Below are 72,089 nucleotides of genomic sequence, written 5' to 3' on the forward strand. Positions count from 1 at the left end.
ATCATTATAATGATAATTATAGGGTAATAATGATAATTATGAGGAGAGGCTGAATAAACTGGGCTTGTACTCGTTAGAGTTTAGAAGAATGAGGGGAGATCTCATTGAGACGTATAAGATGATGAATGGGATGGATAGGATAGAGGTGGAGAGACTCTTCCCGCTCAGAAAGGACAGTAGGACTAGAGGGCACAGCCTCAAGATAAAGGGGGGGGGCGGTTTAGAACGGAGTTGAGGAGGAACTTCTTCACTCAAAGGGTGGTGAATCTCTGGAATTCTCTGCCCGTTGAAGTGGTGGAGGCTGCCTCGCTAAATATTTTTAAGACGCGGGTTGATGGGTTTTTAATAAGAGAGGGGATTAAGGGTTATGGGGAGAAAGCGGGAAAGTGGAACTGATCCACTTCAGATCAGCCATGATCTTACTGAATGGCGGGGCAGGCTCGAAGGGCTAGATGGCCTACTCCTGCTCCTATTTCTTATGTTCTTATTATCATGAAAGAGGTAGTGTTGGGCAAGTTAATGGGGCTGAAGGTAGACAAGTCTCCTGGTCCTGATGGAATGCATCCCAGGGAACTAAAAGAGATGGCGGGAGAAATAGCAAATGCACTAGTGCTAATTTACCAAAATTTGCTGGGCTCTGGGGTGGTTCCCGCAGATTGGAAAACAGCAAATGTGACGCCACTGTTTAAAAAAGGAGGTAGACAAAAGGTGGGTAACTATAGGCCGGTTAGCTTAACTTCTATAGTAGGGAGAATGGTTGAATCTTTCATCAAGGAAGAAATAGTGAGACATCTGGATATAAATTGTCCCATTGGTAAGACACAGCATGGGTTCATGACGATACATCATGTTTGACAAACTTGGTGGAATTCTAGAACATAAGAACATAAGAAATAGGAGCAGGAGTAAGCCATCGAGCCCTTCGAGCCTGCCCCGCCATTCAGTAAGATCATGGCTGATCTGAAGTGGATCAGTTCCACTTTCCTGCTTTCTCCCCATAACCCTTAATTCCCTTGTCTGTCAAAAACCTATCTACCCGCGACTTAAATATATTTAGCGGGGCAGCCTCCACCACTTCAACGGGCAGAGAATTCTAGAGATTCACCACCCTTTGAGTGAAGAAGTTCCTCCTCAACTCTGATCTAAACTGCCACCTCCCCCCTGCCCTTATCTTGAGGCTGTGCCCTCTAGCCCTGTTGTCCTTTCTAAGCAGGAATAATCTCTCTACCTCTACCCTATCTATCCTCTTCATTATCTTATATGTCTCTACAAGTTCCCCCCTCAGCCTTCTAAACTCCAATGAGTACAGACCCAGTCTATTCAGTCTCTCTTCATAGGCTAACCCCCTCATCTCTGGTATCAGCCTAGTAAACCTCCTCTGCACTCCCTCCAAGGCCAAAATATCCTTCCGCAAGTGTGGTGACCAAAACTGCACACAGTACTCCAGCTGCGGCCTCACCAGTGCCCTATACAGCTGCAGCAAGACCTCCCTACTTTTATATTCTATCCCCCTTGCTATAAAGGCCAGCATCCCATTCGCCTTCCTGATCACCTGCTGCACCTGCAGACTGGGTTTTTGTGACTCATGCACAAGGACCCCCAGGTCCCTCTGCACCGTAGCATGCTGCAGCTTTTCGCCTTTTAAATAGTAATCCCTCCTACTATTATTCCTGCCAAAGTGGATAACCTCACACTTGCTAACATTATACTCCATCTGCCAGGTCCTCGCCCACTCGCTCAGCCTATCCAGATCCCTCTACAGACTTTCCACATCCTCCACGCAATTTGCTTTACCACTCATCTTTGTGTCATCAGCGAATTTTGTCACCCTACACTCAGCCCCCTCCTCCAGATCATCTATATAAATGGTAAACAGTTGAAGCCCCAGCAACGACCCCTGCGGCACTCCACTAGTCACCAACTGCCATCCAGAATAGCACCCATTGACACCAACTCTCTGCTTTCTATTAGACAGCTAATCCTCTATCCACGCTAATACCTTCCCCCAACTCCGTGCACCCTAACCTTCTGTAGCAACCTTTTGTGCGGCACCTTATCAAATGCCTTTTGGAAATCTAAAAACACCACATCCACCGGTTCCCCTCTGTCTACCGCACTAGTCACATCCTCATAGAAATCCAATAAATTCGTCAAACATGACTTCCCCTTAATGAATCCGTGCTGTGCCTGCTCGATCAAACCATTCTTTTCTAGGTGCCGCGCTATTTCTTCTTTGATGACGGATTCTAGCATTTTTCCAACTACAGACGTTAAACTAACCGGCCTATAATTCCCTGCCTTTTGTCTGCTACCTTTTTTAAACAGTGGTGTAACATTAGCCGTTTTCCAATCTTCCAGCACTTCCCCGGAGTCTAGCGAATTTTGATAAATATTTACTAAGGCATCCGCTATCACCTCTGCCATTTCTTTCAGAACCTTGGGATGCATTCCATCCGGTCCTGGGGACTTGTCACCTTCAGTCCCATTAGTCTTTGAGAACATTACATGTGCAGTGGACAATGGGGAACCTGTGGATGTGGTGTATCTGGATTTCCAGAAGGCATTTGACAAGGTGCCGCACAAAAGACTGCTACATAAGATAAAGGTGCACCGTGTTATGGATAATGTATTAGCATGGATAGAGGATTGGTTAACTAACAGAAGGCAAAAAGTGGGGGTAAATGGGTATTTTTCTGGTTGGCGATCAGTGACTAGTGGTGTGCCTGAGGGATCAGTGTTGGGACCACAATTGTTTATGATTTACACAGATGATTTGGAGTTGGGGACCAAATGTAACGTGTCAAAATTCGCAGATGACACAAAGATGGGTGGAAGAGCAAAGTGTGCAGAGGACCTGAAAATCTGCAAAGGGATATAGATAGTCTAGGGTGAGTGGGCGAGGGTCTGGCAGATAGAGTACAATGTTGGTAAATGTGAGATCATCCATTTTGGTAGGAATAACAGAAAAATGGACTATTATTTAAAAGGTAAAAAATTGCAGCAGGCTGCTGTGCAGAGGGACCTGGGTGCCCTTGTGCAGGAATCTCAAGGAGTTGGTTTGCAGGTGCAGCAGGTAATTAAAAAGGCAAATGGAATTTTGCCCTTCATTGCGAGAGGGATGGTGGTTAAAAACAGTGAGGTTATGTTGCAGCTGTATAAGGTGCTGGTGAGGCCACATCTGGAATACTGTGTACAGTTTTGGTCTCCTTACTTGAGAAAGGATATACTGGCACTGGAGGGGGTGCAGAGGAGATTCACTAGGTTGATTCCAGAGTTGAGAGGGTTGGCTTATGAGGAGAGACTGAGTAGACTGGGGCTATATTTATTAGCGTTCAGAAGAATAAGGGGAGTTCTTATAGCAACATATAAGATTATGAACTGATAAGATAGAAGCGGGAAGTTGTTTCCACTGGCGGGTGAAACTAGAACTAGAGGGTATAGCCTCAAAATAAGGAGAAGCAGATTTAGGACTGAGTTGAGGAGGAACTTCTTCACACAAAGGGTTGTGAATCTGTGGAATTCCCTTTCGAGTGAAGCAATTGAGGCTCCCTCACTGAATGTTTTTAAGGTAAGGATAGATAAATTTTTGAACAGTAAAGAAATTAAGGGTTATGGTGAGCGGGTAGGTAAATGGAGCTGAGTCCACAGAAAGATCGGCCATGATCTTATTGAATGGTGGAGCAGGCTCGAGGGGCCAGATGGCCAACTCCTGCTCCTAGTTCTTATGTTCTTATTTGGAACAATAGAATATAATCTTAAAGTTAGAAGCAAGACATTCAGGAGTGATATCAAGGGACAGAAAGTCAGTGGAATCTGGCACTCTCTCCCCCAAAGGGCTGTCAAGGCTGGGGGTCAATTAAAAGTTTCAAAATAAGATTGTGAGATTTTTGTTAGCTAAGGGTTAGGGAACCAAGTCTGAGTGAAAATACAGATGAACCGTCATTGCAGTGAGTGAATGCTCTCGTGCTACTCCTATGCTCCTAAATTCCAGTTTCCTTTGCAACATGGTACTGACACTTTGGCACAAGGTCATTGTCAGAATGTGGCCATCGCTGGCACCCGCTGGCATTTAGTGTCTGGGCATAGTTGGGAAGATGATCATGGTTGTTCTTCATTTCCAACACTGCCTCACACCTGGTTCAGTCCAGTTTGTGCTTTATTGTGTTCATGTTCTGGCCCATATTTATTCCTCAGTCAATATCCCTAATATCAGAATATCTGCTCCTTATCACATCGCTGTTTGTTGGATCTTGAGGTGTATAAATTTCTTGCCACATCTCAAAAAGGTTTCATTGGCTGTGAGGTGTTTGGAGACATCGTCTGGTTGGGAAGAGTACTATACAAATGCAATCTCCTTATACTTCCTCCCTCATTTCCTTATTTTCCTGCACTGGGACAGCCACAATCATCACTGATCGCAGGTGGCCTTGAGTCAAAGAGTCATTTACAACACAGGAAGGGTGGCACAGTCTTGGGTGACTATGTGGTATTTGCAGGTCTGGGTGGAGTCTGCACATTCTGCCTGTGTTTGGATGGAGTTTGCACATTCTCCCCATGTCTGTGTAGGTTTCCTCTGGATGCTCCGGTTTCCTCCCACACACCAAAGATGGGCTGGTTAAGTGGATTGGTCATGATGAATGTGTGGGGTTATGGCGATAGCGTTGGACAGAAGGCCTGGGTAAGACAGTCTGTCAGAGAGTCAATGCAGACTCCATGGCCTGAATGGGATTCTATGAAGCTAAAATGTCATTTGGCCCATTGAGTCCATGCTGGCTCTCTGTAGAGCAATCTAGTCAGTTCCATTGCTACACTTTTTTCCTGTGGCCCCTGCAACTTTATTCTCCTCAAGTACCTGTAGATTTACTTTTGAAATCATTCGTTATCTCTGCTTCCATCTCCCTGGTGGACGGTGAGTTCTGGGTCATTACCACTCACTGTGTAAAACACTTTTCCCTCACATTCCCCCCTGCATCTCTTGTCCAAAACCATAAATCTATCTGATCTAAACCTGCCACTACTTTCTTCACCTCTATCAAATATCGTCTCCATTTCCAAGCTGACCAAGCCCAGATTTTTGAATCTAATTTTGTGACTAAAATCCCCCACCCCTGGAACCATTCTGATGAATCTCTGCTCCCTCTCAGGGACCTTCACATCCTTCCTAACATGTGGTGACCAGAACCGGACACAATACTCTAGTTGGGGTTGAAAATGAGCCCTGCTTTTGTACTTAATGCTTCTATTTATGAAGCCCAATATCCCCTCTGTTTTGCAAATTGTTCTCTATGTGTCCCATCAAGTTGAAAGTTCGATGTACGAGTCCTTCTGTCCATGTACACTGAGCCATTTAATCAACATTGCCTCTCCCTATTCCTTGAGAAAATGTGCATCAGCTCACATTCCTCTGCGAGATGTCAATATTGCTACATGCTACACAATGATGCTTTATACACACAGATAAAAAACACAACATTCACTCTGGACAACCCAAAACAAACGCACTACAGGAGTTCCAGCAAGCAAGAAATGTTCAGCTCTTCCTCTGGGATGTCTTCCTGCTCTTTCTGTTCACATGTCTGACTTAGATGGAATGTTTTCACTGGGATAACCTGGGGATGGGGTGGGGAGGCGCTGGGGGGGGGGGGGGGGGGGGGTGGGTGTGGCTATGTGAAGAAGAAATAGGGTGAGGGGAGAGTTGTTCATTGAGGCATTTCCTCAACATTCCTGAGACTGATTCACCCCCACCCTGCCCCCACTGCTCCACCCTGGCCCTTTGTGACGGTAGCCCACCCCCTGTCATTTCAGGAATCCTGACTTTACAGTAGGAGGGGTCCAGGGTCTGTTCAGTCTGAGAGCTATTCCACACTGAGGTGCGTTGCAGACCCTGCAGCATTCAGTTGGTAACACAATCCAATGAGCTCCAGCTGGTGGAGCTCCAGTGTCAGCATTTTAAACTGGAACAGAGCTCCCCACCTGAGCCAACGGGAGATGGGAAGGGGGCGGCAAGAGAGGGGGTTGGGGGTGGGGGTGGGGGGGTTGTTACTTTGTTGGGGGGGGAGCAGTTGGGCAAGATAGGGTAATTTGCATTTCTGTAATTGTCCCTAATGCTCCACACACAGTGAAGTACTTTTTAAAGTGCAGTCACTAACGTTGGAAGCAAAATGATCTGCACAGCCAGCTCCCACAAAAACCAACGTAATAAGTGACCAGTTGTGTTTTTGTGGTGTTGATTGAGGGATAAGTATTGGCCAGGACATGCGGGGAGAAGCCAGCGTCTTTTCTTTGATCTTGACATCAAGCTGAGAGGGTAGACTGGGCCGTTGGCTTTGACAGTGCTGCTCTCACATTGTTTAGCTCGGCTCCGTCCTGGTGTGGGTCTTAACGTGGAGATGCCGGCGTTGGACTGGGGTAAACACAGTAAGAAGTCTCACAACACCAGGGTAAAGTCCAACAGGTTTATCTGATAGTAAACGCCACGAGCTTTCAGAGTGCTGTTCCTTTGTCAGGTGAGTGGAGAGTTCTGATTGCAGTTCTGATAGGAGAGTTCTATATGCCCTGTTTGCCATCAGAACTCTCCACTCACCTGACAAAGGAACAGCGTTCTGAAAACTAGAGGTGTTTACTACCAAATAAACCTGTTAGACTTTAACCTGGTGCTGTGAGACTTCTTACTGTGTGGGCCTTAAAGCCAAACATCTCCTGCCTTGGCAATGAGAGTATTATCCATCAAACCTCAGCTGATGAAGCAGCAAAGCTTCCGCTGTTATAAGAACATAAGAAATAGGAGCAGGAGTAGGCCATCCAGCCCTTTGAGCCTGCCCCACCATTCAATAAGATCATGGCTGATCTGTCACTGCTCAGTTCCACATTCCCGCCCTCTCCCCATAACCCTTAATCCCCTCTCTTATCAAAAACCCATCAACCCGCGTCTTAAAAATATTTAGCGAGGCAGCCTCCACCACTTCAACAGGCAGAGAATTCCAGAGATTCACCACCCTTTGAGTGAAGAAGTTCCTCCTCAACTCCGTTCTAAACCACCCCCCCTTTATCTTGAGGCTGTGCCCCCTAGTCCTACAGTCCTTTCTGAGTGGGAAGAGTCTCTCCACCTCTATCCTATCCATCCCATTCATCATCTTATACGTCTCAATGAGATCTCCTCTCATTCTTCTAAACTCTAACGAGTACAAGCCCAGTTTATTCAGCCTCTCCTCATGGCTCAACCCCCTCAACTCCGGTATCAGTTATAGGTTATAGGTTATAGGCCTCCCTACCCTGCTGCAGCCTGCAGGATCAAAACCCATGGCTCAGGATTGGGTGATCTGGCGACTGGGACTTCACGTCTCTGACAGGTGCCATTTGAGCCCAAGAGAAATAAAACAAAAACAGTTAACACGCAAAACCTAAACCTTGTGAGAGAGCATCTGCATGTGGTTTGTTTGACTGACTTGCTATGCAAACGGTAATCAGAGGCTGCCTGAATTGTGCTGCTGCCTGTCCTGTAAATTGTGTCAAAGCAAGTCTGAAACTCAGAGATTCAAAGCGTTAGGCAAATGTAACTGCCTCCACAAGCCAACACTGCTTTGCTTTTATTACATTCTCAGTTCTTTCAGTCAGGGCTTTGGGATGACTGAATTCAGGCTACATCTAAGAACAGCTAGGGCACAATGCCGTGTGACACAGGTTGGGGGCTGCAGTCACAGGTGAGGATGGCCATTTTCGTCCCCTAATTGGTCATCGGTGAACCAACTGGGCTTTTTTTTCAAGAACAATTCAATAGCATCGTTGCTGCCTGGAAGCAGCATTTTAATTTCCATATCTTTCCAAACTGAATTCAAATTCACAAACTGCCAATTACTCCAGAAGCGGAACAACTATCCCACAATGTCATGTGACACTGAGTCATACAGAATCACTAAGACTCAAGCTCCTTTCCATTCTGCTGCTGAGAGAGCCCAGGACAAGCCTCAGGATCCTTTCGGCCGAGGCCGAGGCAGGAGATTCATGAGCACTCCTCTTTCCCCAACCCGCCACCAATAAACCCTCACCCCACCCTCCTTCTCCGCCCTCCCTGTGATGCTGCATGTGGTTGAACAGCCTGCAGACACTCAGCATCACGACCACCTGATGAAACTGTGGGAGACGAATGGAGAGAGAGACAGATCATCAAACAAAGGGAAGAAAGTAAGGATCTACATTTCTAAATCGCCTTTCATAGCGGCAGGATGCCCCTCAAGGCAGTGTAGCATCTTTGAAGTATAGTCAGTGTTGCAATGTAGGAAAAGCAGCAGTCAGTTTGTGCACAGACAGTAACATGATAATGATCAGGTAATCTGTTTTTAGTGATGTTGACTGAGGAATAAATATTGAACCAGGACACTGGGGTGAGGTCCCCCCTGCTCTCCTTCAAAATGGTGCCGTGGAATCTTGAACATCTGTCTGAAAGACGGCACTTCCAACAATGCAGCACCCTCTCAATAATTCACTGAACTGTCAGCCTGTTCTAGATAGGCTGGGCGAATGGGCCAGGAACTGGCAAATGGAATTTAATGTTGGCAAGTGCGAGGTGGTCCACTTTGGTAGGAATAATGGTAGGAAGGACTATTACCTACGTGGCAAAAAACTGCAGCAGGCAACGGTGCAGAGGGACCTGGGGGTCCTTGTGCATGAGTCGCAAAAACCCAGCTTGCAGGTGCAGCAGGTGGTCAGGAAGGCGAATGGGATGCTGGGCTTCATAGCGAGGGGGATTGAATATAAAAGTAGGGAGGTCTTGCTGCAACTGTACAGGGCACTGGTGAGGCCGCAGCTGGAGTACTGTGTGCAGTTTTGGTTGCCGCACTTACGCAAGGATATTTTGGCCCTGGAGGGAGTGCAGAGGAGGTTTACTAAGCTGATTCTGGAGTTGAGGGGGTTGAACTATGAGGAGAGGCTGAATAAACTAGGCTTGTACTCGTTAGAGTTTAGAAGAATGAGGGGAGATCTCATTGAGACGTATAAGATGTTGAATGGGATGGATAGGATAGAAGTGGAGAGGCTCTTCCCGCTTAGAAAGGACAGTAGGACTAGGGGGCACAGCCTCAGGATAAAGGGAGGCGGTTTAGAACGGAGTTGAGGAGGAACTTCTTCATTCAAAGGGTGGTGAATCTCTGGAATTCTCTGCCCGTTGAAGTGGTGGAGGCTGCCTCGCTAAATATTTTTAAGACGTGGGTTGATAGGTTTTTGATAGGCGAGGGGATTAAGGGTTATGGGGAGAGGGCGGGAATGTGGAACTGAGCCACGACAGATCAGCCATGATCTTATTGAATGGCGGGGCAGGCTCGAGGGGCTAGATGGCCTACTCCTGCTCCTATTTCTTATGTTCTTATGTTCTTATTATGTGATCAGATAATAGGATCAAATTTTTCCCTTGTGTTACTGTGTATAGGGAGATCAGTTCTGAAATTTGGGGAGGATACACAACTGAGCAATACGTTAACACGTGAACAGGGTAGTGCACACTTCAGAAACACAGAGACTTACTGGTGAAATGGGCAGATACAGTTGATTGAGGGGAAGGGTGAGCTACAGCACCTTGAGAACAACAGTAAAATCCAAATGGTATGTGCTGAGGGACCAGAATACATGTTGACTAATCCTTGCTTACGGCAGGAACGTTGGCTAAGAAGGGAATTCTGCTTTCTTTAACAAAAGGTATAGAATACAAAAACAGTGTCAAACCTTATTGAACAAATAGTTAGGCCTCAGCTGGAATATTGTGTATGATTCATTGCACTTTAGGAAGGATATCAAAGGAGGAGGTTTCTCAGCATAATTCTGGGGATGAGGGATTCCAGTAATGTGGTGAGACTCAAAAAATTGGGATGGTTCTCCTTAAAGCAGAGACAGTTAAGTGGAGATTTAAGAAAGGCTTAAAATGATGAAGGGTTTTCACAGGGGAAGTAAAAAAACAACAAATGTTTCCACTGGTAAGTGGCTCATAGCCACAGGCCATAGTGTAAAACTATCAAAGGAAAGAAAGTAGAGGGGAAAGGAAGGGAACTTCTCTCATACCGGTTCACTGAGATTTGGAAATTACAACAACTTGTATTTAATGTAAGCACCTTGAATGTGAGAAAGCATCCCAAGAGTGTTTTGGAACAAATTTGACATTGAGTAAGGCTGTATGAGGACAGATGATCAAAAGCTTCATCGAAGTGGTAGGCTTTAATGTGTGTCTCAAAGAGAGAGAGGCAGAGACACAGAGAAGCTTGGGAGAGAATTCCAGAGTTTGAGACTTTGACAGCTAAAGGTTACCAATTGGTGTAGCAATTAAAAGATGCTCAAGAGATCAGAATCAGAGGAGTGTGCATATTTTGGAGCATTGTGGATTGGAGGAGACAACAGAGGTCAGGGGAAATGAGGCCATGGAGGAATTTGAAAACAAGACAGATAGAAAGTAGGAAACTACAGGCCAGTTAGCCTAACATCTGTTAGGGAAAATGCAGGAAACTACAGGGTAGTTAGCCTGACATCTGTCAGGGAAAATGCAGGAAACTACAGGGTAGTTAGCCTGATATCTGTCAGGGAAAATGCGGGAGTCTATTATTAAGGATGTGAGAGCACTTAGAAGGTCTCAAAGCAATCATCAGAGTCACTATGAATTTGGGAAAGGGAAATTGTGTTTGACTAATTTATTAGAATTTTTTAATGAAGTAATAAGCAAAATGGATACAGAGGAACTTGAGGATATGATGTACTTGAACCTCCAAAAGGCATTTAACAAGGTGCTATCAAAGACAAGTGTACAAAATAAGAGATCATGGGTAACATATCAGCATTGATAGAGCATTAAAAAACCAACAAGAAACAAAGAGTAGGGGTAAATTGGTCATTTTTGTTTTGGCAAGATGTAACCAGTGAAGTGCCATGGGAATCAGTTGGGGAGTCTCAACTATTGACCATTGAGATCCCAAAGTATGTTTGTTTGCTAAATTTGCAGGTGACACAAAGAGAGGTAAGAGAGTAAATTGTAGGGATGATACAGGAGTCTGCAAAGGTACATAGATAGGTTAAGTGAATGGGCAAAAATTTGGCAGATGGAATATAATGTGGGAAAATGTGAACTTTTCCACTTTGGCAAGAAGAATAAAAAAAACAGCAAATTATTTTATTGAGTCAAGGGATGTAGGCTTTGATCACTAGTCCAACATTTATTGCCCATCCCTAATTGCCCTTGAGAAGATGGTGATGAGGTAGTGGTAAGCTGCCTTAATTGTTACACTCCATGTGGTGTAGGTGCTGGTAGGGAAGGAGCTCCAGGATTTTGACCCAGTGAAGGAACAATCAATAAAGTTCCAAGTCAGGATGGAAACAGGAGGAAATTAAGCCCTCAAAGGTCCAGGCTAGTGGAAGAAAGCGGACAGTGTGAGATAGATATCGGCCATGGGGTGAGAGGAGCACTGGGCATGGGGACGAGGGAGACAGAGCTGAGAGTGAGTGAGTGTGTGTGAGAGAGACAGAAAGAGAGAGAGAGAGAGGGATTTGAGAGTGTGAGTTTGTATGTGTGTGTGAGAGAGGGAGATGAGTGTGAGAATGTGAGAGTGCAGGGTTGAGGGGCAGCGGGGTGTGTATGTGAGAAAGAGAGAATGTGTTTGTGTATGTGAAGTGTGAATGTGTGTGTGAGAGGTGAGGACGTGAGCACAGGCATGAGAAAGAGACGGTGTGTGCGTGAGAGAGTAAAAGGGTGTTTGCGTATTTGAGTGAGTGCATGTCTAGGTGTGGTTTTGTATGTGTAAGAGGGAGAGAGGGAATATGAATGTGAGAGGTATGTGTATATGTGAAAGAGTAAGAAAGTGCGTATTTGACTGTGCATGAGAGGTGAGAATGTGAGTGTAGGTGTGTTTGCGTGAGAGAGAGAGAGTTTGTGTTCGTATGTGTATGTGTTTGAGTGTGTGTTTGTATCGGTGTCTGAAATGAGAGTACGAGAATCCAGCTCTCCCACAGCATTTCTGATATTAAATGAATTTCTGAGGAATATAAACATTATTTTTCCCATTAAAATGACAAAATGAAGGAAAGACTTAAGTACTTTGAATAAGAAAACTTTTAAATGATAATAAATGAATATATATAAGAAATATAAATTTGTTTTTGTATGTTTGTACCTATTGCACAAAATTATTCTTTTTTTGTGTTTAATCTTTAAGGTAATAAGGATGTTTAACAGGGCTTCTGTCAAGAACATTGGGGGGGCAAACAGGTTCCAATTGCTGGAAACATTTGGGAAACAGTGTCTTATAATGGGGAATTTTAATGTTAATATTGACTACAAAAGTGGAACAGCTCATGCAGTTCTAAAGGCAGCAACTTTCCAGAATGTGTCCAGCCTGGATTCCTGGAATAGTGGGAGCAATTTGAAATGTGGGTGATATCTGATTGGTCACCTGAATCACAGCTGATTTAGCATGAAGTCAGTGGCTAGTTTAATGCCTCCAATTTCACACCATTGCCTCAAACAGCGAGAGACACTCTCCACCTGTTACAGGGTTGGTTATCAAAGGAGTCAGATTGAAAATGATTGACCAAAGAACAAGATGTGAAATGAAGAAAAGCATTTCTACACAACAAGTGGTGAAGATCTGGAATGCACAGCCTGATCAATTCAATACTAACCTTCAAAAGCAAAGTGGATAATTTCTGGAAGGAGAGACATTAGCTGGATGTGAAGAAATAACCAGAGAATGGGATTATTTAGATATTTCTACAAAAGGGCTGGCACAGACAAAGTGGACCAAATGGCCATCTTCTGTGCTGTGGAATTCATGAGGAGATGCCGGTGTTGGAGTGGGATAGGCAAGTTGTTTGAAGGTAAGAAGTCTCACGACACCAGGTTAAAGTCCAACAGGTTTATTTAGTAGCACGAGCTTTTGGAGCACTGCTCCTTCATTGTGAATGGAGGATTGAGTTCACAAACAGGGTATATATAGACACAGACTCAATTGCAAGATAATGGTTGGAATGTGAGCCTCAACAGGTAATCTAATCTTTACAGGTGCAGACATTGTGAGTGGAGACAGCGTTAAGCACAGGTTAAAGAGATATGTATTGTCTCAAACCAGGACAGTTAGTGAGGTTTTGCAAGCCCAGGCAAGTCGTGGGGGTTACAGATAGTGTGACATGAACCCAGGATCCCTTCCTGTGGTGTATCAGGTAGACAATGTTGGCCAAGTTGCAAGAGTATGTACTATGTACCTAGTGGATGGTGTTTTCACGTGAGATGATGGCATCTATGTCAGTGATTTGGCATGTCTTGCAGAGGTTGCTGTGGCAGGGTTGTGTGGGGTCATGGTCACTGTTCTCCTGAAGGCTGGGTAGTTTAGTGCAGACAATGGTCTGTTTGAGGTTGTGGAGTTGTTTGAAGACAAGAAGTGGGGGTGTGAAACTGCTTACTGTACTATTGAAAGAAAGTGGGATGGTTTTGAAAGAGAGTTTGTCCTCTGTCTGTACTGTATCTTTCTATGTTACTATTGTGGCAATGGAACAGGCCACACTAGGCTTAGTGATGAGCATGGAGCCAGAACTGGGTAATAATCTGCTAGTCAAGGAATATCTTGTGAACGTAACACGAAGATGTTGGTGCCGAATTTGATTCCAAAGTGAGTTATCAATCACCAAGACCGTCTATTTCCATCTCTGCAACATCACCCAACTCCATCCCTGCCTCCAGCCGTCTGCTGCTGAAACTCCCTCTAGACTTACCTATTCCAGTAAGATTCTGGCAGGCTTCCCAGCTTCTAACGTCTACAACCTTCCTGTCCATGTTGTCACACCGAGTCCATTCTCCGATCACCTCTGTGCTCGCTGACTGGTTATGCAATGCTTTGATTTTTAAATTCTCATCCTTGTTTTCAAATCCCTCCATGGCCTAGTCCCTCCCTATATCTACAATTACCTCCAGCCTGACAACTCTCTGAGACATTTCCCTTCCTCTAATTCCAGCCTCTTGAGTATTCCCGATTTTAATTGCTCTGTCAATCAGCTGCCTGGGCTGCAAGCTCTGGGATTCCCTCCCTAAATCTTTCTATCTTTGTCAGGAAAATCCTTAAAACAACCGAGCAAGCTTTTGGTCATCTTTCCTCATACCTCCTGTCTGGCTCAGTGTCCAATTCTGTGTGATGACGCTTCCCTTGGAACACTTTGTTAAGTTAAAGGTGCCAAATAACTGCAACAACTCTCAGATGTTGTACTTTGGGAGGATGCTGTTAAGTTTGTTGTACTTTGGGAGGATGCTGTTAAGTTTGTTGTACTTTGGGAGGATGCTGTTAAGTTTGTTGTACTTTGGGAGGATGCTGTTAAGTTTGTTGTACTTTGGGAGGATGCTGTTAAGTTTGTTGTACTTTGGGAGGATGCTGTTAAGTTTGTTGTGAGGAGGGAGCAGAAGTGAGATCACAAATCAAGATTTTAATCTATTGAGTCTAAAAATGTGAGACATGAAGTGACCATACTTCATTGACTGAGACCACTAACACGTAAATTTATGGACAAGGTGTGAAGTCTTGCTACAAAACAAAACCATAAAAGGTAATGAATTGTGCAGTTAATGTGTGAACTGCAAGATAAAAAAAAAGTGCACAAATATAAGCAGAATCTCGAGGACTGGATAAAAAGAAAAGTAATAAGCTGTGTGAAATAACTTGTAGAGGTGTCAAAGCTAACGGGACAGTTTTTACAAATCTATTGAGAGACACAGAGAGAGAATGCCTCAGGGAAATGTAAGCCCATTGAAGACAAACCTTGAGGATATTGTAGTGGGCAATAAAGAAATGGCAGCCTTGTTGAAAGAGGAAGAAGAATAAATGCCACCTGTAAGACAGAAACTAAACATAATAAGGGGAAGAAATTATTGGCTTCCATAACCCTGTAAGTTCCTCTTCCTCAAGAACCTGGCCAACTCCCTTTCCAAATTATTTACTGAATCAGCAGCCACCACTTTTCAGGAAGAATGTTCCATATCCTGACACCTCTGATTGGTAATATTCTCCTTGTCTTCCCTTCCGATAATTTTCAGCTGACTTCTGGTCACCCTATTATAGAAAGGATATTATTAAACTAGAAAGAGTGCCGAAGAGATTTGCCAGGATGCTACTGGGACTTGATGGTTTGAGTTATAAAGAGAGGCTGGATCGACTGGGACTTTTTTCTTTGGAGCGTAGGAGGCTGAGGGGGTGATCATAAAGAGGCCTATAAAACAATGAGGGGCATAGATCAGCTAGATAGTCAATATCTTTTCCCAAAGATAGAGGAGTCTAAAACTAGAGGGCATAGCTTTAAGGTGACAGGGAGAAATACAGAAGTGTCCAGAGGGGCAATATTTTCACACAGAGGGTGGTGAATGTCTGGGATAAAATGCCAGAGGTAGTAGTAGAGACGGGTACAATTTTGTCTTTTCAAAAGTATTTAGACAGTTAAGATGGATATAGAGGGATATGGGCCAAATGTGGGCAATTGGGACTAGCTTAGAGGTTTAAAAAAAAAGAACGGCATAGACAAGTTGGGCCAAAGGGCCTGTTTCCATTCTGTAAACCTCTATAGCTCTCTGATTTTAAATCAATGATATCTACTTATTGACCATTCCCCAGAGGGAACTGTTTTTCTTGCTCTATTCTTGTCAAAATTATTCATTATCTTATAAACTTCTACTTGGTTACCTCTTCACCATTTCTTTCTAAGGGAGCAGTCCTAACTTTTCCAACCTCCCCTCATTGCTGTATCCGCTATCCCTGGTCCAATCCTGGTAAACCTCCTCTGTTCCCCTTTTATATCTTTCCTGAAATGTGGAGCCTGGAATGGTCCCCAATATTCCAACTGATACTTCATTTGTTCGAGGGATGTGGGCCACACTGGCTAGGCCCGCATTTGCTGCACATCCCTAATTGCCCTGGAGGAGGTGGTGGTGAGCCAGAGAGCAGTGGAGGATGAGTCATTGAACTATTTGGACAAATATCTGATTGACGAGAGAGTTGAGGTGATGGGGACAGGGGGAAAGTGGAGTTAGGCCACAATTACTGATTTCATGACCCTTATTAATGAGACTTGATGGTTTTATAAATTCCATACGTATTGATTAATTGAATTTAAATTCCCTTACATCACCAGAACTCATGTCAGTAGATGTCGTGTCTCCTTTGCAGCCTTTCTCTTTGTTGAACCTAGAAGAAGTGACAGAGGAGTGCTGGGGCTCCAGGCCCCCGGATTTTGAGTCCGGTCACATCAGCTCAATGTTACTACTCCCATTACGTGAAAATTCATTTTTTTTAAAAATTGCCACCTTTAAGGATTTGTGTATACGGTCACAAAGGCTAGAATCTTGCCATCATTCCAGCTGGTGAGATTTTCCCTTCCCATTGCAGTGAACGGAGATTTGGCTGGCTGTCAAACTGCAGCAGGAGTGTGGTATGAGCGGCCGGAAGACTGTGCCCCAAGTCTCTCTGCTTTCCAAAACATTACAAAGTTGTGACTGATACGAAGCACGTTGACACGGCGGTTAGCACTGCTGTTCCACAATGCTAGTGGTTTGGGTTCGATTCCCAGCTTGGGTCACTGTGCGGAGTCTGCACGTTTTGCCTATGTCTGCATGGGTTTCCTTTGAGTGCTCTGGTTTCCTCCCACGTTCCAAAGATGTGCTGGTTAGATACATTGGCCATGCTAAATTCTCCTTCTGTGTACCTGAATAGGCTCCAGAGTTTGGCGACTAGGGGGTTTTCACAGTAACTTAATTGAAGTGTGAATGTAAACCTACTTGTGACTAATAAGTAAACTTTACTTTACTTGCTTTAAGAGCTAGATTTCTTTCTTGTTATTTGGAGATGCCATTAACATAAATGGAACAACAAGTTATGTTGGCAGAGTGAACATAGACATACTAAATCAGAGGGAAAGACTGTGGCAAATGGAATGGCAGAATGAAAGAAAGATGCAGCATAGATGAAGGTGTTTTGGCTCTCTGTTTCTCTGCTAGCTCTACGAAAGAGCTATCTAATGAACCACACTCCCCTGATTGGCATCCAGAGCCCTAAAACTTCTTTCCTTTTTGTGCACTGACCTTTTGATAGTTAATGCTGAATCTGTTTCCACCGCCTCAACTCACTTTGGTAAACAATTTCTCCTTATCTTATTTCTGGTGCTTTTACCGGTTCATGAATGAATTTAATAAGATGTTGCATCTATATTGGATCCAAGACAGGCAAATTGGAGTAACGGTGAGAACAGTGAATGTGAAGGTTTTAGACAACCACAAACACTAATCTCAAAAGGCCAATGCAGAGGTAAAGAAGTAATTCAAATGAGGGATGAAATATTATCTGAAGGGGACTGGAATATAAAGGAAAGATACCTGATGTTTCAACTGTATTGGACGGAACGAGGTCAGGATGGAAAGAGTTGATTTGAAGTCTGATGGCATAAATTTGGTGAGAATTGTCTTGAATACAGGAGGTTGAGGCAATGATTTAATTGAGGAATTTAAAGTAATCAAATTATTCAGTTGAATAGATACAGAAAAACTGTTTCTCACAGAGGGGAATCCAGATTCAGGGTAGATAATCTTAACAATGCAGCTCAGACATTCTCAGAAAGTAATGGAGGTCTGGAGTACACTTTAGCAAAAGGTTTTGGAGTGAGTGTCGGTTGAGGCTTCAGGATGGTGATGTTTGTCAGCTAAATGAGATACAGAGCACCCATGATCAAACTGAGAGTTGGATCAGGTTGAATGAGCTAATAGCCTTCTCCTTGTCCTTGTGTTGTTTCCAGCTCTCTCCATCCCTTTTCCCAAGGATACTCTCACACCTTTTCCAAATCTGCTACCACGCTTTTTCCATGGGCTCATGGGAAACAAGCATTGACCTCTCTGCTGTGTTTCACAATGAGACTGCACACAGAAAATAATCCGTTCCATCAACGGCACTGACAGGGGCATTGACAAATTTCAAAACACTGTAAGCACGTAAGCCCCTTGTGCCTGCTCCGCCATTCAGTATGATCGTTGCTGATCTCATCTCAGCCTCATCTCCACCGTCCTGCCCATTCACCACAGCCTTTTAAACCCTTTTCAATTAAAAAGCTGTCTATCTCCTCCTTAAATTTGTTTAGTGATTGAGTGTCCACTGCACTCTGGTGTAGAGAATTCCACAGATGCACAGCCCTTTGAGTGAAGTGATTCCTCCTCATTTTTGTTTAAATCTACCACCCCTTAGTTTAAAACTGTGGCCTCTCGATCTAGAATGTCCAGCAAGGGAAAACATCCACTCGATACCAACCCTGTCAATTCCTTTTCGCATCTATATACCTCAATCAGATATCCTCTCATTCTTCTAAACTCCAGAGAGAGAGAAATGGGTTTAGATTCATGGGACACTGACACTGGGAGAACTGGGACAGTCTTCATCCAAATCGTGCTGGCGCCAGTGTACCAGCGAGTGGTATAACAAGGAAAGTAGTACAGTACAGTACACTGTGCTGTAACACTGCTGCCTGACAGTGCCAGGTCCCAGAATCAATTCCAGTCTTGGGTTATTGTCTGTGTGAAGTTTGCATGTTCTCCCCGTGTCTGCATAGCTTTCCTCTGGGTGCTCCGGTTTCCTCCCACAGTCCAAAATGTGCCAGTTAGGTGGATCAGACATGTTAAGTGCACAAGATTAAGCGGACAGGGCAGCATGGAGGGGAGGCCTGGGTGAGGATGATCTTTCGGAGAGTCAGTGCAGGTTCGATGGGCTGGATGACCTCTTTCTGCACTATAGGGATTCAATGCTAAGACAGAGATGGGGCTTTAAACTAAACATGTGGGGGGAAGGGATTATGCAAGCAGCGATGCGGTGAATCAAAGAGAAACATTGAGATATTAGAGTAGAGTAGTGATCTGATAAACAAGAACCAGAGTGTAGCAGGAAGGGACAGAGTGAGCAAACACAGTGCACCAGCAGGTAAGGCTAGAGATTGCCAAAATAGTGAAAATCAAAATTAAAGACTCTGTATCTGATTGAGTGCAGCATCTATAACAAAATGAAGCAATTGTTAGCCCAGATCAGAAAAAAATGTGTATAACCTGATGGTCATCCATGACTGTAAGGTGACCAAGGCAGCTACCTGCACCCTGAATGATGTGTGACATTTTGGAAAGATGGAAAGCTGGGATAAGATGGTGGGGTAGCTCTGTTAGTGCAGGACGTTATTAATACAGCAGCTTCCTGGTGGTTGCTCTGTTGGGCCAGGGCAAGGGCAAGAGGGAAGGGGGAGAAGGGATCTTTGGGGCTAGGGCAACAGTGTGTGTGGAGGGGGGAGTGGGGGTGAAGTTATGGCAGCATTGGCTAAAGATTGTGTATACACACACGCTAGGATGGGGGTGAAGACAAGGGCAAATGGAAAATCATGCCAAAGATGAGTGATCTTCTGAAGCTGAGACTGTTTAGCTTGAGCTCAATTGACATACTTGGAGTCAGGCTAGTCAAGCAACTTTGCCCATGGAAGCAGCACTAATTCCTGCGAAGGCCAATGATTACAACTCTACGCTTAATCCCTTGTGCAGCAACTTCAAAATGGAATGAGTGTTACTGCTGCAGAACTATTGGGCAACTAGGCAAGCTTAAGGACCCCTTAGGAAAGGAGGACATGGACCACTAACAGAGGGACGCACTCCTAAATCCCTTTCACCAAGTTTAAGGAAACATTAACAAGTCACCATGATGGTCCACGGAAAGCACAAAGCTTTTCTGTGCAGGTCAGAACAATGTCTCTGCCTGAGATGAGAGTTCAGGACGCAGTCGAGTGACTAAAACTTTGCCACCCAGTCATGTGGTGTGGGGCTGTGGTGAGTGGGGTTTTGGCCAACCATCATGTGCACTAAATATGGGCAGCGTGTGGTGATCAGGACTCTCTGGTTTGTATAAAGGGACCTTGAAAGGCAGTCACAGCTGATGACTTGACCAAAAGCGATCTTTGGAAGACAACTGCTGTCTCTGATGTCCCTCATTGATACCGCAGTGAGGAGACCATCAGGAAGATGGTGCCTGGCAGTCTCACTGCCTGCCTCATTGCCTGTCACAGGAGAGAAGAAGAGAATGTGAAGGGGTGCCTGGCTCACCGAAGGGAGGGACAGAACTCTCTGAAGTCCAAGGGGTGGCAGGGCACTTGGACTTGAAGATGAACACCAGAGAATCATTGTTTGTAGGCACCTTACTAGGTCTATAGATGGTGCATGTGCTAGCTACAGATTAGCAAGAACCAGTGTTGCTGATGACTGTCTATGTCAATGGAACTGCTCATGCCTCTCGCCACCTTCTGCATGATTTGGTGCCATGGGTTCTGGGGTGGTAGCCTGTGGTAGTGAAAGTGACTGCCACGCTCAATTTCTACTGCAGTGGCTTCTTCCCAGTCCTCCCACAGAGGATCTGTGTAGGATCTCACAAGCCTCCACCAACAAATATAACCAGGAGGTCACAAATACCATTTTTGCCAAGGCACACAGCTTTGTCAATTGGATCAGGGATCAGGTGAATTAAAAAGCAAAAGCATGGGATTTTCTCAAATTTCCAGGTTCCCATAGGTGCAGGGTGCCATTGACTGCACTCATGTGGCTCTTAAATCTCCCGAGCAACAAGCAGTCCAGCATGTGAACCACAAACGCTTCTACTGTCCCAGTGTTTTGCTGGTCTGTGACCATACCTAATGGATCATGCAAGATACCCAGGAGCCTCCACAACTTGTACATCTTCAGCAGGTCTTACAGCCCTGACATCTTCTAGGGACAACACAGGCTATAGGGGGCAAGGGCTTTTGGCAAAGTACCTGACTGATGATGCCCATGTGGGCAGCCTCCGAGTCCTCCTGAGAGAAAACAGAATGAGGCTCAGGTCGCAGCCCAGAGCTTGATAGGGCACAATAGTGATCCTGAAAATGAGGTTCTGGTGCTTCAACTGATCCGATGGTGCAGTCCAGTACACTCCCCAGAGACTTGCTGCGCACTGCAAAACATGATGATGCAAGTGGGGTGTTAAAGTTTTAAAGTTTAGTTATTAATGTCACAAGTAGGCTTACATTAACACTGCAATGAAGTTACTGTGAAAAATCCCCTAGTCACTACACTCTGGCGCCTGTTCAGGTACACTGAAAGTGAATATAGCATGGCCACTGCACCTAACCAGCATGTTGGACTGTGGGAGGAAACTGGAGCACCCGGAGGAAACCCACGCAGACACGTGGAGAACATGCAAACTCCAGACAAACAGTGACCCAAGCTGGGAATTGAACCAGGTCACTGGCACTGTGAGGTGGCTGTGCTAACCATTGTGACACCGTGCTGTGAGAGACGGAGGACCTAGATGATGAGGAGATGGAACAGCTGCGTGTCTCCTTCAATGAGAAGGACATTGAAGAGGATGAGAGTGCTGAGGTACGGGAAGATGAGAGTGTAGGTGCTAAGGCTGTTGCACTGGCCGGTTGAGGCAGGCATGTCTGTGGAGCCCGCATCATTGCAAGACTCCATAAGGATGATGACAAGATGTAGTGAGGACATTCCTGAGATCTTCACATTACATTTGGGAATGTCTGACGCCGGCCTCACTGAGGGCAGCTCACCCACGCTTTGTGAAGAGGGACGCTGCTGAGATTAACAGGTTTCATCATCTGTTCCCTTCAGCTTCACACTGTCTCCTTCTGGAAAAGGAGACATTTCAGGGCAATGGGGGAAGAGCAGCGGAGAGGAATTAATTTGATAGATCTTTCCAAGAGCCAGCACATGCACAATGGACCAAATGGCCACCTCCTGCCCTGCACAATTGTATGATTCGAGGAATAATATTTCACTAGATAGCAGGAGGAGGTGGAATAACGAAGGTGTTTTGACATTGGTATAAATAGGATGCAGAGGGCCTCCATTCCCCTCACTCCTATCTCCCGATCTTCTCTCCTTCAATGCAACTCAAGAACACTTTGCTACTTAACTTCCCAGTCTTGAGCCTCCCAAACTACAAGAGGTGCACAAACCAAATCTTCCCTCTGTCAGTCCAGCGACAGAGATTGAGATATGGTAGCAGGGGACAGGGATCTCTATTTCTCTCAGTGACAGGTGTACGAGAATATAGGGCCAAGTTCAGGGGCAAGGCACTCGATGATTCAAACCTCCCAATGATTGAAGTGTATTGGGGAGGGATGGAGAGGCCAAGGTGTGGATATGGCACTGACAGAGTATTGTGGGCTTTGGTTGTAAGAGCACGTACAATTCACCCATTGGCCATGCGTTCACCAATTTACATTTGCTCCCAGTCCAGTAAATTCTCGTCTTTGTTTTAAAATGACTCCATAATTTCACTTCCCTCCACCACTAATATCTGAAACCTTCTTCAGCTCCTTTGGAGATCTCTACACCACTTTCATTCTGGCTTCTTCCACATCCCTAGCTTGCTATTACTTCACCTTTGCTGACATATCTTTAGCTACCTGGGACCCAAGCCCTGGAACTCCCCTCCTCAAAACCTCTCTGCCTCTCTCCCATCCTTGAAGCCACTCCTTACCAGGTGCTTGCTCGTTCTACTAATGCCTCCTTTTGAAGTTTGGTACTGGATTATGGTTGATATCATTCCTGCCAAGGGCTTTGAGACATTTTATCATGTCGAAGGTGCTACAGCAATGTGAGTGGTTGTTGTTGTGTTGGAACAGGTCTGATTCTTCATCGTCACTGTGTACAGCTGTGTTGGAGATGCCTGCCGGCTTTAGGCAGATGTACCAATGGCAATACGGGAAGCCAGTTTAAAAAAAACAGTCACTTCCGAAGAATCCCCTGGGGGTGAGTGTAGGAGGGAATGCTGTTTAAATGGACAGGCTGCTACAGTTCCACCTTGGACAGTCTTTCCAAAAAGACATGAAGGGTAAACTCAGACTCTGATTTTGGTCCGTGACACTGCGGTTTGAAAGATTTGCTTATTTCTTATGGATGTATCTGAAAACCTCATCAAGTAGGTCAGTGTCGACGGTATATGTCTCTCTCTTTTTGATCTTTCACAAGCGTATTCAATGCAACTTCCTGAAATGTTCCCTCAAAATAGTTGTGCATGACTGCTTTTTTCAACGTGTGTTAGATTTAATTTTTTTTCACAGCTGTGCACTATTTAACATGGAACACAGTCTGCATGCTTTCATCCAAGTTCCCTCATGGATGCACATGCACAATTTTGCAGAAACACTGGGTGTCATGGTTAGTTTTTCTCTTAAATGCCCTGAACATCTAACTACATCTAACTTTTGCACCTTCCTGTGCATTGCTCCTCACAACCCGCATTGTTTGCATTCACCCAGTGTGCTCTGTTGCTGTGACTATCTGCCTGCACACCTTTCCCAGTGACCCTCACTACCTTGATTTCTCTCAGACTCCAGCACCTCCTAATCTTCCGTAGCCTCTCTCTGCCAGATTATCCTCAGCACTTAATGACAGCGGGGTAGAACCAATCCTCTTGTTTATCTACTGACCTGTCTTTCTCAGTCTCTCTCACCGTCCTTCACTCACACTTTCTGCCTACTTTGCTGTTTATCTCTCTTTCTCTCAGCCTTTCCCTTTGTCTCGGTCTCTGTGCTTTCCCTGTCAGTCTCCCTTTTCATTGTCTCACTCCTCAAAGCAGAAGTAAGCTATGTCACAAGGTCCACACAGTAGGAAAAGTTCCTGAGGGGACTCCCAGGAGAGGTGAAATGCCAGGTACTATAAGCAGATGGCTGATAATGATTTGAAATACAAAGTTTTTTAAAATTTGAGGGTTTGCAATTGTTTTGTAAGATGAGTCTGTTTTTTACCGCAAAGGGAAAAACCCAGAGAAATACTGCTGTAGTTAACATTGCCAAATGATCCAATTTACTTACGCTCGTAAGCAGACACAGGCTACTTTAAGCAAATTTTAACGCAAACAACTGTTCTGACCCAAAATTCCTCTCAATGTGCCTGTCGTTATCAGTTGAGGCTCAGTGGGTCGTGCTCTCATTTCTGAACTCAAGGCTAGGAACTCAGGTCCCACTCCAGAGACTTGAGCACAAAAATTTAGACAAACATTCGAGTGCAGAGCTGAGGGAAAACTGCACTGTCGGAGGTGCAATTGTTTGGCTCAGTTCATTAAACCAAAGCCCTCACTTCCCTCGAAGATTGATATAAAAGATTTTATGTTTCAATGAGAAGAGCTCAGAAATTATACCATGTGTCCTGGCCAATGTTTATCCCTCCATCAAAACCACAGAATGCGTTATCCAAACATTGCCATATAGCTGTTTGTGGGAGTTTGCAGTGCACAAATGAGCTCCCGTGTTTTCTACATTATAACAGTGCCTACATTTCAAAAAATACATTTCAAAAAAATTTCAAAAGGTGGCGTGGCATGGTGCACAGTGGTTAGCACTGCTGCCTCACAGCATCAGGGACCCAGGTTCCGTTCCAGTCTCGGGTCACTGTCTGTGTAGAGTTTGCACTTTCTCCCCGTTTCTGCGTGGGTTTCCTCCCACAGTCCAAAAATGTGTGGGTTAGTTAGATTGGCGATTTTAATTGCCAGAAGGGCCTACCTAGAGTAAATGAATGGGTTACGAGGGTAGGGTCTGGGTGGGATTGTGGTCAGTACAGACTCGATGGGCTGAATGGCATCTTTCTGCACTGATTCTATGATTCTACTTATAAAGTGTTTTTGGACATGCAGAGGTTATAAAAAACACTATTGAAATGCAACTTCTTTACTTCTGTAAAATGTTTTATATTCATTAATTTTTGCATAAAATCTTACACCAGACAATTCTTAACATTCTTAAGCTCAGTGTCAGCCCTGCAGTAGTACAATCCCCAACTAATCGCACTGCCCTACTCTCTCATAGCCATGTATCAATCGCAAACTAATCCTACTGTCCCACCCTCTCCCCATAGTCCTGTATCAATCCCAAACTAATCCCAGTGCCCCACTCCCTCTCCATTAGCATAAATAAATCCCAAACTAATCCCACTGCCCTGCTCTCTCCCCAAATCATGTATCAATTGCAAACTAATTCCACTGTCCCACTCTGTCCCCATAGCCCTGTATTAATCCCAAACTAATTGCACTGCCCTACTTTCTCCCCATAGCCCTGTATCAATCCCAAACTAATCCCAGTGCCCAGTCTCTCCCCATAGCCCTGAATCAATTCCAAATTAATCAAACTGATCTGCTCTCCCCCAAAGCCCTGTATCAATCCCAAACTAATCCCATTGCCCCACTCCCTCTACATAACCCTGTATCAATCCCAAACTAATCCCAGTGTCCCACTCCCTCTACATAGCCTTGTTTCAATCTCAAACTAATCCCACTGCCCCACTCTCTCTCCATAACCCTACATTAATCCCACTGCCCCACTCTCCCTCTCCATTGCCCTGTATCAATCCCAAACTAATCCCACTGCCCAGTGCCGGGTTTAGACTTGGTGAGGCCCTAAACTATATAAAGCTTGGAAGCCCCTTGTTGAAAAGTTACACCACAAGGTCTCACAAAGGTGCGTACCAAAACAAGACCTCGGATCCCCACAAACAATTGGAAACATAATTATGTCTTTTAATTATTTAATAGTAAAGTATTTAAAGTGAAAAATATAAATTATTTTCAAATGAATACATTTACTGATCACATATTTATCATTTAGTTGGCTCGATCTCTCTCATAGAAACAATACTTCAATATAATTATATATATATGTATAAAAATACAAAATGCTGACAAAATAAGTAATGAGGATCGCTTTTATTAATATAAGTAATGAAATTGTTTGCAAAATCAGAAAACTGATATCAGATACAACTTAGAATATTTTCTTTCTTCATTTCTCAAAAGCAAAATCATGAGTTATGTCCTCAATGATATGCTACGCAGCTTATCGTTTTCTATGCACATGATGCTATGTGCAGATAGTTTGTCTTGAGACATGGTTGTTCTCAGTTCATTTTGGATTCTCTTTAGCTGTGAAAATGACCTTTCTCCTGAACTATTTTTACCATCAGACATAAGAATAGTCGTAACATTGCTTCCATATTAGGGAAAACGAAAGGAATCTTTCTCAAATCATCTAACACTGTTTCTCTTACTCTATCACCCATAAGCTGAATAAGTTCATCACATATTGTCTCAGACAAATATGAAGGAGACCCAGATCCTTTGTTTCCATATTGTTTTATGTGGTTGGAAAGAAATGGATCAAACTTAGCAACTAATTCTAACAGACCAAGGTAGTTGCCATTATTTGCTGATCCAAAAGTTTAATGTCTCCCCTAAAAGTTCGCCCACGTTCTGCTAATGTGCTTATCACTGCAACAACACGCTCAAACACATGTCTCCAGTACTGTTGTTCTGCTTTTATTTGTTCTGCTAGTCTTGAATCTAAGATTGAACCACGCTTTCTTGTCAAGTATGTCAGCAAAGCTGTTCTATGCTGTTTAGAGTTTTCATGACATTTAATTGCAATGGGATTTTGCCAGTCAGAAAACCCACCAGAAGCTAGTGCTGCAGTTGATGTTCAAAAGAGCTTGCAGACGAAACAGTAAACACAACCAGTTGTTGGAGAGTACACTAGCCATTCCCGATTGTATATTTCACCATTAGCTTTTCTGGACTGAAAAAGACCTTTTGAACAATGTCTATCTTGATTTTTGAATGACTGCTTTGAGTTTTTAAATGGGCTGTTCCGATGTTGACACTCTGAAGGACCCTTAAGGATGCAGTGTGAGAGTTCATCCCCGGTTAAGACACCCCATTGACTTACATCATTGAGTTTCGTGAATTTTGTTGTTTCAACTGTGGATGTCGGCTCTGTCATGCTCACCTTTGCATCACTTCCAATGTTTTTCTCAGCTGAGACTCCAGACTCTGTTGTCTCAGTGCAGAGGCACTGGGCTGTGGTTGTTTTGGACTTTGCTGATCACCTTGGGTTTGTGGATCCTTATCTGTTTCTGGAGTAAAATAACTGTCAACTTTTGGTAATTTTTTGAGTAGCTCTTCAAGCTGGTGCTTTCTTTTTCTTTTCCGATGTCCGCTCTTAAATGTTTTCTTCATTGTAAACCTTCTGAAATTTTGTGAGGCCCCTGTGGATTGTGGGGCCCTGAGCTGTAGCTTGTTTAGCTTATGCCTGAATCCAGCACTGCCACTGCCCCTCTCTCTCCATAACCCTGCATCTATCCCAAACTAATCCCAGTGCCCCATTCCCTCTCCATAGCCTGTATCAATCCCAAACTATCCCCACTGCTTGTAAGTCAGCACCATCAGATTAACTGGCCACCCATCTCATTGCTACTCTCTGGTTTTGTCTCTGAATGATCTCCTGCTTATTATTTATCTATAAATATGTAATTACGTAAAAACTGTGAGAGATTTCCGAGGGATATGATACGTGCTACAGAAATGGAAACATTTTCATTTCCGCTGCTTGTCATAATCTTGATTATTATGAACTAAAATGATCTTATCAAATTCAATGTGGTCAGTAAGTCAGCAGTTAGCTAACTTCCCATCGAGTGGGAAAGATATTGGGGTTTTAACAGAATTTATGGTCACTTTGTTAAGGGCGAAATTATGACAAACTGATATCTAATAGAGTCATTGAGTGACACAGGATGGAAACTGTTTCAGTTACTAGTGGTATACCGCAAGGATCTGTTTTGGGGCCACTGCTTTTTGTCATTTTTATAAATGACCTGGATGAGGGCGTAGAAAGGTGGGTTAGTAAATTTGTGGATGACACTAAAGATGGTGGAGTTGTGGGCAGTGCGGAAGGATGTTGCAGGTTACAGAGGGACATAGATAAGGTGGCAAATGGAGTCTAATGCAGAAAAATGTGAAGTGATTCACTTTGGAAGGAGTAACAGGAATACAGAGTACTGGGCTAATGGTAAGATACTTGGTAGTGTGGATGAGCAGAGAGATCTCGGTGTCCATGTGCATAGATCCCTGAAAGTTGGCACCCAGGTTGATAGGGTTATTAAGAAGGCGTATGGTTGTTAGCATTTATTGGTAGAGGGATTGAGTTTTGGAGCCATGAGGTCATGTTGCAGCTGTACAAAACTCTGGTGCGGCCACACTTGGAATACAGCATCCAGTCCTAGTCGCCAGATTATAGGAAGGATGTGGAATCATTGGAAAGGATGCGGAGGAGATTTGCCTGGTATGGTGGGAAGGTCTTATGAGGAAAGGCTGAGGGACTTGAGGCTGTTTTTGTTAGAGAGAAGAAGGTTAAGAGGTGACTTAATAGAGGCAAATAAGATGATCAGAGGATTTGATAGGGTGGACAGTGAGAGCCTTTTTCCTCAGATGGAGATGGCTAGCATGAAGGGACACAGCTTTAAATTGAGGGATGATAGATACAGGACAGATGTCAGAGATAGGTTCTTTACTCAGAGAGTAGTAAGGACGTGGAATGCCCTGCCTGCAGCAGTAGTGGACTTGCCAACATTGAGGTCATTTAAATGATCATTGAATAAACACATGGATGATATTGGAATGGTGTAGGTTAGATGGGCTTTAGAGGGGTTTCACAGGTCGGTGCAATATCCAGGGCCGAAGGGCCTGTACTGCGCTGTAATGTTCTATGTTCTATGAAACAAACCCTGCGGCCCAACTGTCCATGCCGACCACGGTGCCTTCCCAGCTAGTCCCAATTGCCCACCTTTGGCCCATATCCCTCTAATCCTTTCCCATCCATGTACTTATCCAAATACTTTTTAAATGTTGCTATTGTACCTGCCTCAACCAGAGCGGTTCCTGGAGGTGGTATACCAGCACCTTCTCATTACAGATTGACAAGAAATGCTGGCCTTGCCCTCATACTGTGAACAAATTAAAGAAAACCTCAGCCAGTTGGGGAGCTTGCATTTTTTTTTGAGTTGGCACCAGACTGATAATTGGTGGTAAACAGACATTGTTATCATAATCTCACACCATCTAGTGACAGACATTTGGCAGAAATGGCGGACTTGCAGATGATACTAAATTAGGAGATTTCTCTGGCAGTTCATTCCACATAAGATGATTAGAGGTTTAGTTAGGGTGGATAGTGATAGCCTTTTTCCTCGGATGGAGAAAGCTAGCACAAGGGGGCATGGCTTTAAATTAAGGGGGGGTAGCTACAGGACGGATGTCAGGGGTAGGTTCTTTACCCAGCGGGTGGTGAGGGATTGGAATGCCCTGCCTGCTTGCAGTTGTAAATGCGCCTAGTTTGGGGGCGTTTAAGAGATCTATGGATAGGTTTATGGACGAAAAGGGATTGGTATAGGCTAGTGGGTCATTGTTTTTGTAACTGGTCGGCGCAACATCGTGGGCCGAAGGGCCTGTTCTGTGCTGTAATGTTCTATGTTCTATGTTCTATACGCACCACCCTCTGTGTGAAGAAATTACCCCTCAGGTCCTTTTTAAATCTTTCCCCTCTCACCTTAAACCTCTACCCTCTAGTTTTCAATTCCCTTTCCCTGGGAAAAAGACTCTGTGCTTTCGTCCTATCGATGCCCCTCATGATTTTATACACTTCAATAAGGTCACCCCTCATTCTCCTATGTTCCAAGGAATAATGTTCTAGCCTGGCCAACCGCTCCCTACAAAATAGGCTCACTAGCCTGGGCAACAGCCTTGTAAATTTTCTCTGCACGCATTCCAGTTTATCAATGTCTTTCCCATAATAGGGTGAGCAAAACCGTACAAAATACTCCAAGTGCGGCCCCATGGATGACTTACACAACTGTAACATAATGTCCCAACTCCTGTTCTCAATGACCTAACTGATGAAGACCAGTGTGCTAAACGCCTCTTTCACCACTCTGTCTACCTGTGACGCCACTTTCAATGAACTACATACTGGTACTCCTAGGTCCTTCTGTTCCTCAACACTCTCTACGGCCCTACCATTCACTGTATGAATCCTACGCTGGTTTGATTTCAAAATGCACACCTCACACTTATCTGTACTGAAATCTATCTGCCAGTCCTCAGCCCACTTCCCTTACTGATCAAGATCTCCCTGTTATTATTGATAGCAAAAATATCTCCTAATTGAGTATCATCTGCAAGTCCACCATTTCTGCCAAGTGTCTGTCACTAGATGGTGTGAGATTATGATAACAATGTCTGTTTACCACCAATTATCAGTCTGGTGCCAACTCAAAAAAAAATGCAAGCTCCCCAACTGGCTGAGGTTTTCTTTAATTTGTTCACAGTATGAGGGCAAGGCCAGCATTTCTTGTCAATCTGTAATGAGAAGGTGCTGGTATACCACCTCCAGGAACCGCTCTGGTTCATGGATCCTGTGCTCTGATCTGCTCCAGCAGGCACCCCAGAACACTGGGGAAATACCATCGGACTTTGCAAGATCTTCTAAATCTAGTGGCAAGAAACAGCAGTCTCTCCTCCCAAACCAACCTTCCCAACATTGAGATGATAAGCACACAAAAGCAGGTCTGATACCACACTCCCAAAGTGATTGCTCTACTCAACTCAACATAGCCTCAAGATAAGGGGGGAACAGTTTAGATTGAAGTTGAGGAGGAATTTCTTCACTCAGAGGGTGGTGAGTCTCTGGAATTCTCTGCCCATTGAAGTGGTGGAGGCTACCTTGCTGAATATATTTAAGTCACGGGTAGATAGGTTTCTGATAGACAGGGGAATTAAGAGTTATGGGGAGAAAGCGGGAAAGTGGAACTGATCCACTTCAGATCAGCCATGATCTTACTGAATGGTGGGGCAGGCTCGAAGGGCTAGATGGCCTACTCCTGCTCCTATTTCTTATGTTCTCTTTTGCCCATCTTAAACAGAAGAACAAGGTTAGCTCCTCTCCAATCCTCTGGTACCTCACCCATGGCTAAAGAGGATACAAAGATTTTGACCAAGGCTTCAGCAATTTCTTTCCTTGCACTTTCTTCTCTCCACATTCCAACCCTATCTGGCCCTGAGGACTTGTCTACCTTAATGTTTTTCAAAACCTCCAATACCTCCTGCCCTTTTATATCAACAAGTCATAAAATGTCAACTTCCTCCTTTCTGCACTCACCATCCACCACATCCTTCTCCTTTGTGAATACTGATGCAAAGTACTCGTTAAGAACCTCACCCACCTCATCCGGCTCCACGCACAAATTTCTCCTCTATCCTTGAGAGGACCCACCCTTTCCTTAGCTACATTTTTCCTTCTTATATACACATAAGCAGCTTTGGGATTCTCCTTAATCTTGTCTGCCAAGGACATTTCATGGCCTTTTTTTAGCCCTCCTAAGATTCTCCTTAAGCTCTTTCCTGCTAGCTTTGTATTTCTCAAGAGCCTTTCAGTTTCCTGAAATTTATATATGCCTCCTTCTTCTTTTTCACTAAGCTCACAATCTCTCTCATCATACAGGGTTCCCGAACCTTGCCATCTTTATCCTCCATTTTTACACAGACATACTTGTCCTGAATTGTTCACAACTGACTTTTTTTTTGTTTCTATCCAATTCAATCCAATCAAAGTCCAATTCAAAGTCTCAGCAAGTGAAACATTCCCGATCCAAGCTGACAAGACAGGCTCACCACTTCCTGTCTTGGGCTTGATCTACATGATCCAAGCTGATTGGAGTAGGCATTGCACCTTCTCCAAGGATTGATCTCATTTGCATCTTACCCAAAAGGCCAAGGTGCCTCTTTAAAAAATTGTTTCAAATGAAGCCTTGGTGTAACCTCATGACTTCAACCAAGTGCAGGACCTCAATACTACACTTGATCAACTGACTTTTAAAAGACTCCCACATATCGAATGTGGATTTACCCTCAAACAGCCATCTCCAGTCTACATTTCCTAGCTCCTGTCTAATATTGTTGTAATCAGTCTTCCCCCAGTTTAGTACTTTCACTCTGGGACTACTTCTATCCTTTGCTACAAATATCCTGAAACTTATAAAATTGTGATCACTGTTCCCAAAATGGTCCCCACTGAATCATCAATCACAAAGAACAAAGAACAACACAGCACAGGAAACGGGCCCTTCGGCCCAACAAGCCTGCGCCGCCATTTTAACATTCAGTGAGCGCCTCATTCCAATCCTTCTTCTACCTATGACTTTTGCCTACGCCTCTTGGACGCCACAATACAGGTGTTTTATGTGTGCTAGATTGAGGGAGATCTAATTTAGGGACAATTTGTTAACACCAATCAACCTAAAAGCACGTTTTTGGGGTGTGGGAGGAAACCGGAGCACCCGGAGAAAACCCACGCAAGCACGGGGAGAATGTGCAAACTCCCACAGACACTGGCCCAAGTCAGAGATCCGACCCAGGTCCATGTATCTGCACAGCAAACAGTGATAGTCTGTCACCTGTCAGGCTTGTTTTCCAGAACCAAGTCTAAGACAGCCCCTTCCCGAGTTGGACTTTACACTGGATAAAAGCAAGTTACTGCATATGCTGGAATCTGAAACCAAAAGAGAAGATGCTGGAAAATCTCAGCAGGTCTGGTAGCATCTGTAAGGAGAGAAAAGAGCTGACGTTTCGAGTCCAGACCACCCTTTGTCGAAGCTTATGGACTTTTTACACATTGTCTCAAGACGCACTGTTTGACACAGTGAATGAACTCGGTCCTGTCCAATCCCTGGTACTAAAGGAATCCCAGTCTATGTTGGGGAAGTTAAAATCGCCCATCACAACGACCCTGTTGTTTTTACATCTTCCCATAATCTGCTGACATATCAGTTCCTCCACTTCACACTGGCTATTGGGAGGTTTGTAGTTCAACCCCAATAGTGTGACTGCACCGCTCCTGTTCCTGAATTCCATCCATATGGCCTCACTACATGATCCCATCAAGGTATCCTCCCTCTGTATAGCTGTGATATTCTCTCTAATCAGTAAAGCAGTGCCCCCACTTCTATTGTCATTCTCTCTATCTTGCCTGAAGCATCTAAATCCTGGAATGCTAAGCTGCCAGTCCTGCCCTTCGCTCATTCAAGTCTCCATAACTGCCACAACATCATAGTGCCATGTAGTAATCTAAGCTTTAAGATCATTCGCCCTACCTGTCATACTCCTTGTGTTAAAGCAAACATACCTCAGACTATCTGCCTTGCCATGTCAAAACAAAGGAGATTATCATTGACTTCAGGAAGCGTAAAGGAGAACATGTCCCTGTCTACATCAATGGGGACGAAGTAGAAAGAGTTGAGAGCTTCAAGCTCTTTGGTGTCCAGATCACCAACAACCTGTCCTGGTACTCCATGCTGACACTATAGTTAAGAAAGCCCACCAACACCTCTACTTTCTCAGAAGATTAAGTCAGCTACAACTCTCACCAACCTTTACAGATGCACCATAGGAAGCATTGTTTCTGGCTGTATCACAGCTTGGTATGGGCTCCTGCTCTGCCCAAGACCACAAGGAACTACAAAGGTCATGAATATAGCCCAATGTATCACACAAATCAGCCTCCCAACCATTGACTCTGTCTACACTTCCCGCTACCTCGGCAAAGCAGCCGGTATAATGAAGGACCCACACACCCAAACATTCTCTTCTTCCACCTTCTTCCTTTGGGAAAAAGTTACAAAAGTCTGAGGTCACGTACCAACCAACTCAAGAATAGCTTCTTCCCTGCTGCTGTCAGACTTTTGACTGGACTTACTTTGCATTAAGTTTGTCTTTCTCTAGCTATGGCTGTAACACTACATTCTGCACGCTCTCATTTCCTTCTCAATGAACAGCATGCTTTGTCTGTATAGTGCGCAAGAAATAATACTTTTCACTGTATGTTAATACATGTGACAATAATAAATCAAATCAACAATTTTGTATACAGTCCCTGTATTATTTCCGTTAGCCTTACTGGACCCAGTCACTGAGTTCTCCACAGTCACTATACTGTGGTCCTTTCTGATTCTTGACTTTGGTTTCTCTGCCTTTCACTTTTCCCCTTCCTGTCTTTTGTTTCCGTCCTCACTTTACTGCCCTCTAACTTCCTGCATCAGTTCCCATCCCCATGCCTCCCCAGCAGCACTAGCAAACATTCTTGCTAAGACACTGATTCCAGTCCTGTCTGGGTACAGACCATCCAATTTGTACTGTTCCCATCTATCCCCAGAACCAGTTCCAATTTTCCATTTGGGACGTTGAAGGTGCTACACAATAAAACGGTTGTATCCTCTGTGTGTGAAATGAGGATTAATTCTTGGACTCAGTTCTCATTGAGTGTGGGCTTGGTTTGTGTCTAACTCATCAGCAGATTTGACAAACAAAGCAGAGACAGCAGCTGGAGGGGCAGATTCTTTTCCTCAGCAAGTTGTCTGGAATGCAATGTCTGAAAAGATAGCAGAAGCAGATTCAAATGTAATTTCAAAAGGAGGGTTAAATAATTCCATTCAAGGAAAAAATCTGGGGAAGAGCATGCAGGGTGGGATTAATTGTTAACTTCACCAAGGACTAGTCACAGGTATGAATAGCCTCCTTTTGTGCTATATCATTCGATGACTCATCTTATGTGATCAAGAACAGAAAGACCATTGGTTCATTTCCTTTCCTTCCCCTTGCCCACTTATGATCTTTGCAAAGGTTGAATCATAGCATCGCAAGACAGTACAGGACAGATGGAGCCTATTTGGCCCACCAAATCGGTGCTAGCTCTTTTGAAGAACAATTCAGTTCTTCCTACCCCTTCAACTCTTTCCCCAAAGCCCTGCAATTGTTTTCAATCAGCTATTCATTCAATTTCCTTTTCAATCTGTCTCCATCAATGGTGAGTTCCAAATACTAACAACCCAATGTGCAAACTAGACTTTCTGTCCGCTTCCCAGGCCAATCACTTTGAATTCAATTAGGGATCCTTTAGCCATCTTGTTTCTCCTTATAGTCTATCTAAGCTCATCATGATTTTAAGCACCTTTATCAATTGTCCTCGTAGCGTTCTCTGTTTGGAGAACACCGCAGCTTCTGCAGCCTATCCTGGTCCTGTTCCAATGCAGCTATTCAGCACTCTTTCCAAACCTCCATATCCTTTGGAAGTGTGGGGGTCAGATTTGCAGGCACTCCTCTGGTTGACTGATAATGGGAATATTGTAACTGTCTTTGGGATCCTGGTGTGATCCTGATCACTATCCAGTAATGTGGTGATATCATGAGGTAATAAGAAGTAAGAAGAGGATTACAGCACACATCCACTCGAGCCTGCTCCTCCTTTCATAGTAACATAAGAACATAAGAAATAGGAGCAGGAGTAGGCCATCTAGCCCTTCGAGCCTGCCCCGCCATTCAATAAGATCATGGCTGATCTGAAGTGGATCAATACCACTTTTCCACTTTCTCCCCATAACCCTTAATTCCCTTGCCTACCAGAAACCTATCTACCCATGTCTTAAATATATTTAGCGAGGTAGCCTCCACCACTTCAACAGGCAGAGAATTCCAGAGATTCATCACCCTTTGAGTGAAGAAGTTCCTCCTCAACTCCGTTCTAAACTGCCCCCCCCTTATCTTGAGGCTGTGCCCTCTAGTCCTGCTGTCCTTTCTAAGCAGGAAGAATCTCTCTACCTCTACCCTATCCATCCCCTTCATTATCTTATACATCTCTAGAAGATCCCCCCTCATCCTTCTAAACTCCAACGAGTACAGACCCAGTCTATTCAGCCTCTCTTCATAGTCCAATACCATCATGGCTATTCTGCCTCAGTTCCACTTGCCCGCTTGATCCCCAAATCCCTTAAATCCATGACAGGCCAAAAATCTGACTATCCCAGCCTTAACAGTGTTCAACGATGGAGCATCTACAACCCTATGGGGAAGATAATAGCAGAGATTCACAACCTCTCAACACAGTCCTAAATGATCATCCCCTTATCTAGAGACAGTGCCCCCAGATTCCCCAGCCAAGGGAAACAATCTCTCACCTTATCAAACCCCTTCAGAGCCTGGTACTTTCCAATGAGATCAGCTCTCATTCTGATTTGTTGAATGCTCATACTTGAAGGATAGCGGTATGCAGAAACGGTATACTCCCCAGCAATCACACCGATTCTGTACACAGGATGGTGGATACAGAAACGGTATACTCCCCAGCAATCACACCGATTCTGTACACAGGATGGTGGATACAGAAACGGTATACTCCCCAGCAATCACACCGATGCTGTACACAGGATGGTGTATACAGAAACGGTATACCTCCCCAGCAATCACACTGATGCTGTACACAGGATGGTGTATACAGAAACGGTATACTCCCTAGCAATCACACCGATGCTGTACACAGGATGGTGTATACAGAAACGGTATACTCCCCAGCAATCACACCGATGCTGTACACAGGATGGTGTATACAGAAACGGTATACTCCCCAGCAATCACACCGATGCTGTACACAGGATGGTGTATACAGAAACGGTATACTCCCCAGCAATCACACCGATGCTGTACACAGGATGGTGTATACAGAAACGGTATACTCCCCAGCAATCACACCGATTCCGTACACAGGATGGTGTATACAGAAACGGTATACTCCCCAGCAATCACACCGATTCTGTACACAGGATGGTGTATACAGAAACGGTATACTCCCCAGCAATCACACCGATGCTGTACACAGGATGGTGTATACAGAAACGGTATACTCCCCAGCAATCACACCGATTCTGTACACAGGATGGTGGATACAGAAATGGTATACTCCCCAGCAATTACACAGATTCTCTACATGGGTCATGCAGAGTCTTGGTTCCGAATGACTGAGCTGAAGGTTTCTCAACAGAAATCTGTACAATGCCACTTGGAGTTTGTGAAAGTGTGCAGGTTTAAAGAAGTGTTGTGGGTAACTGTTCCGTTAGTGTTTAGTGTGGTGAGACTGAGAACTGACACAGCATTTCCTATCCAACTGCAGTCTGCCACGTTCAGTGTCACACGCTGTGAAGCCAGCCTTTACCGTTGAGATTGGTCAGTGAGAGATTCCCTGTCAACATCCTTCCGTGGAAAACTGTACTTTGAAAAGGTAAATGATTTATTTCTTTTATTCAGGATTTGGAGTAGATCATCTAGCTTGTTCTCGATGTTTTTGATAAAGGAACAGAATAAAGCTGGGTGTGGTGGCTGAGCTGGTGGTGATCTTACAGCAGCACGTGTAGTGGCTGACAGGAGATTCAGATAGAGAGAGAGGGGAAATGAAAGAAGACCAGACACAGACAGGGAATGAAGGAAAAAGTGAAATGAGAGAAGTGAAGATGAATTGAGGGAGAGAATAAGACGAGGGACAGAGAAAAGTGTTGGAAAGCAACTGAGAGAAGATAGAATCAACTTTCATCAATAGTATTAATAGGATCCAGAAACAAGATAATAATGGAGCCTGCACCATTAAGGGCATCACTCCCCAGAAACATTGGCCCTGATTTTAGCAGCAGGACTGCCCCGAAATTGGGGCAGGAGAGGCCTGCAGAGCGACATTCCCCATTGGCCTCGGGTGCGATCTTATGTGCCTCGGGCAGCCATGCTGGTAAAATCAAGGCCATCATCTCTTGTCTGGTAACATGACCCCACCACTGGTAAACCTACCTCTCCCATGAATGTCACCTCTGTCCCAGTAACATCACCCCTCCCCTGATAAACCTACCTCAATCATTAACGTCACCTCTTTCCCACTAAAGTGATCAGCATGATCTTAATGAATGACGGAGCAGGTTCGAGGGAACAGACAGCCTACTTCTGCTCCTAGTTCTTATGTTCTTATATTTATCATTCCGTGAGAGATAAGGAATCTGCTTATCTCCACTTTAAACATATTCGATGATTGATTATCCAAGGCTCTACAGGATGTAGAATTCCAAAGATTCACAATTCTCTGAGTGAAGACACTTCCTCTCAGTTCCACGAATGACTGCTATTTTATCTTGAAATTTGACCCCATGTTCTAGTTCCCCAGCCAGAGGAAACATCCTCTTAGTGCCTTTACTGCTGTTAATTTTAAAAAAATTCTATCATGGAATGTGGACACCACTGGATCAGCCAGTATTTATATTCCATTCCAATTCTCTTCTCCCACCTAGTAGTGCGCTAAGGCAGACTTCCATCTGTTTCCAGTGTTAGTAATTCCTGAACAGTTCACTCGTCACCAGGGGGCTTATAGCTTGAGGGGCTCCACTCCACAGCAAGCAAGGCTAACCAGGAATCTCTCCCATTCTTGCTGCCAGTCACTGTGTGTTTGGAAGGATTTGACACACTCAGTGTGTTTGACTGTGTTATGAACGCACCTCCCATGGACATCCTGGAGTGGGGCTGGAATCCACAGCTTCTGGCTCAGAGGCAAGAAAGCTACCCAGTGCGCCACAAGACCTTCCAGCATTGCCATTAATTATCCCTAATTACCCTTGAGAAGGTTACAAGACCTAGGTGAGACCACATCTGGACTGCTGTGTACAATTTTGGTCTCCTTGTTTAAAAAAGACAAGATTGCTGTCTAAAGTTCACTTGTCTCATGTCTGTCTTTTGAAGTGGTGAAAGTAAATTCCACATGTCTATTTTGCAAAACACCAGGGGAGTTCTCCCCAACTTCCTGGCCAATATTTATTTCTCAATCAATGACAATAAACCAGATCCAAAACCAGAAAATGCTGGATAAACTAAGCAGGTCTGGCAGCATCTGTGGAGAGGGAAACATAGTTAAGGTTTTGGGTCCAAAGGACCCTTCTTTGGGGTAGAGATGAGGAATGATAAAGGTAAGAAGTCACTTGTAAGAGTGTTGTACAGGTCCCCTTGCAGTAACTGGACCGTGAGATGGGAGAAAGGAAGGACGGTACAGTAATTATCATGGGGAATTTGAATTTACATATAGGCTGGGAAAACCAGGTGTGAAAGGATAGCCTAGCTGAGGAATTCAGACAATGTTTTTGGGACAGTTTCTTAGAACAGCATGTCTGAAACCAGCCAGGGATGAGGCTTTATTAGACCTGGTATTGGACAACATGATAAGATTAATTAATGACTGCAAAGTGAAGGCATCCCTAGGTAGCAGTGATCATATTGGTGAATTTGACATTCAAAGAGAGAGGTGTGGGTCTGAAACTGTTTTTAAACTTAAATAAGGACAGTTATGAGGGCATGAAAGCAGAGCTAGCTAAAGAAAACTGGCAATTTATCAAGTTGGAGGACCGGTCAAGACAGAAGCAGTGGCAGACATTAAAGAAAATATTCCATTACACACAGAATAAATTTTGATTTGATTTGATTTATTATTGTCATATGTTTTAGTATACAGTGAAAATCATGATTTAAGAACATAAGAATATAAGAAATAGGAGCAGGAGTAGGCCATCTAGCCCTTCGAGCCTGCCCCACCATTCAATAAGATCATGGCTGATCTGAAGTGGATCAGTTCCACTTTCCCGCTTTCTCCCCATAACTCTTAATTCCCCTGTCTATCAGAATTCCATCTACCCGTGACTTAAATATATTCAGTGAGGTACCACCACTTCAATGGGCAGAGAATTCCAGAGATTCACCACCCTTTGAGTGAAGAAGTTCCTCCTCAACTCTGATCTAAACTGCGCCCCCCCCCCCTTATTTTGAGGCTGTGCCCCTAGTCCTGCTATCCTTTCTAAGCGAGAAGAATCTCTCTACCTCCACCCTGTCCATCCCCTTCATTATCTTATATGTCCCTATAAGATCCCCCCTTATCCTTCTAAACTCCAATGAGTACAGACCCAGTCTATTCAATCTCTCCTCATAGGCTAACCCCATCATCTCCGGTATCAGCCAACTGAACCTTCTCCGCACTCCCTCCAAGGCCAATATATCCTTTCGCAAATGCAGTGACCAAAACTGCACACGGTACTCCAGATTTCTCACATACTGAACAGAGAAGGAAAGGAGAGAGAAGGAAAGGAGAGAGTGCAGAACGTAGTGTTACAGTCATAGCTAGGGTGTAGAGAAACATCAACTTAATGTGAAGGAGGCCCATTCAAAAGTATGATGACAAATGGGAAGAAGCTGTTCTTGAATCAGTTGGTATATGTCCGCAGACATTTGTATCTTTTCCTGATGGAAGAAGGTAGAAGAGAGTATGTCCAAGGTGCATGGGGTCCCTAAATATTCTAGCTGCTTTTCTGAGGCACGGAAAGTGTAGATAGAGTCAATGGATGAGAGGCTGGTTTGATGGATTGAGCTTCGTTCTTTTTAGTTTCTTTGTAGTTCCTTGTGGTCTTGAGCAGAGCAGGACCCTGTGACACAACCAGAAAGAATGCTTTCTATGGTGTTTTGTAAAAGTTTGTAAGACTGGTAGCTGACATGCCAAATTTCCTTAGTCTTCTGAGAAAGTAGAGGCGTTGGTGGGTTTTCTTAACTATAGTGTCGGAATGGAGGGACCAGGAGACGTTGTTGGTGATCTGGACATCTAAAAACTTGAAGCTCTTGACCATTTCTATTTTGTCCACATTGATGTAGACAGGGGCATGTCTTCCACTATGCTTCCTGAAGTCGGTGACAATCTCCTTCATTTTGTTGACATTGAGGGAGAGATTATTGTCATTGCACCAATTCATCAGATTCTCTATTTCTTTCCTGTACTCTGACTTGTCATTGTTTGAGATCCGACCCCCCCATGGTGGTATTATCAGCAAACTTGAAAATCAAACAGGAGGTGTTGTTGCCTATCTGGACTGATTGTGGTCTGTGAGTTAAGAAGTTCAGGATCCAGTTGCAGCGGGAGGCCATGGAGTTTGGAGATGGGTTTCGTAGGAATAATGGTGTTGAAGACTGAGCTGTAGTCAATAAATAGGAGTCTGACATTGGTGTCTTTGTTCAGCACAACAAGAAAGAACAATTCCAAGGCAAGAACCCACCATTCGTGGTTAATTAAAAAAGTTAAAGATAGCATCAAACTTAAAGAAAAAGCACATATTGATGCAAAGGTGGGTGACAGATCAGAAGACTAAACAGAATATAAATAGAACATAGAACATTACAGGCCCTTCGGCCCTTGATATTGCGCCGACCAGTGAAACCAATCTAATGACCCTCTAACCTAAACTATTCCAATGTTATCCATATGCTTATCCACTGACCATTTGAACGCCCTTAAAGTTGGTGAGTCCACAACTGCTGCAGGCAGGGCATTCCACAACCTTACTACCCTCTGAGTAAAGAACCTACCTCTGACATCCGTCCTATAATTACCATCCCTCAATTTAAAGCTATGTCCCCTTGTGTTAGCCATCACCATCCAAGGAAAAAGGCTCTCACTATCCACTCTATCTAACCCTCTGATCATCTTGTATGCCTCAATTAGGTCACCTCTTAACCTTCTTCTTTCTAATGAAAACAACCTCAAGTCCCTCAGCCTTTCCTCATAAGACCTTCCCACCATTCCAGGCAACATCCTGGTAAACCTCCTCTGCACCCTTTCCAATGCCTCCACATCCTTCTTATAATGCAGCGACCAGAACTGTACGCAATACTCCAAGTGCGGCCGCACCAGAGTTTTGTACAGTTGCAACATGACCTCAAGGCTCCGAAATTCAATCCCTCTACCAATAAAAACTAACACACCTTATGCCTTCTTAACAACCTTATCAACCTGGGTGCCAACTTTCAGGGATCTATGCACATGTACACCGAGATCCCTCTGCTCGTCAACACTACCAAGAGTCCTTCCATTAGCCCTATATTCTGTACCCCTGTTATTCTTACCAAAGTGAATCACCTCACACTTCTCCGTATTAAACTCCATCTGCCACCTCTCAGCCCAGCTCTGCAGCTTATCTATGACCCTCTGCAAACTGTAACATCCATCCTCACTGTCTACAACTCCTCCGACTTTGGTATCATCAGCAAATTTACTAACCCATCCTTCTACACCCTCATCTAGGTCATTTATAAAAACGACAAACAGCAGTGGCTCCAAAACAGATCCCTGAGGTACACCACTTGTAACCGAACTCCAGGTTGAATATTTCTCATCAACCACCACCCTCGGTCTTCCAAAGAAGACCAAATAATGACAAAAAGTAATGCTGAAGAGAAAACATTTTGTCAGACCTTTCTTTCTTGCACTTGTCAAGACAATTGCAAGAATATCAATGTCTTGATGAGTGTGATACGCAAAGTTTTGACAAAGTATCTTTTTTCAGCAAATACCAAAATGACAAAAAAATTAATAGGCGGAAAAAATTAGAGTGTGAGAGAAAGGAGGCTAGAGTTTCTAGTAAGAGTTTCTGTAGATATTTTAAAAAGAAAAGAGTCAGCAAACTAATTATTGTTCCTACAGAATTTCAGTTTGGGAATTAATAATGGGAAATAAAGAGATGCAGGTGAATTGGACCAATGTTTTGCATCAGTCTTCACTATAGAGGATATGAGTAACATTCCAGAAATAGCTGTGAATCAGGAATGGGAAGGGAGGGAGGAACACAGGAAAATTGCAATCACAAGGGAAGAGGCACTGAGAAAATTGTTAGAACTGTGTGCTGTCAAGTCCCGGGGTTTGGATGGATTTTATCCTAGGTCTTGAAAGAAGTGCCTGTGAGATAGTTGATACGTTAATTTTAATTTTCCAAAATCCATCTCATTCACGGAAGGTTCCATTGGATTGGAAATGAGCAAATTAGCTCCTTTAATGAAAAAGGGAGAAAGAAAGCAGGGAACCTGTAGGCCAGTTACCCTAACATCTGTCAGGCACAAATGTTAGAAGCTATAATTTACAGGTATTATAACAAGGCACTTAGATAAATCCATGATGATCAGGCAGAGTCAACATGGTTTTGTGAAGAGAAACAGTGTTTTCAACAACTTATTGGAATCCTTTAAGGAAGTAATCTCTGTTGTGGATAAAGGGGAACGAGTGGATGTACTGGACTTAGATTTCCAGAAGCCATTTGACAAGATGCCAGAGCAAATGTTACTGCAGAAATAAAAGTCCATGGTGTAGAGGGTGACATATTAGCATGGATAGAAGATTGGCTGGCTAATAGGAAACAGAGAATTGGCATAAATGGATTTTTTTCAGGTGGGCAAGATGTAATGAGGGGTGTCCCACAGGGATCAGTGATGGCGCCTCAATTCTTTTACAATTTATATAAATGACTTGGATGAAGGGACTGAAGATACGATTGCTAAATGTGCTGATGACACTAAGGTAGGTAAGAAAGAAAGTTGTGAAGAAAATGTAAGGAGACTGCAAAGGGATATAGACAGACAAGAGGGCAAAGATCAGGCAAATGGAGTATAATGTGGAAAAATGTGGAATTGTCCATTTTGATAGGGAGAATAAAAAACTATGTAGATCATCAAAATGCTGAGAGATTGCACAGTTCTGAGATGCTGAAGGATCTGGGTTTCCTGGTATATGAAACTAGTGTGCAGCTATAGCAAGTAATTAATTAAGCTAATAGGATGTCATTATTGGGAGGGGAATTGAATACAAGAGCAGTGACATTTTGCTTCAGTTGTACAGGGCATTGGTGAAACTCCATCTGCAGTACTGTGTACAGCACTAATCATTTTATTTAAGGAAAGATGTAAATGTGTTGGATGCAGTTCAGAGAAGGTTTACCAGATTGATACCTGGAATGGGCAGGTTGTCTTGTATCCATTGGAGCTTAGAACAATAAGAGGAGATTGGATTGAAACCAGTAAGATCCCGTGAGGTATGACAGGGTGGATGTGGAGAGGATGTTTCCTCTTGTGGGAGAATCTAGGACCCTGGTCACTGTTTAAATATAAAGGATTGCCCAATTAAGATAGAGATGAGGAAAAATTATTTCTCAGAGTTATAAATCTTTGGAATTCTTTTCCTCAAAGGCAGAGTCTTAGGAAAATAAATTCTTGAAAAGCAAGAGAGTGATTTGGTAGTAGATGGGAAAGTAGGGTTACAATTAATCAAATCAGATCTCATTGAGTGGTACAGCAGGCTTGAAAGGCCGAGTGGCCTACTCCTGCTTCTAATATATATGTGTATATGTAAATAATGAGCGGGGTTGAGAATAAGGGTAAAAATAATACAAAATTAAAATGGATAATAGGAAATACATAAGAGATTAGAAATAAGGAAGGAAGTGAGAAGTGATATTTGTAACTTTTTAGAATCACAAATAATGTGCATATTTTATCCATATTTAACAGTAGTATCAAAGACTCACAGTCCAATTATTCCATACTATTAAGAAATTCTGTGTCAATCAGTGAATGTGGAAAACTAATTCTGTGACGGTAACCCTGAGATTGTAATCACATTAATGAAAATAACAGCTGTTGATTTTCAAAAATAGAACGATACAGAAAGTACAGCAAAGAAACAGGGCGATCCACCCAACTGCTCCATCCCAGTGTTTCTGTTCCATACAAGCTTCCTCTCACCCGACTTCATCTCGCCCTGTCAGCAACCTCTTCTATTCACTTCTCCCTCCTATGTTTATCCAGCTTCCCCTTAAATGTATCAATGCCATTTTTCTCAACCATTGCCTGTGGTGTCAAGTTCCTCATTCTCACCACTCGCTGGGTAAAGAAGCAGTCCCTTACTGACTATTTTATATCAAAGGCCAACACCTTGCCACAAGTGAAAATATTTTCTCCACATATTCCCTGTTGATTTTTTTCATGACCTTAAAGACCAGGCTACCCCTCTGTCTTCCCTTTTCAGAAGAAGAACCGCAGTCTGTTCAGTCTTTCTGTTAATTAGAACATTTGATACCATCCTTAAATTAATTATGTAATTGCTTTTTTTGAACATTCTCCAATACCTCTATAGCGTTGTTAGTCCAAGCTAAGAGCTAACTCCACACATGCTTTTACACAGGTCTCTATCCAATCCACAACTCTATAGTCTTAGGTCATGTGTCCTTTTACATCACACCGTAGGTGGCTGTTTCCCAGTCCCACATCAATCCTTGTGCCAGATATCCCTAAACTACAAATACAAATTTGGCATAACTTTGACTTGAGGTCTGCAGCTGTTCATGAAGTTTCCATATCAACTTCTTGAGGGCAATTAGGGATGGGCAATAAATATTGGCCTTCTCAGTAACACCACATCCTGTGAATGAATTTTTAAAAATGTGATTAGTGGTGTCCCACAAAGATCAGCATTGAGTCCTCAACTATTCTCCGCAGTCATCAACAGCTTAGATTGTGAAATCGAAGGCCAGATATAAAATTTTGTTGATAAGACGACAAGAGTATTGTAGGTGTTGATGCAAAATTACAAAGAGCAATCCATGCTTCTCATCCACATGAGAGAGTCTCAATTTCAACACAGTGAAGATACAGGTCGGAGGAGGAGTGAGTCGAATGGGGCATTGGGAGTTCAGGTAGAACAACAGAGAAATGTTGAGAGTAGGACTCAACAGTATTTGGAAAATAGGATCAGCAGAAGGCCAATCAGCCTCTTGTACCCGTTTCACCATTCAGTGAAACCAGGGCTGAGCCATATTCTAACCTCATCCGATTACATTGATGCCGTATCCTTTTCTACAGTTGATCTACCAATCTAAGTTTAAGATTAACTGGTAGAGCATCTCCAGCATTTCGTGGGAGAGAGTGTTCCACATTCTACCAGCCTCTGCAAGTATTTATTCCCTTCTGTCCTAAATGACCTGACTCTGGTCTAACCTTGTCACCTTGCTTAAATCCTAGTGAAAAAAGCTTCTATCAACCTATCAATTTCTTTCAAAACCCTAAATTTCTTCAAAGCTTTTGGGTTTCTTCACTGTATGTTGAACAGATATTAACAGATGTCACATTTATTTTGGCTAGTTGGGTTTCCATTGAGCTTTCATCAAAGTTGCATAGAAAATGACGAAGAAATTCTACTGCACTGAGGAATGTAGGAAGGGTTTTGCAAGGGCTCTCTCTAGATTTAGGAGAACTCAACCTTTGGATTGACTGCAACTTTTGTCTTCCATCTTAGAATATGGGCATCACTGGCTGGGCCAACATTTATTGACCATCCCTAATTCACTGTATGTTAATCCATGTGACATTAATAAATCAAATCAAAAAACTGCCCCTTGAGAAGGTGTGGTGAGCTGTCTTCTTGACCACCGCAGCTTATGTAGTATAGGTACACCCACAGTGCTGTTAAGGAGTTGACTCTTTGAAGATAGGGCGATATATTTCAAAGTCAGGATGATGTGTGACTTGGAGGGAATCTTGCAGATAGTGGTGTTCCCATGTGTTTGCTGTCCACGTCCTTCTATATGCCCAGGTTTGGTTAAGGGTTATTAAATGGAAAGAAAATTTTGTTGGAATTTGTTTGTCGATGGAGGAAGTTGTGAGAGTCTGATTTGAGGTCAGTAAAGATAATGAGATGCCTGCCCTCCTCTAATTCAGGCTTCCTGTTCATCTTCAATTTTTATCATCCCACCATTGACGCCTTCAGTTGTCTGGACCCATGCCCCGAAATTCCCTCCCTGCATCTCTCTGCTTCCCTATCCCTCTTTCCTACTTTAAGATGCTCCTTAAAACCTATCTCTTTGATCAAGATTTTGGCCACCTCACCTAATATCTCCTTATGTGGCCTAATGTCAGATTTTGTTTGATAACACTCCTGTGAAGTGCCATGGAATGTCTGACTATATTAAAGGTACTATATAAAGTTTATATATATTAAAGGTACTATATAAAATTTAGTCACAAGTAAAGCTTATATTAACACTGCAATGAAGTTACTGTGAAATTCCCCAAGGCAGACAGTGGTGTAGTGACACTGTAACAGGACTAGCAATCCACAGGCTCTGGGGATATGGGTTCAAATCCCACCATGGCAGTTGGTAGATTTTAAATTCAATTATTAACATGAAAAGCTGATGTCAGTAATGGTGACCATGACAACTAACATTTGATTGTTGTAAAAACCCATCCGGTTCACTAATATTCTTTAGGGAAGGAAATCTGCTGTCCTCATCTGGTCTGGCCTTCATATGATTCCTGGCCCACAGCAATGTGGTTGACTCTTAAATACTCTCTAAAATGGGCGAGGAAACCACTCAGTTCAAGGGTAATTTGGAATGGGCAACAAGTGCTGGCCTTGCTAGTGACACCCACCTTCCATGAAAGATTAAAAACAATATATATATATATAAATACAAGTTACTGCTCTGTCTTGAAGGATTGACTATAACACTCCATTCTGCACTTTCTTGTTTCCTTCTGGATGAACAGTTTACTTTGTCTGTATAGCGCACAAGAAACAATATTTTTCACATATACTAATACATGTGACAATAATAAATCAAATCAAATCGAATCAGATTTGCCCACATTTATAGAAATTCTCAGATCACGCAGCCTCAGTGAGTGCAATGTGGAGAAGTTACTGAGATAGAAATGGGTGAGGCCATGGAGGGTTTTCAACACAAGGCCCAACAGATCAATGAATACAGAATAATTAAAGCTGAACCATCAGACAGTGAGTGGCATTGCAGACACTGAGAAAAATGAACAAACTGTGGCTGAGATCCATTTATGGTGTGCAGGTTAAGGAGTCATGAGTATAAAGAAATCATCATTAAATAAATGGATCAAGTTTCATGATGAGTGACAGAGGCTCATGATGTGAAGAGGAACGAGAGTGGAAGGAAACAGGACTCTAGGAGATCTTTGCAATAGTGTGGAAAACAGGACAGGGCCCGTCAAAACCCGAAACTGTAGCACTACAGCTTAAACATTAACTTTAAATAGTAATAATCCAATTTATAGCAGTTACTTCAGCTTGTTCTGGAGTCCCCTTTCTCAATCACTTTGCCATTTTTGCTTCAATTTTACATGATTCCCTTTAATCTATCTGCCATCTTGCCTGTTTACATTCTACAACATGGTGGCAGGGGTTTGGTGTCTGAGGTCCAGGACAATTCGACAACTGTTGAAGGATTTACCATGTTATGCTGAGAGCCAAGAACCATTTGGACCTCAATGGGGGGATAGGGCCTGTAGGGTCCAATAGCATAACCCATGTAGACATTCAAGAAACCTAGAAGCTGCCTGCTGCAGCCGTGACGAGAAGGTTCTGTCTCACTGACCCCATATTATGAACTGTAGCCTCTTTCTTCTGAGGTTACAAAGGTGCATAGATGGAGGGAACAGCTCACTGATGCATTCCCTTCACCAGGAATCTTTCTCAGGACCTGTCTGGGATTCGGATTGGCTAACTGGGGGAGATTTAGTGGTCTGACAGGAATCTTGCGAGTGGTGCAGGATCTTCCCCAGCCTGTTGTGTGTGTGGAGCTCAGCCTCTCTGCCATAGGCTGGAGGGTCACGGGAGTTGGACATTCTGCGGAGAGGCCTTACCCAGGACACAGACAATTTCTTCAATTTCCCCTTGCTCTGATGGGACTAATGGCTTCAACCTTCATGACAGTTTATACAAACCTCTGAGGATTCTTCCGAGGTGAGGCTGTCAAGGCTGTGTTCTGATTGGGTTGGCTGCTGAATAGGATGGAGAATCAGGAGTTGGTCAATTGGGAAGGCTCATGGCAAGTGGGGCTCAGGACCTCTGTGTGGTTCAGGTGTCAGAGTCAAGAAGCCCACCTCATTTCTTTGACAATTTGTGTCTCTAGTCTCCACTTCAGAAGTGGCATTTCCATTCTGGAGTAGTGACCTATCAGATCACCTTACGCTGTTTCACTTTGGACCTCAGACGAGGAGTGGCAACATCGAAACTGACAGCATCAACAAGCTAAAACTCAGAGAGCGGGGGCTCCACAGCGGAGAGCAGGAATGGGCAGAAGCTCTCAGAAGAGCACACCCAGCACAGAGTCCGCAGACAGAGGATGAGTTTCCTCAATTTGTTGAAACATCACTGTCTCAGGAGGCTCAGAGTCTGGTGTCAGCTGGTGTCAGATATTCACAGCCTCCTGGAACAAGACCTGCTGCTGAATGGACCTGGAAGCCAAGGTGATCCCAGTGTGTGTCAAAGCTGCCATCACCCTCAATGTCTTTGTCTCTGGCTCCTTCCAGGCCCCTGCTTTAGGCATTTCCAGGATCTCCCAATTACTGGGCCAGAAACACACCAGACTGGTGATTCCACCTGCGATGAAAGCAGTCAGAGTGCGCGGACACTCAGATTTGTTGCTCTGTTTGGTACAGGGTGCCGTTGGCTGCAAGGCACCGGGCAACCTTACACAGTGCTGCCTGAGGAACAAAGCACAGGACCTGGAAGAGAATTCCAAGGAGGGCAGGAGGTTTCCTGATCCATCAATTGTGCACATTGCTATATGGGATGTGTTCATTGCCATGTGATTCACTTTAGATTTCACCAGTCCTCTCAGTTGATAGTCATTGCTGCAACAATTAAGCGTCTATTTCACAACTCTCTTGCCCAGAAGGAATTCACTCCTTACAATTTATCACAAGTGTAAAGACCAATCACCAGGCAGCACCCAGATTGAGGCAGCTTGGGAAAGTGGTGAAAATAATTAAAACATAAAGGGAAACTTACCAAGGTAATGTTGTGAAACACATTCGTCTGTATGTAATCTTGTGCAATTGCACATCCTTACTTCCTCTTGCAAACACTTTAACCAACTCTTTCATGAGATGTGAGTATCGCTGGAGGGGCCAGTATTTGTTGCCCTTCCCTAATTGCCCTTGAGCTGAGTGTCTTGCTCAGCCATTTCAGTGGGCAGGTAAGAGTCAACCACATTGCTGTGTCTCTGGAGTCACACGTAGACCAGATCAGGTAAGGAGGGCAGATTTCCTTCCCTAAAGGACATTGGTGAACCAGATGGGTTTTTACAACAATTGATGATAGTTTCATGATGGTTAAATTTTTTAATGATCATGGTGGGATTTGAACCAGTGTCCCCAGAGCAGTAGCTTGGGCTTTAGGGTTATTAGTCCAGTGACATTACCACCACACCAAATGTAACAGCTGAAAGTTTTTTTTGGCTTCAGCAGAAGTACAGGCTGGCTGCCGGTTATGCCTGTCCTGTTTTCTGAGATACCCATGATTGGCATCCTCTGAGCTTTGGGGTCCAGGGAGACCTCACCAAAGACTATACAGGGGAGGAGGCAGTATATGGGGAAGTTACTGAGCGGGTGTGAGGGCTTTAAGTCAGGCGCCTATTTCCCCACCCCATTCACCACCATATTGCTCATGGTCCACCTGCATTCCCTGTTAGCAATGATCTGGAGAGCAGTGCCTTGCTGAACTTACCATAAATCCTACTTAATATACCATTCATGCAGGTTGAGGACTTACATGTGCCCATGTGATTGCTGTATTTAACAGTCGAAGCAGAGAGCCACTCTTTCTTTGAAGGAAGCCATGATTGCAAGGGTCTGCGACATCATGCAACTCCTGCACCAAGATGTGCATATTGTGGCTGGAAAACCTGCCGGTGCCTCAGACAATCTTTCCTGCCTCCCCGGATTTTCCTTCAGCCTCAGTCCCTCTGTTTCAGCATGGACATCCAGCTGAGTGGAGTTTAGATATCCCATATCTCCGTCACGGAATCTCCACTGCTGTCCTGACTCCACTTTCTGTTTCCGAGGTTTGTGATCACCAGTTAAAAATCCAACTACTCATTTCACTGAAGTGTGAGTATCTGAGCTGCTGCCTGTTCTGTATGGCTCCTCGAGCCACAATCTCCCTCCTGAACCATAAATCATGGGGTTCCTGAAGGTTCAGTTGGAGATTAAAAATATGAATTAGAATTGTAAGTTTAGAAGGTGTTATGTGATCATATTTCATTCATCAACTCAACATGAGTGTTAAAAATAAAAAGCAGCAAGATTTGCATTTCTATAGCACCTTTTACAAACCCCAACTTATCCCAGACAATTTACAGCTCCAGTGCTGTGATTTTGGTTTTATTTATTATTGTCAAATGTATTACTATACAGTGAAAAGTATTGTTTCTTGTGCGCTGTACAGAAAAAAATACCGTTCATGGAGAAGGAAAGGAGAGAGTGCATAATGTAGTGTTACAGTCATAGCTAGGCTGCACAGAAAGATCAACATAGTGCAAGGTAACTCCATTCAAAAGGCTGACAGCAGCAGGGAAGAAGCTGTTCTTGAGTTGGTTGGTACATGACCTCAGACTTTCATATCTTTATCCCGAAGAAAGAAGGTGGAAGAGAGAATGTGCGGGGTGTGTGGGGTCCTCAATTATTCTGGCTGCGTTGCTGAGGCAGCGGGAAGTGTAGATAGAGTCAATGGACAAGAGGCTGGTTTGCGTGATGAATTGGGCTACATTCACAACCGTTTGTAGTTTCTTGCGGTCTTGGACAGAGCAGGAGCCCATACCAAGCTGTGATACAGCCAGAAAGAATGCTTTCTATGATGCATCTATAAACGTTGGTGAGTCTTGTAGCGAGATGTAGTCACTGTTGTGATAGGGAATGCTGCAGGTTTGCAAACAGCAAGCTTCCACAAACAGTGCTTCCTTGAGGACTAAATAACAGCCAAATCATTGAGGATAAATTCCCTGCTCGTCTTCAAAATGATAGCATCGCCCTGAAAAAGCAGACAGGGCCCTGATTTATATTTCATACATTCAGGGGATGTGGGTGTCACTGGCTGGGCCAGCAGTTACTGTCCATCCCGTGCCTTTCAGAAGGTGATGCTGAACTGCTTTTTGAACTGCTGGAATGGGCTTGAGAAGGCAAAGTGAGGGTTTGGAGTGTCTCAGACAGCAGGATATAGATAAATGTGCCAGCAATCATCTTCCTTGCCCTGATGAAACCACTTTTCATATTGAAGCCACTAGCATGGTATCACACTCCTGCTGCTGCTCCTCTGGGTAACCTCCAACTGCAGCTTCTCAGTTTCACTGGCAAGTTTCTTTCGCCCACCAATCGGAAACAATCTTTCTGCGTGGGTTCTCAGCCCCCAGAATCAAAGCCAGGGAGGAGCCACTAAAACAAACAGTTGAAAGAGAGGATTCCATTCTGTAAATTCATTCTTCTCTGTTCCCTGCTCCAAATGGTGAGGATGGGGGGTTTCAGCGAGTGTTCAGGTGTGTGAGGGAAAAGTGGAGATGGGGTAGCAGTACTGATCAGGGAAGAGGTTCTCCATTGTCGCTATCCCTCGATTGGAGGATGAGGTCTATGCAGGATCCTGGGTTTCTGCTATGGGTCTTCATGTGACTGAAGAGGCTGATTTTTCAGCTCCAGATCTTTGAGTACATGAGGAAAAAAGGCCCAAGTGGCGAAGCCTGCATATGACTTTGTTTAACATGGAGACCTCGGGGTGTGCTGTCTATGTCCATATGATCTTGATGAGTCAGTGGTCAGATTTTAGTGACTTGTCCAGCTAGATCGACCCAGACCACTTCATTACTGCTGCTGCCTTCACTGTGGCAGGGAGACAGACAGACAGGGATCTCCCAGTCCTTCCTGCGAGTGGGATTTCTGGTCCCGCTGATGTGAACGGAGTTTTCATGTGTGAGTCACCCCTGCCATGGGGGGAATCCATGGCGAAGGGGGCTTGGAAATTCTGACTATAACTTTGTTTTGTCTGTCCTGATGTTGTGGGCGTTTTGGACTGTACTTTGTCCGGCACCTCTCCCCAGTCTTGCTGCCACGAGTGGCATCGTTCTCCTCGGAGAAAAGGAGATTGAAAGGAAATCTAGTGGAGATGTACGAAAGTAGCCCAGGAAAAACGGGTCCCTCTGCTGATGATACCAGACTGATTTTGGGCAAGCCATATGGGGGATAGAGCTGGTGGGGGGATGGTATGTGGAGAAGAATGTTTTTACACAGTGAGGGGCAATGGCCTCTGAGAGTTGTGGAGTCCAAAGATGTGCTGGTTAGGTTGATTGTTAAATCGCCCTTTCGTGTCAAAGGGTTACAGGGATAGGGCCTGGGTGGAATCATTGCCAGTGCAGGCTTGATGGACCGAATGGCCTCCTTCTGCACTGTAGGGATGCTATGATTCTATAAATTGGAGATAATTAGTGATTTCAAAGGGTAATTAGGTGAGCATTTGATGGAAGTAAACCATGGGGCTACATGGAATGGAGTGAGGGAATGGGACTGGCAGGATTTCCCTACAGAGAGCTAGAATAGACTTGACAGGCTGAATAGCCTTCTTGTATCCTTAATAAGTCTATCACTAAATCTATCAGCTGATAACTTTAAATGTTAGGATTGAAATGGAATCATGTGGGTCATTATCAGGTGGGCTCATGGTAATTAGTTGGCAAAGTATCATCTGCATTAGACAATTAGACAGAGTAGATTCAGAAAGAATGTTCCCAATAGTGGAGGAGTTCAGAACTAGGGGTCATAGTTTGAAGATAAGGGGTAAACCTTTTAGAACTGAGGTGAGGAGAAATTTAGAATTGAATAATCAGCCATGATAAAAATGAATGGTGGAGCAGGCTCGAAGGGACGAATGGCCTACTCCTGCTTCTAATTTCTATGTTTCTATGTTGAAAAGTAACTGACAGGTGATGCACTGAGTCATAGAGTCATAAAATAGTTACGACACAGAAGGAGGCCATTCGGCCTACTGTGTCTGTGCTGCTCTCCAATAGAGCACTTCAACCAGTGTCACTCCCTCTTCTCCCCTCCAGCTGTACCATCCCTTTCCACAATTCCTTCCAGATAATGATCTCGCTCCACCGTACTGTCAGGCTGAGCATTACAGATCCTAACCAATCGCTGTGTGAAAAGCCTTTTCTTCATGTTGCTATTGTTCTTCCCACAAGGGGAAGCATCCTCTTAGCATCCACCCTGTCAAGTCCGCTCAGGATCTTATGGGTGGAATTTTACAAGAAAAATTCGAGGTTGTCTAGCAAACGTGAAGATGGGAGAGTTGCAGAACTGTTTTTTAGGCAAGTTTTTGCACCCAATCTTATGCACATAGTGCTTGAAAAAGATGGGCTTGGCTGTTTCTAGCTATGAGTGGGTGGGGCTAGGCTCAAAGCTTCTTCAACCAGCAGACAGAGCTATTGCACATGTGCAGACCTCTGTACCTGCACATGCGCAGTTCCAACAACAGAGGCCTTGGAGAGTGAAAAGCTTTACCAGAATGGCAGCAAGCATGAGGGATTTCAGTTATGTGCAGAGATTTGAAAAGCCAGGATTGTTTTCTTAGAACAGAAATGGTGAACAGGAGATTTGATAGAGACAAAAACTAAACAATAACTCGTATCTGTATATCATCTTTCACTACTACAGAATGTGCCAAAGCACTTTACAATCAATGATATAATTGTGAAGTTTAGTTGCTGATGTAGAAACCCGGTTGCCAGTTTGCACACTGTAACATAAAGCAGGAACAGCAGTGGGCAATTCAGCACATCCAGCTTTCTTCCTCATTCTACTGGATCATTTCTACCTCAAAGCCATTTTCCTACACTACTCCCATATTCCATAAGCTCCCTTAAACAGTAATGCTTTAATGACCAGATAATCTGCTTTTGATTGGGGCACGTGTATTGACCAGGACACCAAGTATAATGAGCCACCCTGCCACTCTCTCCCTCCCCTCCACTCCCAACTACTCTTCTTTGAAACAGTAAAAATGGAAAAGGCAGGTGAGAACCAAGAGGTTTGGAATGGGATTGAGAGGGGTGGCACCTAGATGGGGCTGGGAATTGGGAAAAGATGAAAGGAAAAGTGCTTTCCTATTTGCGCTTGCACTAAGGATTTTCTTTTTCTTTCAGGATGTGGCCTGGAATCTGTGGCTAGGATGGTCCTAGTGTTTCCTTTGCCATGAACAGCAATTATAGTGGAGAGGAGACCTGCAACATCACCTACAATGACTGGGCTACGCCACTGGCCACTGTTTACAGCCTGGTTCTTGTCTTTGGGGTCCCAGCCAATATAGTGACTTTGCTCCTGTCTATACCAAAGATTTGGAGGAAGAATGTGCTGTCTGTATACCTGTTCACCCTCTCGCTGTCCGACCTGCTCTACATGGGCACCATTCCACAGTGGATCAGCTATGTGAGGAACAACAATCGGTGGACTCAGAGTGAAATTGCCTGTCAGCTCACTGGCTTCATATTCTTCAACAATCTGTACATCAGCATCCTGCTCCTCTGCTGTATCTCTGTTGATCGCTGCCTGGTGGTTCTCCACCCCATAGAAGCACAGTGGCGCCGTCGACGAATGACGGCTATGATGGTCTGTGTTGGCGTCTGGTTTCTGGTGATGGTCACCCACCTTCCTGTTTTCTTTCTGTCGGGAGTGAAGAATGGTAAGGCCAAGAATGACTCCTGCTTTGAGACCATTCCCATGCCCCGTTTGGTGGCCATATTCAACTATGCCAGGTTCTGTGTAGGTTTCTGTGCTCCCCTGCTCATCCTGGCTATCACCAATTTGCTGATTTTCCGCAGGATCCGTGACAGTCCGTGTCTTAGCTTGCGTGAGAAGACCAAAGTGAAGTATCTGACCATTGCCGTAATACTCATCTTTCTCGGCTGCTTTGCCCCATACCACATCGTCCTCCTCAGCAGAGCTATCGTCTTCTCATTGTACAAGGAAACCTGCTGGTTCGAGCAGAAGATCTACACCTTCTCCACTCTCTTCCTTTGCTTCTGTACACTCAACAGTGCCATAAATCCAATCCTCTATATGTTCTCCTGTGAGAGTGTGAGGCAGGAGCTCCGACGAGACATCCAATCTATCAGGAACTGGCGCAGAAGCAGGTCGGAGAGCTGCACTTTGAGAAACGGGCAAACTTCAGGGACGTCTGAATATAGAATGGAACCAATCATCAGTGAAAACTGACCAGGGATTGGCTAAAGATCTTTGAATGCAATCAATTTTCAACACAACCTCACTCTCATCTAAACAAGACTGCACATTAAAGCAAGGATGAATGTTCAATAGACTCGTGTCAGAAACTTGATGGTGCACTGGTATAATGTATATATTTCTGTGTTAGCTTCCAATAATCAAGACTCTGACTGGTTATGTCAGGTCTGGAAATAACCCTTCCAGTTCATTCTCGGGAATGGATGAGGAGAACCTGTGTGAAACTAATGTTAAAGGACGTTATTCTAACCACCTCTACCCCTGGATGCTGCCTTCATGGGAAAAGAGCAGGGAGCGCACAGGGTCAGGCTATATTGACTCCCAGTCCAGTCAAAGATAAGTCTTGAGGCCACGAGAAGTGGTGTTGAGATGGCTCTGCAGTGCTGAAGTGTTTTCTCAGTCATTTTGACTGAGCTGAGATATTAATATTGAGCTGAGAATTATCGGGCGGGATAATTAACAAAGAATGCTGGGAATCAAAAGTGAAAAATCAGAAAGAGACCAGGACGGCACAGTGGTTAGCACTGCTGCCTCACAGTGCCAGGGACGCGGGTTTGATTTCTGGCTTGGGTCACTGTCTGTGTGGAGTTTGCACATTCTCCCTGTGTCTGCGTGGGTTTCCTCCAGGTGCTCCAGTTTAGTCCCACAGTCCAAAGCCATGCGGGTATTAACCGTAGTGTTTAGGGGACTGGCAGAATAAATATGAGGGCTTGTGGGGATAGGGCCTGAGTGGGATTGTGGGTCTCAATGGGCTGAATGGCTTCCTTCTGCACTTTAGGGATTTTATAAATAACTATGATACCCTTTAGGGATCTGTTATTACGTCGTGTTCCATCTCCTGATTGGGACATTCACTCAGTAGCTGGGTAGGTGAGCAATAGCAATGTGAGTTAGTGAGCTGAATCTGACCAATCCAGTAAGAATGGACATTTGCCAGTGTGATTGCGCTGTGTTGATGAGCACTTATCAGCAACAGCCTGATAGGGTGCTCTCGGCATCCCAGCTGAGAATCCAGTTGAAGCAACGGTGAATGTTCAGGATCTGGATTTTAGAACAGACTGGAATCAATTCCCAAAGGATTCACAACAGAATACAAGCTGATAGCTTCACTCAGGGTAGATGCAGGAATCACAGATGAATATTACTGTGCAGTGGACAGTAATATTTTTCTGGCTTTGTCAGATATTTTTATGTTCGAAAGGATCAGGAAGGCTAATGGTATGTTTGCCTTTATTGCAAGACGGTTTGAGTAGAGGAATAATGAGACCTTGCTTCAGTCGTATAGAACCTTGGTTTGACCGTACCCGGAGTACTGTGTGCTGTTCTGGTCCTCCTATCTTAGGGGGATATTATTGCCATAGAGGGCTGTGGAACCTCAGTCATTAAGTATGACTGAAGTGGAGATGTTCAGATTTCTAAATCCTAATGACAGAAAGGGATATGGGGATAGTATGGAGAAAAAAGACATTGAAGTGGATGATCAGCCATGATTGCACTGTATGTCAGAGCAGGCTCAATGGGCTGAATGGCCTGCTCCTGCTCCTCTGTTCCAATGATCCAATCAGCCACTCAAGCCTTTTCTACCATTCAATGAGATGATGGTGGATGCACATCGTAACACCATAAGACTATAAGACATAAGTGCAGAATTAGGCCACTGGGCTCATCGAGTTTGCTCTGCCATTCAATCATGGCTGATATTTTCTCATCCCCAACCTCCTGCATTGACCCTACACTTTGAGTGGGTCAATCAATTCAGATTTAAAATGATTAACTTTTTGTGAGAGACAGTTCCATGCTTCTACCACCATATCCATGAAAAAAAAATTCCTAACTTCTCTCCTAAATGAGTTGTCTCTGGTTTTAAGGTTATTAGATCTTAAGAAATAGGAGCACCAGGAGGCCATTCAGCCCCTCGTGCCTGAATCACTTTCCTGTCTCTGTATCCTGTATCCTTTGATTCCCTGAAGGTTAAACATCTAACAATCCCAGTCTTGAATTCATGTAATGAAGGAGCAGCAACAATCTTCTGGGATGGGGAATTCCAAAGATTCACAATTTCGACTGAAGACATTTCTCCTCATTTCAGTTCTAAATAATCACTCCCTTATCCTGCACACTGCCGCCAGGTTCTAGATTTCTGAGTCAGGTGCAACAACCCAGCTTGTAGGTTTTAATGACACCACTCATTCTTCGACACTCCAGTGAATATAAACCCAATTTACTCCACCTCTCATCATCGGACAGCCCCCTAATGACAGGAACCATTCCAGCGAACTTTTGCAGTACTTGAATCTAACCCCATGCTGTACCTGTCCTGGGAGTGTTTGATGGGAACAGTCTAGACGGAGATTTACTCTGTATCTAATCCCTTGCTGTACCTGTCCTGAGAGTGTTTGATGGGGACAGTGTAGAGGGAGCTTTACTCTGTATCTAACCCCATGCTGTACCTGTCCTGGAAGTGCTTGATGGAGACAGTGTAGAGGGAGCTTTATTCTGTATCTAATCACGTACTGTACTTGCCCTAACAGTGTTTGACGGGGGCAGTGTAGAGGGAGCTTTACTCTGTACCCAAGTCTGACGGTTTCTCACATAGCATTTCCCTTGCCAGTTCTGACACTCTTGATCCTAATGAATAAGAAAATTTTAATAAAATCCCCTGAAACAATTGAATATTGTATGGAAGGAACTATTTGGGATAAAGAAGTAGGCCATTCAGCCCCTTGATCCTGTTCTGCTGTCCAAACGGATCAAGGTTGATCAACAACCTCATCACCATTTCGCACACTATCCCCAGATCCCTAAATGTTTTTCATATGTTTAAATATATCAACTGATTTGAGCACACTTAGTGAGTGAGACTCCCCAACCCTCTGGGGTAGAGAATTCCAAACTTCCCCAACTTCTGAGTGAAAAAGTTCCTCCTCATCTCAGTCCTAAATGTCCTGCTGCTTATTTTGAGACTGTGTCCCCTGGTTTCAGATCCCTCATGATGTGGTGATGCCAGCGTTGGACTGAGGTAAACACAGTAAGAAGTATCACAACACCAGGTTAAAGTCCAGCAGGTTTATTTGGTGGCCCTCGACTTTGTCAGGAGAAACACTCTTCCTGCATTTACCCTGCTGAAATCTGTCAGAATTTTGTGAGTTTCAATGAGATCAGCCCCTCATTCTTCAAAATCCCAAAGAATATCGGCCCAATCTCCTCAAACTCTTCCTACACGGCAATCCTGACATCCCCAGGATCAATCTTGTCAAACTTGGCTGCATTCCCTCCATGGCAACTGAAACAATACTCCAAGTGTGGGATCACCAAGGCCGTATGTGATTGCTTCAAGACTTCTTCACTTTAATAAAATCGAGGGAAAATACTGCGGATGCTGGAATCTGAAACTAAGACAGAAAATGCTGGAAAATCTCAGCAGGTCTGACAGCCTCTGTGGAGAGAGAATAGAGCCAACGTTTCGAGTCTGAATGACCTTCTTTCCTCCTGTACTCTAGCAGTTGTGCAATAAATGGCAACAAACCATCACCTATTGCAATACCGATCTATCATGTTTCATTCTGGCTGTACATTCAGAAAACATTTGCTGGAGATAATGGCTGAGATTTTCTGGTCCCACCCTCCTCGGGAATCAAAATGGCCGACACAAAATGTTCAGCGGACCTCCCAGAAAATCCAGCCCAACGTGTTGCCAGAATTCTGCTTTGCAATGACATCACTTCAGTTCTGAGTTTGGAACAGTATCTTCTCAGGGATGATTTCTCAGGGCTGTTGATTGGCTGATGTCTGGGTGACTGTGACTGGATCACACAAAAGTTCACACGTGTACAAGCATCGAACAAGCACACACATAAACACACACAGAGTGACACGCAGGGCTAGCTTTAATGCAAGCCAGTCATCTGCTGGTTGGGCCTATTTAATCACGGGAGAGATCTTGACCATGACTTTCCCGCTCCACTATGCTGGTGGAGTAGCGTAGCGGGAAATGTCAGCAGGAGGCTAAAAACGTGAATCGCGACTGGCGTCCTGTCAATCACAATCTTCTCAAGTCATTATTTATGACATTATCAGTCCTGTGCCCAGGAATGGCGCGAGGCTGGTTTAAATATTCATTAGCTTATTTAAATCTATTTAGCGAGCCCGGGGCGCAATCGAGTGGGCTCACTTATGTTTCCAACGTCACCATAGGTCCATACCAGAGGATCAAAGATCGTCCCCAGCAATCGGGATCTGATGTGATGCCCTCACTGGTGGGACGAGATGCTATTGAGGGTTCCTGGAGGTCGGGGTAGGGGGCAGCACATCTTGTGCAGTGCCAGATTGCACTGCCTGCATGGCACCCTGGCAGTGTCCACTGGGGACCCTGGCATGGCCAGCCTCGCACACTGGCAGTGCTGACCAGGCACCAGTCAGTACCAAGGGGGCAGGGCCTCATGGGGTGGCAGACAAGGACAGAGACCGGGGGGTAGGGGAGGTAGATGGGGACAGAAGGGGGGAACTCTGCATTGGGGGGTGGGGGCTGATGTGGGGCCAGCCATTGGGAGGCTGGCAATTGGGGGGAGAGGAGAGCGGGCATATGTCAACCTATCTCATGCCCAACGGCCCCCTGTGTAGTTTGATGCCGGCATCTCAAACAGGATTAAGTCCCGCTCCCTCCCCTTACTGGTGTGAATTGTCTGTCGGCCTCTGTGTTGCAAAGAATGCTGTAGATTTGTTTAACTAAGCTCACCCAAAAAGCGGGCGGGAAAACCTCCAACTTCTTTGCCCGTTGGGCGCTTCAATTTCACCAGTCAAGCATCCTCCCCATTTACAGCTGCTTGTGGCAAAACAAGGCTTGTAAATGAACCAATTCACACCCATTGCCCTTGAGGCCACAGCAATGTGTGGAGGCACACTCACTTTCTGCACTCTCAGCAGGGCTGATTCTCCATCAGGACACCTCCAGGTCACGTGCTAACCTCATGCCAAACTATATTGCCATTCCTACACTCTCCCTTAACTGCATTCTGTCATGGACTGCAGTGGTTCAAGAACTGCTACTCAGCACCACTTTCCCAGGGGCAAGTTGGGTTGGACATTAAAAGCAAAAAAGACTCCTAGTGCTCAGTTTGCTGAGTTATCAGGAAGCACCAGGGTTCCATGCACAGGAAGAGTGTAGAAGAAATTAGTCAGAAGCACCAGTTGCTACTAAATATCAGAAAGTGAAATGCATCATTGGACTTTCCAAACTTTGCACATTAAGTTGGTTAACACTTCCTGTTAACACAATGTCAAGCCCAAGTAAAACCACAAATACATTTTCGTAACAATTGTGAATTCACATCGAAGGCTCAGAGGTCGAATGATCCATTTCTCCTCCTTGTTCACGGGTTGCTTTTGTGATCTTGCATCTATACGTTCAATGTTAAACTTTATCATGTCAATGCCTTTTCAAAATAAAATGAATTAAATGTTTTTGCAGCACCTACTGCTTTTGATATCCCATTTCTGATGTAATCTGATTCTAATCTAGATTTTCTCTTTGTGTGTCACCCTTCACCTTACTCTGCACTGTTTATTCAGATATTTCTTCAAGAGGATGTGAGTATAAATGTCAAAATAGGTAGAAGCAAATGCAAGTTGGAAATAAAGCTAGGAGATGCTTGGAGAACACCTTTGATCTGCCCAAACCAGGAGACAGCTGGAATTTCCAATGGAGATTCTCCATCAGGATCTCTCCCGCTTCCATCCTTTGATATGACCATCATATTCCACACCCCGTGCAGCCAACTCCAAAGGTACCTGCAGAAGCCAGCTCACCACTCCACAGAATAATTGTGATGTGGAAATGCCGGTTTTGGACTGGGGTGGGCACAATAAGAAGTCCCACAACATCAGGTTAAAGTCCAACAGGTTTATCTGGTAGCACGATCTTTCAGAGCACTGCTCATTCATCAGGTGAGGTAATTCATAAACAGGGCATAAGATTGCAAGATAATGGTCGGAATGCGAATCTTAAGAGGTAATCGATGTGTTGGTCCACCTTGTTGTCAAACGAGGGGCATGCACACGGTGGGTCGTGCGTGGGCTGCTCTTGGATGTTTCGAGAGTGGCCTAGTACTTCACGTCATGTGTGTGCTTAAACCTGGACCAGCAGATGGGCACCACAACAGCTCAGTGACTATCACTGCTAGCTGTGCAGATACATGGATTTGGGCCTGTGTCTGTGGGAGTTTGCGCATTCTCCCTGTGGTTGCGTGGGTTTCCTCCGGGTGCTCCGGTTTCCTCCCACACCCCGAAGATGTGCTCTTAGGCTGATTGGTATACCAAATTGACCCTACACTATTCTCCTCTGAATCTGGTTACAATAGGGGTACCATTCGCATACACACGGGACAAGGTAGGTATAGGAAAATGCTTTGTTAAGATGGCGGCGTGGGCTCATTGGGCCGAAGGGCCTGTTTCCTGTGCTGGGTTGTTCTTTGTTCTTTGTTAATCAAGTCTTTCAAGTACAGACAATGTGATTGGAGAGAGGGTTAAATACAGGTTAAGCCAGGACAGTCAGTAAGATTTTGCAAGCCCAGGCAAATCCTGGAGGTTACAGATAGTGTGACATGTCTACATCAATGGAGACAAAGTAGAAAGAGTCGAGAGCTTCAAGTTTTTAGGTGGTCCAGATCACCAATAACCTGTCTCGGTCCCTGCATGCTGACACTATAGTTAACATATGCCTCTACTTTCTCAGAAAATTTGGCACGTCAGCTAAGATTCTCACCAACTTTTATAAATGCATCATAGAAAGCATTCTTTCTGGTTGTATCTCAGCTTGGTATGGCTCCTGCTCTGCCCAAGACTGCAAGGAACTACAAAAGGTTGTGAATAAAGCCCAATCCATTACGCAAACAGCCTCTGTCTACACTTCTTGCTGCCTCAGCAAAAGGCAGCATTAAGGATCCCCACGCACCCCGGACATTCTCTCTTCCACCTTCTTCCTTCAGGAAAAAGATACAAAAGTCTGAGGTCACATATCAACCGAATCAAGAACAGCTTCTTCCCTGCTGCTGTCAGACTTTTGAATAGACTTACCTTGCATTAAGTTGATTTTTCTCTATGCCCAAGTAACACAACATTCTGCACTCTCTCCTTTCCTTCTCTATGAATGGTATGTTTTGTCTGTATAGTACGCAAGAAACTTTTCACTACATGTTAATATATGTCACAACATCAAATTAAATCAAAATGAACCCAAGGTTGCAGTTGAGGTTCTTATGTGTGCGGAATTTGGCTATGTTTCTGCTCGGCGATTCTGCATTGTCATGTGTCTTCGGGTAAGCGTTCTCCAAGGCAGCCTTCAAGACACATAGGTTCATGTCACAAAATCTTACTAACTGTCCTGGCTGGAGACAATTCACACCTCTTTAACCTGTGCTTAACCCTCTCTCCACCTGCATTGTCTGTACCTGAAAGACCTGATTACATGTTAAGACTCGCATTCCAACCATTATCTTGTAATTGAGTCTGCGTCTATATATGCCCTGTTTGTGAAGCCAATCCTCCACTCACCTGATGAAGGAGCAGCATCCCAAAAGCTCGTGCTACCAAATAAACCCATTGGATTTTAATCTGGTGTTGTGAGACTTCTTACAGAATAACTGATGAAGGGCAAACCATTTTGCTCTTGTAAGTGGCACAGTGGTTAGCTCTGCTTCCTTCCAGCATCAGGGACCTGGATTCAATTCCAGCCTCAGGTGACTGGGTGGAATTCTCCCTGCTTCTGTGTGCTGGTTAGGTTGATTGGCCATGCTAAATTGCCCCTTAATGTCAGGGGGATTAGCAGGGTAAATATGTGGGGTTATGGGGTTCGGACCTGGGTGGGATTGTTGTCGGCACAGGCTCGATGGGCCAAGTGGTCTCCTCCTGCACTGTTGGGATTCTACAACATCAGTTTTTTTATTCATTCGTGTTGTGAGGCACAATCACCAGGCTAAATCCATGAGGCACTGTAGACCATCAACAGCAGCGGAACTGTACTCCAGTACAATCTGTAATGGGTTTACATATCCCCAACTCAACCATTACCACTAAGCCAGGGAATCAACCCTGGTTCAATGGAGAGTACAGGAGGGCATGCCACGAGCAGCACCAGGCATACTTAAAAATGAAATATCACCCTGGTGAAATTACCGAACATGACTATTTGCATGCCAAACATCATAAACAGCAAGTGATAGACTGAGCTAAGCGATCCCACAACCAAAGGATCAGATCCAAGCTCTGCAGTCCTGCCACATTCAATCATGAATGGTGGTGGACAATTAAACAATTCATTGGAGGAGGAGGCTCCACAAATATCCCCATCCTCACTGATGGAGAAGCGCAGCACATCAGTGCAAAAGATAAGGCTGAAGCATTCACAGCAAGCTTCAATCAGAAGTGCCGAGAGGATGATCCATCTCAGCCTCCTCCAGTGGTCCCCGGCATCTCAGATGCCAGTCTCCAGCCAATTCGTTTCACTTCATATGATATCAAGAAATGGTTGGAGGCACTAGATACTGCAAAGGCAATGTGCCCTGATAACATTCCGGCAATAGTACTGAAGACTTGTGCTTCAGAATTTGTCACTCCCCTAGCCAAGCTCTTCCAGTACAGTTACAAAACTTGTTTCGACCTGACAATGTGAAAAATTGCCCAGGTCTGTCCTGTACACAAAAAGCAGGACAAATCCAAACCAGCCAGTTACCACCCCATCAGTCTACTCTTGATCATCAATAAAGTGATGGAAGGAGTCATCGACAGTGCTGTCAAGCAGCACCAGCTCAGCAATAGCCTGCTCAGTGATGCCCAATTTTGGTTCTGCCAGGGTCACTCAGCTCCTGACCTCATTACAGCCTTGGTTCAAACATGGACAAAAGACCTGAATTCCAGGGTGAGGTGAGAGTGACAGCTCTTGACATCAAGGCTGCATTCAACCGAGCGTAGCATCAAGGAGCCCTAGCAAAACTGGAATCAATGGGTATTAGGGGGCAAACTCTCCACTGGAATCATACCTGGTACATAGGAAGATGGCTATTGTTGTGGAGGGTCAGTCATCTCAGCTCCATGACATCTCTGAAGGAATTTCTCAGGGCAGTATCCTAGACCCAGCCATTTTCAGCTGCTTCATCAATGACCTTTCCTCCATCATCAGGTCAGAAGAGGGGATGTTCGCTGATGATTGCATAATATTCAGCACCATTTGCGACTCCTCAGATACTGAAGCAGTCCATGTCCAAGTGCAAAAAGATGTGGGCAATATCCAGGCTTGGGCTGACACGTGGCAAGTAACATTCATGCCACACAAATGCCAGAGAACGATCATCACCGATAACAGACAATCTAACCATCACCTCTTGACAGTCAATGGTGTAGCCATCACTGAATTCCCCACTGTCAACATCCTTGGGGTTACCATTGACCAGAAACTCAACTGGGCTCACCACATAAACGCAGTGGCTACAAGAGCAGGTCAGAGGCTGGGAATACTGCGGCCAGTAACTACCTCCTGACTCCCCAGTGCCTTTCCACCATCTACAAGGCACAAGTCAGGAGTGTGATGGAACACTCCTCAGTTGCCTGAATGGGTGCAGCTCCAACAACACTCAAGAAGTTTGACACCATCCAGACAAAGCAGCCTATTTGATTGGCACCACGTCTACAACAGAGTTACGGACTAAAGCTCCAACGGCACTGTTCTATCAAACAGTCCCTTGACAGGTACGGCATAGTGTCTGATACAGAGTAAAGTTCCATCTACACTGTTCCCATCAAACACTCCCAGGACAGGTACAGCACGGGGTTAGATACAGAGTAAAGCTCCCTCTACACTGTTCCCATCAAACACTCCCAGGACAGAAACAGCACAGGGTTAGATACAGAGTAAAGTTCCCTCTACACTGTCCCCATCAAACAGTTCCAGGACAAGTACAGCACGGGGTTAGATACAGAGTAAAGCTCCCTCTACACTGTCCCCCATCAAACACTCCCAGGACAGGTACAGCACGGGGTTAGATACAGAGTAAAGCTTCCTCTACACTGTCCCCCCATCAAACACTCCCTGGATAGGGACAGCATGGGGTTAGATACAGAGTAAAGCTCCCTCTACACTGTCCCCCCATCAAACACTCCCAGGACAGGTACAGCACAGGGTTAGATACAGAGTAAAGCTCCCTCTACACTGTCCCCATCAAACACTCCCAGGACAGGTACAGCACGGGGTTAGATACAGAGTAAAGCTCCCTCTACACTGTCCCCATCAAACACTCCCAGGACAGGTACAGCACAGGGTTAGATACAGAGTAAAGCTCCCTCTACACTGTTCCCATCAAACACTCCCAGGACAGAAACAGCACAGGGTTAGATACAGAGTAAAGTTCCCTCTACACTGTCCCCATCAAACAGTTCCAGGACAAGTACAGCACGGGCTAAGATACAGAGTAAAGCTCCCTCTACGCTGTCCCCCATCAAACACTCCCAGGACAGGTACAGCACGGGGTTAGATACAGAGTAAAGCTCCCTCTACACTGTCCCCATCAAGTGCTCCCAGAACAGGTACAGCACGGGGTTAGATACAGAGTAAAGCTTCCTCTACACTGTCCACCCATCAAACACTCCCAGGACAGGGACAGCATGGGGTTAGATACAGAGTAAAGCTCCCTCTACACTGTCCCCCCATCAAACACTCCCAGGACAGGTACAGCATAGGGTTAGATACAGAGTAAAGCTCCCTCTACACTGTCCCCATCAAACACTCCCAGGACAGGTACAGCACGGGGTTAGATACAGAGTAAAGCTCCCTCTACACTGTCCCCATCAAACACTCCCAGGACAGGTACAGCACAGGGTTAGATACAGAGTAAAGCTCCCTCTACACTGTTCCCATCAAACACTCCCAGGACAGAAACAGCACAGGGTTAGATACAGAGTAAAGTTCCCTCTACACTGTCCCCATCAAACAGTTCCAGGACAAGTACAGCACGGGCTAAGATACAGAGTAAAGCTCCCTCTACGCTGTCCCCCATCAAACACTCCCAGGACAGGTACAGCACGGGGTTAGATACAGAGTAAAGCTCCCTCTACACTGTCCCCATCAAGTGCTCCCAGAACAGGTACAGCACGGGGTTAGATACAGAGTAAAGCTTCCTCTACACTGTCCACCCATCAAACACTCCCAGGACAGGGACAGCATGGGGTTAGATACAGAGTAAAGCTCCCTCTACACTGTCCCCCCATCAAACACTCCCAGGACAGGTACAGCACAGGGTTAGATACAGAGTAAAGCTCCCTCTACACTGTCCCCATCAAACACTCCCAGGACAGGTACAGCACGGGGTTAGATACAGAGTAAAGCTCCCTCTACACTGTCCCCATCAAACACTCCCAGGACAGGTACAGCACAGGGTTAGATACAGAGTAAAGCTCCCTCTACACTGTCCCCATCAAAGATTCCTCGAGCAGGTACAGCATGTTTTATATGTGGAATAAAGCTCTGATGTTCCATACTGATAGTTATATTGAATGTCAAACTTCAAAACCTTTGGAACATTAATGCTAAGCTTTTGTTTTTTGTAGTTGGTGCCTGTTTTGAATCTGGTTCATGCTTCATCTGAAGCAGCCAAGATGACGACAGTTTTACTTTTAATGATACCTGAACAGGAAATATGTCAGCCAGTTGTATAGATCAAGTTTATAGCCTAAAGTGGGTCAGTGGAAAGCAGGTGCCACGGTGAGACAGTACAGAAAGTAATTCCATCAGTGTCTCCAGCTTTAGATAAGACAGTCCAGCCACCCAGCACGCTAGCCATTGCAAAAATGTGGTAAATTTGTTCATGGAAGTTTCTTGCTTTGAGTATTTCTTGTACTCATCAGCTCAGCTTGTTTGACCATGTGGACTGGCCACAGTGGGCAATCGGGAACCATGCTCATACTTTCTAATGTAGTTACCCAATCTACCTCAATCTGCCCCTCATACCTTTGTTTACGATCCTAGTTTTGGATTGAACTACACCACTCTCAAACTGAATGTAAAATTCAATCATAACTGGCTTCTGTTCCTTAAGGGTTCCTTTACAGCAAGACAATTAATGAACCCTTTCCCACTGGATTTAAAATAGCCTGATCCTGAATATCCTGGGCAGAATTTTGAACTGGTAATGGTGGCATGCACACAAAGTCTGAAGTGGGCAATCTTATCAAAACAATCTCAGTGCCAACATGTGTGAAATTGGGAATCACGCTTTTTTTGGGTGAGTTAAAAATTGAATCTCACCTCTCTGTGAAAAAACTGAAGCAAGATTTGTTTCCAGGCAGTAGGGTGAGAGAGTGGGGCCTAAGTTCACCGAAAGCCAGCAGACTGCAGCAGAGGGAACGATTGTGCATGTTCAGATCTCTGTATTCTGTGAGAGAGGATATTACAGGTGAGTCCTCAGCCAGTCATTCCTCCTTAGCCTGTCCAGTACTGAAGGAGAACCAGGAAGAACATTGGGGACACAGATAGGTACAACTTGGGGATGGGAACAGGGGTCAGACTTGTCATATGGGGATGGGAGGTGGGAAATGGGCAGGTCGGATGCCATGAGAAAATGAAGGGTCAATCTTATTCAACCACATGATTTACAGGAGAAATAATGTGGGGATGTGGCTTTTATGTCAGAGTGGATGTTGGGAAGGAGAGTAGGTATTATTCATTCAGCGAATGGGAAGGACTTGGGTAGAACTCACAAAGGCATGGAAAGATGAGGGTCAGGCCTGTGGTAGGATTTGTCATAGCTCACTGTGGTAATAAGAACATAAGAACATAAGAAATAGGAGCAGGAGTGGGCCATCCAGCCCTTCGAGCCTGCCCCTCCATTCAATAAGATCATGGTTGATCTGAAGTGGATCAGTTCCACTTTCCCGCTTTCTCCCCATAACCCTTAATCCCTTTGCCTACCAAAAACCTATCTACCTGCGTCTTAAATATATTTAGGGAGGTAGCCTCCACCACTTCAACGGGCAGAGGATTCCAGAGATTCACCATCCTTTGAGTGAAGAGGTTCCTCCTCAACTCCGTTCTAAACTGCACCCCCCTTATCTTGAGGCTGTGCCCTCTAGTCCTGCTGTCTCTCTACCTCTACCCTATCCATCCCTTTCGTTATCTTATACGTCTCTATAAGATCCCCGCTCATCCTTCTAAACTCCAACGAGTACAGAACCAGTCTATTTAGTCTCTCTTCATAGTCCAACCCCCTCATCTCTGGCATCAGCCTAGTGAACCTCCTCTGCACTTCCTCCAAGGCCAAAATATCCTTGCGCAAGTGCGGCGACCAAAACTGCACACAGTACTCCAGCTGCAGCCTCACCAGTGCCCTGTACAGTTGCAGCAAGACCTCCCTGCTTTTATATTCTATCCCCCTCACTATAAAGGCCAGCATCCCATTCGCCTTCTTGATCACCTGCTGCACCTGCAGACTGGGTTTTTGCGACTCATGCACAAGGACTCCCAGGTCCCTCTGCACCGTAGCATGCTGCAGCTTTTCACCCTTTAAATAGTAATCCCTCTTACTATTATTCCTGCCAAAATGGATAACCTCACACTTGCTAACATTGTACTCCATCTGCCAGGTCCTCGCCCGCTTGCTCAGCCTATCTAGATCCCTCTGCAGACTTTCCACACCCTCTGCACAATTTGCTTTTCCACTCATCTTTGTGTCATCAGCAAATTTCGACACCCTACACTCAGCCCCCTCCTCCAGATCATCTATATAAATGGTAAATAGTTGAGGCCCCAGCACCGATCCCTGCGGCACTCCACTAGTCACCAACCGCCAATCAGAATAGCACCCATTGATACCAACTCTCTGCTTCCTATTAGACAACCAATCCTCTATCCACGCTAACACCTTACCCCCAACTCCATGCCCCCTAACCTTCTGAAGCAACCTTTTGTGCGGCACCTTATCAAACGCCTTCTGAAAATCGAGAAACACCACATCCACCGGTTCCCCTCTGTCTACAGAAAAGTGTGTTCACACTTTTTCGATGTCTGGTACAGGAGAATCTTTCTAGCCTTTCTGCTAATTATGTTTGACCAGCAGCAGAGGCAACTATGTGCTGCCGCAAGCACCCCAGGCCAAAGACTTGCAGCTGTCCAGGAAGCAGAATGGGATTAACCTCAGAGACAGTACCCGACCTAAATCTTCCGGTGTCAGTGCTCATATCTTCAGCTGTCTGACCTCAGTGCTGAAGAAGGCTGCATCTATCCCGGGGGATGGTGGACCACCTCTGCCACATACTGAATGAGCTGGCACCCCATGGAACTGCAGGACACCCAATGCCTGCAGCCCTTAAAGTCACAGCCACAGAAAACTTTTTCACTAGTGGCTCTTTCCAGGGCAATACAAGGGACATCACCTGCATTTTCCAGTCTTCCACTCACAAATGTAACAGGGAGGTCACGGACGCCCTGTATCAGAAAGAGCACACCATGATCCTCGGATGCACAAAAAATCTTTACCACTGAGGCATAGGATTCAGTCAGAAATCACTGGCGTTGGTGGGGATTACTCTGGTTTTTGCCCTGGAACCTGCCAAACCCTCAAAAGATTCTGCCCGCTAGAGAACCAGCACATATACATTCCAGGGATTCATCTTCCACAGCAGCAGTGCTAATTAGGTTGACCCAGCCAATGTGTAGATTGAAGACATTAGCCTTATTACATATAGCTCTTATTTCCTGATTTATACTAGGCCCTACATTACCACAATTCTTTAGTGCCTCATAAATCTCACCAATGATTACTGCTTCTTTGCTCTATCCAAACTAATTCTTCATCTTGATCTTCTGATCTAAGATCCTCTCACTAATGTACTGATCTTATCCTTTACTAATAGTGCTACTTCACCTGCTTTTCCTTTTTGCTTATTCTTCCTACATGCTGATTACCCTTGAACTTTCAGTCCTCATGCTTGCTCATCCTGTGTAATGGCAATTAGACCATATTTGTTAACTTATATTCGTGCTGTCAATGCAGCTATCTTGCTGCACATGCTGAGTGCTGTGATGACACTGCACTTTTAAGAAATGCATTTTAATCATGTTTCATAGTAGGTTTTTCAAGCAGCTCCTGGCATTTTATTGGCACCATTTAGTCTGTAATCATAGAACATAGAACATTACAGCGCAGTACAGGCCCTTCAGCCCTCGATGTTGCGCCGACCAGTGGAACCAATCTAATGACCCTCTAACCTAAACTATTCCAATGTTATCCATATGCCTATCCACTGACCATTTGAACACCCTTAAAGTTGGTGAGTCCACGACTGCTGCAGGCAGGGCATTCCGCGCCCTTACTACCCTCTGAGTAAAGAACCTACCTCTGACGTCCATCCTATAATTACCACCCCTTAATTTAAAGCTATGTCCCCTCGTGTTAGCCATCACCATCCGAGGAAAAAGGCTCTCACTATCCACCCTAACTAACTCTCTGATCATCTTGTATGCCTCAATTAGGTCACCTCTTAACCTTCTTCTCTCTAACGAAAATAACCTCAAGTCCCTCAGCCTTTCTTCATAAGACCTTCCCACCATACCAGGCAACATCCTGGTAAACCTTCTCTGCACCCTTTCCAATGCCTCCACATCCTTCTTATAATGCGGCGACCAGAACTGTACACAATACTCCAAGTGCGGCCGTACCAGAGTTCTGTACAGTTGTAACAAAATTTCGGACCTCACGGCTCCGAAATTCAATCCCTCTACCAATAAAAGCTAACACACCAAATGCCTTCTTAACAACCTTATCAACCTGGGTGCCAACTTTCAGGGATCTATGCACATGTACACCGAGATCTCTCTGCTCGTCAACACTACCAAGAGTCCTTCCATTAGCCCTATATTCTGTACTCCTGTTATTCTTACCAAAGTGAATCACCTCACACTTTTCCGCATTAAACTCCATTTGCCACCTCTCAGCCCAGCTCTGCAGCTTATCTATGTCCCTCTGCAAACTGTAACATCCATCCTCACTGTCTACAACTCCTCCGACTTTGGAGTTGTCAGCAAATTTACTAACCCATCCTTCTACACCTCATCTAGGTCATTTATAAAAATGACAAACAGCAGTGGCCCCAAAACAGATCCCTGTGGTACACCACTTGTAACCGAACTCCAGGTTGAATATTTCTCATCAACCACCACCCCCTGTCTTCTATCAGCTAGCCAATTCCTGATCCTCTAATCAGTGTCCTTTATTGCGACTGAGGCAGAATAAATTACATCATGTTTATTTTAATCTGGGCTAATGCAGTGTGCTGGGGGTTTATGGTCATTTGGGGATTGCTGAGTAGAGTTTGATTTGAGATTTTTGACAGGTCAGGTGATGCCTGGGAATGGTTCTTTCCACAGAGAAT

At 44.6% G+C, this 72,089-nt stretch overlaps 1 protein-coding gene across 4 annotated transcripts; it reads left to right on the forward strand.

Moving 5' to 3' along the window:
• Window positions 1–8,004: 8,004 nt before the first annotated feature.
• On the forward strand, window positions 8,005–60,118 carry LOC145352392 (putative G-protein coupled receptor 132). Of its 4 annotated transcripts, none has more exons than XM_080202177.1 (2): window positions 8,005–8,181; window positions 54,584–60,118. In XM_080202177.1, exon 2 carries the CDS (start codon window positions 54,633–54,635, stop codon window positions 55,650–55,652), a length of 1,020 nt encoding a protein of 339 aa, XP_080058303.1. In that variant the 5' UTR covers window positions 8,005–8,181; window positions 54,584–54,632; the 3' UTR covers window positions 55,653–60,118. The 4 variants fall into 4 exon arrangements, with proteins under 4 accessions (XP_080058303.1, XP_080058305.1, XP_080058307.1 ...); XM_080202179.1 differs by lacking the exon at window positions 8,005–8,181 and adding an exon at window positions 36,905–36,981; XM_080202181.1 differs by lacking the exon at window positions 8,005–8,181 and adding an exon at window positions 49,521–49,594.
• The last annotated feature ends 11,971 nt before the right edge of the window (window positions 60,119–72,089 follow it).

Source organism: Carcharhinus amblyrhynchos, chromosome 14 (genome assembly GCF_965287045.1).
Source record: "Carcharhinus amblyrhynchos chromosome 14, sCarAmb.v2.hapA, whole genome shotgun sequence".
NCBI lineage: Eukaryota > Metazoa > Chordata > Chondrichthyes > Carcharhiniformes > Carcharhinidae > Carcharhinus > Carcharhinus amblyrhynchos.

Bases quoted from the DNA above. Each gene is read 5' to 3' on its own strand.
- LOC145352392 (XM_080202177.1), top strand. From the start codon at position 54,633: ATGAACAGCAATTATAGTGGAGAGGAGACCTGCAACATCACCTACAAT.